Source organism: Vigna angularis, chromosome 8, assembly GCF_016808095.1.
Source record: "Vigna angularis cultivar LongXiaoDou No.4 chromosome 8, ASM1680809v1, whole genome shotgun sequence".
Lineage (NCBI taxonomy): Eukaryota > Viridiplantae > Streptophyta > Magnoliopsida > Fabales > Fabaceae > Vigna > Vigna angularis.
In genome coordinates this window covers 13,003,432-13,070,195 of record NC_068977.1, presented here as the reverse complement: position 1 = coordinate 13,070,195, position 66,764 = coordinate 13,003,432, and the positions used below count along the sequence as shown (strand labels likewise).

General features: G+C 38.3%; 2 protein-coding genes across 2 annotated transcripts; one reads left to right on the top strand and one right to left on the bottom strand.

The window, feature by feature from the left end:
- Window positions 1-33,249: 33,249 nt before the first annotated feature.
- On the bottom strand, window positions 33,250-46,986 carry LOC128193721 (uncharacterized). The gene is made up of 5 exons (XM_052867806.1): window positions 45,816-46,986; window positions 44,239-45,698; window positions 43,650-44,076; window positions 34,090-34,208; window positions 33,250-34,008 (listed from the first exon to the last, which is right to left on the bottom strand). The coding sequence occupies exons 1-5, from the start codon at window positions 46,984-46,986 to the stop codon at window positions 33,250-33,252; spliced, it is 3,936 nt and encodes a 1,311-aa protein (XP_052723766.1).
- An 8,620-nt stretch (window positions 46,987-55,606) lies between these two features.
- Window positions 55,607-63,103, top strand: LOC108345807 (probable protein S-acyltransferase 7). Its single transcript, XM_017584573.2, has 6 exons — window positions 55,607-56,062; window positions 57,102-57,284; window positions 60,297-60,593; window positions 61,485-61,718; window positions 61,808-61,936; window positions 62,434-63,103. Exons 1-6 carry the CDS (start codon window positions 55,976-55,978, stop codon window positions 62,818-62,820), a joined length of 1,317 nt encoding a protein of 438 aa, XP_017440062.1. The 5' UTR covers window positions 55,607-55,975; the 3' UTR covers window positions 62,821-63,103.
- Window positions 63,104-66,764: the final 3,661 nt, after the last annotated feature.

Here is a 66,764-nt window from a genome sequence, read left to right as displayed (position 1 = left end):
GGTGCTGGAATTCGAGAGTGAAGTGAGAGAATTTTGGAGATGAATGGTTTTCTTCCTCTGGTTGCTCTCCCCTGACGTCCAAAACAAGAGACCCTCTCCTTTGCTATGCTTCAGTAATAATGCACTCCAATAATTGCATTCTAATAGTCAAAGAGGTGGGTGACCACCATGTCCCTACCATGTCCCTACCATGTCCCCCACCATCCAAAAATACGGGTCTTACATTCTCCCCAACAACAAAAAATTTCATCCTCGAAAATTAAGCTTATCGGAACTAGTCGAGGTAAGTTTCTCTCATCTCATCCTCTAACCCCCAGGTGGGGTTGCCTGATATACCATTCCAGATGACCTTAATTCGTTTAGCAGTTCGTCCTCGATCCTTACTGGTTGCACTTCAAATGACAAATCCTTTCTGGCTTGCATACTCTCAACCTCAAACACTTACCTAAAATGATCTTCATGCTCTCGTGAAGGAGGAAACTAGAAACTTCTTCAGGAAAACATCTAAGAAGTCATTCAAAACCGCGAGGTTTACACTCCGATTCTCCTGTGCCGCAAAGTCTGAAACTTGAGTCGGTTCCATAGGTGATAACACTAAGAAGCAACTATCATCTTCCAGGAGGTCTTGCCTTAAGACACTGATCGACAGAGACATACCTTTGTCTTCATCATTAGAAACCTTTCATCTTAGCCTATGCTCAAACCTTTCTTCTACGCGAACTACTAACCTTGAAACATCCAACTAAACTTGACTCTGAATTATCCACTTGCTGATAAAACTTGATCATCTCCTTCAAATTTTTCACTTAAGATCCTAACAATACTTCATTCCTCTTCAAATACCTCATGTTCTGCCTTACCTAACTACCTCTCGAAATCTTCCCCTTCTACTTCCTTTCTTGATACTTATTTCCCCTAGTCTGCTATAGAATTTCCTATTCCTTTCTTAGCTTAAATTTTAGGTCATCCACCATTTTCTTATTCAGATTCCAACCATCACTAATACCTAGTTTCATGTTACCAAACTCTCACAGCGTCACCCCGTTTCTCGCCAACACTTCCTTTTCTTCTGACTGTTAACGTTACTGATATTCTAAACCCAACTTATTTCTCAAACCTTGTTACAACCATGCTTATCCAAAGCTTCTCTTAATCTAGCTTCTGAACTTCTTACGAACAGACAACATATGACCTTATGACTTGGTTTCTTGAAATTTTCATCACTCATAACATTACTCCTAAACTCCAATATCTTCACTCGCCCTCCGAAACTTAACTTTAAGTCTTCTAACTCCTATCTTCGAAGCAAGAACTTGTCTCAAAGGCTTAAACCAATTCTAATAAAGATATACAACTCAAGTTATCTTTGAATATGCATTCCTCTACTACTATCGAGCACATTACACTACCATAAAAGCAAGAACAAGACATGAATTACTACAGGAAACACCACTAAAACTCTAACTCTTTCTTAACTCTAACCTTCAGAATTAAGAAAGGAAAATCATCTATGGTAAAAGTCATGAGTGTGCACCCTCATTACTCTTATCAAGACGTTTTCTGTTCTCAAAACTTCTAGTTAGATACACACCTTTCTATGTAGACTCGGAGGAAATGGTAAATCTTACCATTTACACTAAATTCTTCACAGAGAAGACATGGCAACTCACAACACACAGGTCGTTCTATGGATGTTTTCCCTGAAGAAGTTCCTGGTTTACCTCCTCCGCGAGAAGTGGAGTTCTTTATTGATCTGGTCGCGGGAGCAGGACCAGTATCCATGGCTCCTTATCGGATGGCTCCAGCTGAGCTGGCTGAGTTGAAGAAGCAGATTGAAGAATTGTTAGAGAAACAGTTTATTCGGCCAAGTGCTTCGTGTAACATCCCAAAAAAATCACCCAAAATTAAAAAAAATTATTATCAAAACTTAAATGTTGTAATAATACATAACATCCCGAACATCAACTAAAATCTATACATCAGTTTTAAGCTCAGACGCAACTGCAAAGATAACATTGAATCCTTCTAATTCGATCTTCCATCTCTTCCTCCATTTGCACAGGATCACGTGACAATCCTTCAACTGCTCCCGTATAACATCACACATTATACGATCATCGCATTCACATGCACAAACAAGCAAAGTAAGGGTGAGCTAACCTGAAACACATCATTTATAAAACGTGCATAGTTATTTCAATACAAATATCATATAATAATTAAGTCAGACATCCTCATGCCAACGTACCACAATTCCTGTTGGACACTCATCCCATAGTACCCAATAATTAACCCAGTACACAATAAACTCTCATCCGGATGATACGTTGATGAGCAAATCAACGGAAGGTGCCCCACTTGTGATTTCATTCTTAGTCCCCTCAATATGACCACAATCAGCCCACAGATCAAGATATCCTACTACAGTACCCTCAACCTCAATATATACACAGATATCGTATCCTTATTGAATCAAACGATAGAACCACGAACTTATATTATATCGAATACCGTTTACACGAACGTTAAGATTGATCACTTAGGCTCGACACTAAACACCAAACGCTATTATACCGAATACCATTAGGTCGCATACCAAAAGATCAAACGCTAAGTAAGATTAAGTACTTAGACTTCACGTTAAGACAGTGTACTCTACTAGAACAATTACTATTATTTCAAACACTATTCGAACGATTGCTCAAAGATCAAATCTCGCGCCCCACAGATTAAGTACCATTCGGACGAACACTTAATTGATCACTTTACTGGATTTAACACTATCTGAGGGTAACCTCATCGAGGCCGGATGTTCCCTATGTACAACCACTAATTGTTAACAATCCTTATCTGAGACAAGCGTCATCCAAACCGAGCACTACCTATGAATGATCATTGTCTGAATCATGCATCATCACGACTAATCACTATTTATTAATCGATCGCTACCTCAACGAATATCAAGACCGGTCACTCCCTGTAAATGATTACAACCTCAGAGCAACATCACCAATAAAGATCATTCCCTAAGAACCATCGCTACGAGACAGAGCACTATAATAAAGAACGCTTGAGTCTGGGTTAAACGCCTAGAGTACTCTGCTGAACACCTCAGTACTGACCGAACGTAATCAAGCTAAACCTCAGGTTACCAAATTAAGATCGGACACTAGATAACTGAGAACAACTATCATCAAGATCAACAGTTACCTAATAACGCCTGCTACCTGAAAATAAATAATACCAAAACCGAACGTCACTAATAATAACGCACGCTACTACCTATAGACCCAACAAGTTTTACTTCCCATCTCCCTCGAAGAATTATTCCAAATCTAGATTTATCTGTACTACCATCTCTCCCGTACCAGTACGATTATCACGATTGGAAACCACAGCCACAACATTCAAGATGAAAAACCAGAAGTATCACCTCATAAACCCATTACACCTACTATAACAATTTCCACGATAAATCGACTCACATGACACTGCAGACTAGTCTTTCATAAACTGATGTCGTTTACTTGTAATTCGTCGTCATAACCTGCTCTCAATAACAGGCGACCCGAGTCGTCTTCCATCGCGACTTCAGACCTATCTCCCCGACTCCTCAAGGACTAACGAGTAAAAACATCGATACTACACGTAACGATGCACTATACTCAACACGAGCCGAAGTCATTGGGCGAGACATTCACCTCCTCGCGCAGAAGAAGGTGACACTCGAATCTCCGTCTCATGCGTGAGACTAGCAAAAATGCTAAAAAGACCGACGAAGTTACAAGTAAATAACATAGTGTATGTACCACCTCCAACAGAATAAACGTGCTCAATCACGAATTCATACATATTCTCAATAATATGTATAAATAAACCAATAGAATAAACGTGCTCAATCACGAATTCATACATATTCTCAATAATATGTATAAATACACCAATATTGGATCAAGGAAATAACCAACAATTCTCAATAATTGATTTAAAATACTCCCACGGATTCATGCATTATTGCGGAACGCTATTTCCAACTCTGATGCTGTCTGAACGAACGTTCTGGAATCAATCCTCATCAAAGGCCGAACGCTGCCGATGAACACCAAACCTTATTAACCGAGCTCCAAGGACGAACGCTCACAAAACCAAGGACGAACGCTCACAAAACCAAGGACGAACGCTCAAAAAACCACGAACGAACGCTCATAAAACCAAGGACGAACGCTCACAAAACCAAGGACGAACGCTCATAAAACCAAGGACGAACGCTCAAAAACCAAGGACGAACGTCCAAGATCCACACCGAACACTTAATACCGAACGCTCATTTCTGGCCAAAAACCGAACACTCATTATACCAAAATACTGAACGCTAAAACCGAACGTTATATCTAATTGACTATTGTTTGGACGAACGCTCAACGATTGAAACTTAAGAATACTAACTCAGCCGATCGCTCATAATTAAAACAACACCAAGGCCGAACGCTCAACTACTGAGCCGAACGCTAAGATCAATGACTTAGGCCGAACGCTAAACCATTGAACGCCAATACTGAATTCATCACTGTTTGGACGAGCGCTTAAAGATCAAACATCCTCGAAGAACGAACGCTCTTTATAACCTATGGACGTTCGTCTTGAGACCAAGGCCGAACGTTCAAGACTACTCCACGAAGTTACTAAGTTAAGGACGAACGCTCATTAATTCACTGTTTAAATACGATTTGGACGAGCGTCCCATATACTAAGACGAACGAACGCGGACGTTCGTTAAGAACGGAACGCTCAACAATTTGTGACGAACGTCCAGTTTCACCAGAATTGAACGAACGTTAGGCCGACCATTGGTCGAGCACTGTTGGGACGAACGTCCTTTGACTCACCAAAATTGGACGAACGTGCATTCTGCAGAAATTCTGCAGAATCGCACCAGAGTTCAGAAAACCCAGAAAAAAAACCCCATTGTTTCACCCCTCTTTCCCAGATTTACAACAGTATAATTCTACCATTACTCATACAGATTCATAGCTAAGAAGGATACTCTAAACATAACATTATTCATCAAATAATCATAATATGATATCAAACCTATTATTCCTACAATTTATATACACAGATCTAGCTTCCCCTTACCTGGTTTTTCTCCAAGAACAACCATCCTACAGTCAAGAACTCTGCCCCGATCGGAACGACGAAAACGTTCGGTTGCAGTGAAGCCCTCTACTCCGTGGAGGCCATGGTAGCATCAGAATAGAATTCCTATGGTTCAAGGTGTTGGAATTCTAGAGTGAAGTGAGAGAATTTTGGAGATGAATGGTTTTCTTCCTCTGGTTGCTCTCCCCTGACGTCCAAAACAAGAGACCCTCTCCTTTGCTATGCTTCAGTAATAATGCACTTCAATAATTGCATTCTAATAGTCAAAGAGGTGGGTGACCACCATGTCCCCCACCATCCAAAAATACGGGTCTTACACTTCGCCGTGGGGTGCGCCCGTGTTACTAGTAAAGAAAAATGATGGTAGCTCAAGGTTGTGCGTTGACTATCGACAGTTGAATAAGTTGATGATCAAGAACAAGTATCCATTGTCGAGGATCGATGATTTGATGGATCAATTACACGGAGCTACAGTATTTTCCAAGATTGATTTGAGGTCGGGTTACCATCAAATTTTAGTAAAGGCCGATGATGTGCAGAAGACGGCATTCAGGTCCAGATATGGCCACTATGAGTATGTCGTTATGCCTTTTGGTGTGACTAATGCTCCAGCTATATTCATGGACTATATGAATCGAATTTTCAGACCCTTCTTAGACAAGTTCGTGGTGGTTTTTATAGATGACATACTTGTCTATTCTAAAACTCGGGAAGAACATGAAGATCACCTTAGGGCAGTACTTGAAGTGCTGAGAGAAAGAAGATTGTATGCCAAGCTGTCCAAGTGTGAGTTTTGGATGAAAGAAGTTCCTTTTCTTGGACATGTGATTTCAGCTGGAGGAATTGCTGTTGATCCCACTAAGGTGCAAGCAGTACTTCAGTGGGAGAGACCTAAGACTGTTACAGAAGTCAGGAGCTTTGTGGGTCTAGCGGGCTACTATCGCCGTTTTATTGAAAGCTTTTCACGGATTGTGGCGCCGTTGACACAACTGACTAGGAAGGATCAACCTTTTGTTTGGACAGACCGTTGTGAGACTAGCTTCCAAGAGCTAAAGAAAAGACTGACTAGTGCACCAATTTTGGTTATCCCTGACACGGGTAAACCTTTTGAAGTTTTTTGTGATGCCTCTCATCAGGGATTAGGATGTGTACTGATGCAGGAGAAGAAGGTAGTGGCGTATGCATCAAGACAACTCAAAGTTCATGAGAAGAATTACCCCACTCATGACTTGGAGTTGGCAGCTGTGGTATTTGCTTTGAAGATTTGGAGACACTACCTGTATGGTGCGAAATTTCAAGTGTTCAGTGATCATAAGAGTCTGAAATACCTCTTTGATCAGAAGGAGCTTAATATGAGGCAAAGGCGATGGATGGAGTTTCTTAAAGATTATGACTTTGATCTCCTTTATCACCCTGGGAAGGCAAATGTGGTGACGGATGCTTTGAGCAGGAAGTCAGTGCATATTTCAGCCTTAATGGTCAGAGAGCTTGAGTTGGTAAAAAGCTTCAGAGATTTGAGGTTGCAGGTAGAATTTGAAGCCGATAGTATCAGATGCAGTAATTTGGTGGTGTCCAATGACTTATTGAAGCGTATTAAAGAAGAGCAGTCGAAGGATGTTGAGCTCCAAACATCATCCAGTTTGATTGGGACTGAACAAGGAAAAGATTTTGCATTGGGGGCTGATGGTATCTTAAGGTTCAAAGGCAGAGTATGTATCCCTAGCAATTCAGAAATGAAGAGGTTAATCCTTGAGGAGGGTCATAAAAGTCGTTTTAGCATGCATCCTGGCATGACTAAAATGTATCAAGACCTCAAGGAGTCTTTTTGGTGGTCCGGTATGAAGAGAGATGTAGCTCGGTTCGTCGCCTCTTGTTTAACGTGTCAGAAAGCTAAGATAGAGCATCAGAGACCGGGAGGTTTGTTGCAGCCATTGGAAATTCCAGAATGGAAATGGGATAGCATCGCTATGGACTTTGTTACCCATTTGCCACGCACTGTTCGAAGACATGATGCAATATGGGTAATAGTGGACCGATTGACCAAGAGTGCCCACTTCTTGGCAATCGATTTGAGAATGTCTATGGCGAAGTTGGCGCAACTGTATGTTAAGGAAATAGTGAGGTTACATGGGGTGCCTTCGAGTATTGTATCAGATAGAGACCCGAGGTTCACATCCAGGTTTTGGCAAACCCTTCAGAATGAGATGGGAAGCAGACTCCAGATGAGCTCAGCATATCATCCCCAAACGGATGGACAGTCTGAGCGGACGATCCAATCGCTTGAAGATTTGTTGAGGACTTGCATTTTGGATCACCTAGGGGTATGGGATGAGATATTGCCACTGGTTGAGTTCACTTACAACAACAGCTACCAGTCTAGTATCGACATGGCACCATTTGAAGCGTTATATGGGAGACGCTGCAGAACACCTCTTTGTTGGTTTCAGGATGGAGAAGCAATTTTGACAGGACCAGAAATAGTTCAGCAGACTACAGAGAAGGTGAAGCTTATACAAGAGAGGATGCGGGCATCACAGAATAGGCAGAAGTCCTATGCTGATCGGAGGCGCCGACCGTTAGAATTTGTAGTTGGGGATCATGTGTTCCTCCGAGTGACTCCTACTACCAGTGTAGGAAGAGCTATTCGTGCTAGGAAACTATCTCCTAGATATCTTGGTCCTTACCAGATCTTGCGATGTATAGGACCAGTAGCTTATGAGATAGCCATGCCACCTCAGTTAGCAAACTTGCATCCAGTGTTCCATGTATCTCAACTGAGAAAATACATGTCTGATCCTTCTCATGTGCTTGAAGTTGACGATGTGCAAGTCAGAGAAGATTTGTCAATTGAGGTGCAACCAATAAGGATTGAGGAGAGTCAAAACAAGCAACTTAAAGGAAGAACTGTCAGACTTGTCAAAGTTATCTGGAACAGTGGAATGGGCGACTCTACGTGGGAATTAGAGAACGAGATGAGAGAAATTTATCCCCACTTGTTTCGATAAACCAAATTTTCGAGGACGAAAATTTTTGTTGTTGGGGAGAATGTAAGGAACCGGCTGTGTTGGTAAAAAAAAAAAAAAAAAAAAAAAACAAACAAACAAACCAGGAAAGGCAGCAACGAGCGTTGGGGGAAAGCACCAGTTTTGTAGCATTTGGCCACTTGGGGACAGCAAACGTTGCTTTCATTTTCCCCATTAAAAAAAAAAAAAGGAGGCTTGTGGGAGATAAAAAGGGAGTATGGGTTATGCTTAGAGGAAAATCATTTTAGCAAATTTGTGAGAGAGGTGAAGTTGAAGCTGCAAGGAAGCTTTGGCTCTGCAAGTTGTGGGAAAGAAGAAGAGGAAAACTTTTGGAGTTGGAAGGAAATCAAACTCTCTGGAGGTGATTCAAGGAAGTCTTCAAGAGGTAAGGGGAGCTAGATATTTTCTATAGATTGTAGAAATAATTTATGTATTTGAGGTTTGTGTTATTAAGTGATTTGTTGAATGATTTGTGCGTAGAGTGATCTTGTTTAGTATGAATATGTATGAGTGGTGGTAGAATATTGTTGTTGAAGCAAATCTGGGAAGTAAGGGGAGTTAGATCCTTTTGTTTGATTGTTGAAATTTATTGTGTTTGATACAAATATGGGAAGAAGGGTGAAAGAATGGGGTTTTTGGGTTTTCTGCGATTCTGCAGATTTCTGCAGAACGCGCGTACGTCCAATTTTGGTGAGTCAAAATTGGACGTTCATTCAGCTTGCTGGTCGGCCCACATATACGAGCGTTCGGTTTTGTAACGATCGTTCGGTTTTGTAGCGAGCGTTAACGTTCGTCCTGCTCTAGTAATATTAGCGTTCGGTCTTGAGCATGTATAAGTGATAATAGCGTTCGGTGTTGGTGTAATAGTGCTTATAAGCGTTCGTCCACAATTGGTATTATTGGAAAGTAATCAGGAGCGTTCCGCCTTGATGTATTAGTCAGAATAAGCGTATTCTCGGGTAGCATTGTTGAGCGTTCGTACATCATTTGATAGTCTAAGATTGGATCTTAATATCTATAGTAATCAATAGCGTTCGAGCTGGATCGGGTGTTCTGAGGTTTAGTTGGTAAGCGTTCGATCTGAATGTATCAGTGTTAGTTAGCGTTCGATCTGGACTAGGTATTCTCAGGCTCCGATCGTAAGCGTTCGGTATTAATGATAGATAGCGTTCGGTTTTACTGATGTTAATTCCCAGTTAGTAATTGTCCATAATGAACGTTCGGTTTCGACGATATTTGGTAGTGTTCATTATAAATAGCAATCGGTCTTAAGTTGTATTATTAAGTGTGAATCTCGAGCGTTCGGTTTTGGTATAATAATGATTATAAGCGTTCGTTCTTAAGTTGGTATTCTTTGGTAGCAATCCAGAACGTTCGGTATTAAATTGATAGTCTTAAGTTTGAATCTTTAGCGTTCGGTATTACTATGTGATTTATAGCGTTCGATCTGGATTAGGTATTCTGAGGTTTAGATTGTAAGCGTTCGGTCTTGATGAGTTTTAATTTCTGAGCGCTCGTCCAATTAGTGATGAATCCAATGGTTTAGCGCTCGGCTCAGTAGTATTGAATCCAACGTGATATTCGTTCTGGAGCGTTCGGCCTTGGTATGATTATGATGTGAGCGTTCGGTCAAATAGTGTTCAATATGGTGCTCGGTTTGTAGCGTTCGGCCTAAGTACTCGATCTCAGCGTTCGGCCCAATAGTGATTAATTGAATATGGTGTTCAGAAAATATGTTCGGCAAGTAGCGTTCGTGCAAATAGCGCTCGGTTATAGTGCTCAGTAATAGCGTTCGGTTTGAGCGGGTTGAATCTCATTTCGTCCGTCCAATTAGCATAGTGGCGTTCGTCCAATTAGTATAGTGGCGTTCGTCCAATTAGTATAGTGGCGTTCGTCCAATTAACATAGTGACGTTCGTCCAGATAGGGTTCGGTGACTGGTGAATAGTGCTCGACCAATTGTGATGAGTTCTAAGTTCACTTTACTCTTGTTCTGGGTTGGATTGAATTATATGTACCAATGTTTGGAATATTGTCTAGGACGTGATTTATGTGAAAATGTGAATGTATGAGATATGTTGGATTTGTTGTGATAATATGGTGGTATCTGATTATTCATAATTGTGGTTAAGGTTCAAAGTAACAGTATGATTCATGTACGTAATTCCATGATCCTCAAGGAGAGGATACATGGTGGTGTTTTGGGGTTGTATAGAATGATTACATGGTAGCTCAGTTTTGGGGGTCATCCTGAAACTCCAATGGTCCTTCTTCTCATGTAGAGAGGATTGAACCATGTGGTGAGGAGTAGCAGGAGGTCCTAGTCTTGGGTGCTTCCATATGATCCAAGGTGAGTGATAACGGATTAACCTCGTGACTGTGGTCGGGCGGTAGTGCCCAAAGTTCCACCAGGCGGTAGTGCCAGGGCGGTAGTGCCAGGGCGGTAATGCCCAAGTTCCATAAAGCCACCACGAGTGCAAGACCCGCCATAGCTCGGTAATCATTCTAGTCCGGACGAGTCGGTCTATAAAGTAACAAGTTGGGTATAAAGAAACAAAGTCTTGTGATGTCAATTTACCATGTTTGAATGACCTTTGCATGTCATGTAAGATTGTATAACATGTTTTTATATCTAGCTCACCCTTGCGTGTTTGTATTGCCTGTGTATGTTTCTTTGGTGATGATCATCCACTTGGATGGGAGCAGATGGTGGAGAGGAAACTTTGGGAGCAGCTCTAGATGAAGACGGCAGTGCTGCAGCCTAAACTTACTAGTTTTTATTTCGTGAACTTGTTTTATTTTGGAAGGACATTTCGTGTATTTTAAGTTTTAAATTTTCTGTAATTTCCATGGGAAATTCCAATACTCTAGTTGTCAATTCCGCACTATTTATTAAGGATGACTGTAATCCTTAATTACTCTTGACTGCTTTTCTGTATTATGCATGATGACGTCTTTATTATATATGCATGATGTATATATTTGGGATGTCACAGGTGCTCTGAGTGTTATTTGAGAATTTGAGAAGTTTGAAAAATACAAATTTCTATACTTAGTCATTCTTAAAATAATTCACTTCCCTATTGTTATCTTATAAATTTCTATTTCTATTTATATTTCACATCAGCGATGGGTCTCGAACTGAAGCGTTCGTTATGAGTGGCGCTCGGTCTTATACCGAACGCTCATCCTTACACTTGATTACCAAACATGCGTAAATAGCGTTCGTCCAAATATGTAATAAATATCTATTACCGCGTTCGGTCATTGACTGGCGGTTAGTTTCTTTTATTAAATCGTACTCGATATCAGTATCTAAACGTCTTGCTGTGTAATTATCCATTTGGATTCGATCTATAGTTATTATACTTAAATCATTCTAAGTATCATTTGAATCGTTCTAGAATCAGTTCATTTAACTGATTCAAGTGGTCATAATGTCCGTCCTTGGAAAGACGTTCGTTTCCTTCCATTCAGAAACGAGAACTTCTCTGTATCATGTTAACGTTCGTCCTCATTATGAAGGGGGCTGAACGCTCGTCTTTTTATGAAACTAAAATGGAATATGAAAATGATGTTAAATTGGAAAGTTATTAAGAAGGTTTAATCCTTTTCGACATCCCTATTTATGTACGAATGTCTCAATTGGGTCCTCGTTTTCTAAAGTGTATCAAAATGGTGCCTAATTTTGAAAATTGATATCAATTGAGTCCTTTCCGTTAAGTTGGCTGGACGGCGTTAAAAAAATTGATGAGTGGATACTGAGATGACGAACGAACGCTCGTCCACCAGCGAACGAACGCTCGTCCACCAGCGAACGAACGCTCGTCCATCAGCGAACGAACGCTCGTCGACCACCGAACGAACGGTCGTCCAGTGTGGAACGAACGGTCGTTCAGCAGTAAGAGGTCGACGAGCGTTCGTTCTCTGGTGGACGAGCGTTCGTTCTCTGGTGGACGAGTGTTCGTTCTCTGGTGGACGAGTGTTCGTTCGCTGGTGGACGAGCGTTCGTTCGTCATCTCAGCATCCATTCATCAATTTTTTTAACGCCGTCCAGCCAACTTAACGGAAAGGACTCAATTGATATCAATTTTCAAAATTAGGGACCATTTTGATACACTTTAAAAAACGAGGACCCAATTGAGACATTCGTACATAAATAGGGATGTCGAAAAGGATTAAACCTATTAAGAATGAACAGTATATGAGGTGAAACTATGGTTGTGGAATTTGAACGAGCGTTCCGTGGAGGAACAACTCATGTATTTGAATATTGGAAATTGTATAGTATGACTATGGTAAAGCTACTGATGGCAGTTCATCCTGAGGTTTCGTGAGTGCTCGTCGTCACATAGAGGAGGGTAGGTCATGTGTGGGAACGGCAGGAGGTCCTAGTCCTTAGGAGTACTTTGGACTGATAGGGCTAACCTCGGGTGGCAGCTGTTGAATGTTTTCCAGTTACTACATCACCCGGGTGCAAGAACGCCTGTAGATACATAGATTCATACAGTCCGGACGGTCTGTCTTATGAGAGTTTTGAATAAATTGTATGTGTGGTGATATTCTTATGATTGTTGATATGATGATTTGTATGAATGACTTGTGAATTAAATTCAATAAGCTTACCCTGTGTTCTTTCCTTGTGTTGTCGATCGTACTTGTACGTCCGTCCTGTCTATGCAATGATCATCCGTGTGGATGTGAGCAGACGGAGAGGCGTTGCTTGAAGAAACGCTGGATGAAGAAAATTTGGAAGACGCCAATCTGGTTGAAGTAGAAGTTAAAGCCGAGCCCTAGAGCGCTCGTTAGGTTTTAGTCGTTAGTATTTTTGTTTAGCTTTTTGAACGTTCGGTTAATGTTTTGTAAAACCATTCGTCTCTGAACTTTTCAATACTACTGTGTTGTATTTAACTCTGTACTTAAGCCGTTCGGCTTTGGATGTTTAATATTAGTGTAAGACTGCATGGTTTAACTGTTAATTGTAATTAATTCTAAATTATAGTTATTACTGTATTTTGGGATGTTACATTAGTGGTATCAGAGCAGTTTTGTTCTTTTAAGGACACTGTAGGTTATGAGTGCACTGTGTTTTTGCTGTGTGCTTAATGTGTGTTTAATGAGTAATTTTGAAACTCTTTGAACATGACTAACACTCATTTTTCTCTGTTTCCAGAGAACAAATGGCTCCTAGACTTCCTCCTCCTCCGCAGCCTAGTGAGCCGGATGTGTCCAACAACACTAGGTTGTTGGAAACGGTAATAGAGAGGTTACAACAGCAGAACCACACGTTGATGGAGCAGAACGCCACTCTGATGCAGCAGAACGAGAATGCCCTGCAGAGTTTGGAGGCCTCTCGCGCCAACTCTGAGGCTACTCAGAGGCAGCTAATGGATATTCTTGCTGCTACCAGAGGCACGCCAGGAGCGTCCTCTTCCACCGCTACACCGCATGCTGAGTGGAGCTTGGAAAGCTTCCTCCAACATCACCCAGCCAAGTTCAGTGGGACGTGCCTTCCTGATGAGGCAGATCAATGGCTGCGTGATATGGATAGGATCTTTAATGCAAAGAGGTGCCCGGATGAAAATCGTTTGGCTTTCACGGAATATCTTCTGACTGGAGAAGCGAGCCACTGGTGGGTGAGCGTGAGGGCTATATTGACAGACACTCACAGTCCTATTACTTGGGAGGTATTTAGAAGAAAATTCTATGAAGAGTATTTTCCAGACAGTGTTCGTTTCGCCAAGGAGGTGGAGTTCCTACAGTTGGTACAAAGGGGGATGTCCGTTTCTGAGTATACGAACAAGTTCAAGCACTTGGTTCGTTTCAATACCATGGCAACCAGTGGGGAGTGGCAGTGTAGAAATTTCGAAAATGGGCCAAGGAGTGACTTGAAAGTATTAATATCCAGTCTGTGCATTAGATCGTTCCCTGCCATGGTCGAGAGGGCCAAAGTGTTAGAAAAGAACGTTGCTGAGGCAGAGCAACAGAAGAAACAACAGTTGAGTAGGGGGCCGGTTTTATCAAGAAATACTTCTAATGTGAGAAGACCCCCATACGTTCGTCCAACCCAATCCTCTGGTGGATCACAAGCATTGGTTACTGTCGGCCAATCTGGGCAGTAGAGGAATGTGACCTGTTTTCAGTGTGGAGGACCGCACTATCGGTGGGCTTGTCCTCAACTATCTGGGGAAAAATATTGCAACAGATGCAGAAGAAATGGACACTTAGAGCATGAGTGTAACATGGGAGGCCGTGCGGTAACAAGGTCGTCAAACGCTGGAAGAACACAGCAAGGGAGAGGTGGACGTGCGCAGGCAGTGGGGAGAGTGTATGCAATCACGGGTGCTGAAGCTGCTAGTTCAGGTACACTCATCATCAGTACTTGCCTACTGTTTGGAAAGCCTTGTTGTGTATTGTATGATTCGGGGACAACTCATTCCTTCATCTCGAAGGCGTGCGTTGAAAAATTGGGGCTAGTGGAGAGTGAATTACAGTTCGACTTGGTGGTGTCAACCCCAGCGGCTGGTGGGATTAGAACATCTATGGGTTGCATTAGATGTCCCATAGAAGTTGAGGGGCGTAGATTTAAAGTTAACCTCATCTTCTTACCTCTTCAAGGTTTAGAGGTAATTTTGGGGATGGATTGGTTGGCTACCAATTGCATTCTCATAGACTGTGGTAAGAAGGAGTTAGTCTTTCCTGATGAAGAAGAAGAGGAATTGTCAGTGACGCTCGGTCAGCTGAAGGAAGATATCGTGGAGGGCGCCTACTGTTTTCTGGTAATGACGCATTCAGATGAAGGATTTGAAGGAGTGAGCTGGGAACGATCGTCTCGTAATGAGTTGAGTGGAGGATGATCGGTAATTGAGGAATTCCCTGAAGTCTTTCCAGACGAAGTACCTGGACTACCTCCTATTCGTGAGGTTGAGTTTACGATCGACTTGGTGACGACAGCAGCGCCTATATCTGTTCAACCTTATCATATGTCGCCTGCGGAGTTGGTTGAGCTCAAGAAGCAGATTGAAGAATTGATGGACAAGCAGTTCATCAGGCCGAGCGTATCACCTTGGGGGGCGCCTGTGTTGTTAGTGAAGAAGAAAGATGGCAGCTCTCGGCTCTGCATTGATTACAGACAACTTAATAAGCTGACCATCAAGAACAAGTATCCACTGCCTCGGATTGACGACCTACTGGATCAGTTGCAGGGTGCGAGCGTATTTTCGAAGATTGACTTACGCTCGGGCTATCACCAAATCAGGGTAAAGGAAGGAGACATTCAGAAGACTGCCTTTAGGTCTCGTTATGGACATTATGAATATGTGGTGATGCCATTCGGGGTAACGAACGCTCCAGCAATCTTCATGGATTATATGAACCGAATCTTCAAACCGTATCTGGACAAGTTCGTAGTGGTCTTCATTGATGACATCCTTATTTACTCCAAGAGCCATGAAGAACATGAGGAACACTTGAGGATCGTACATGGCATCTTGAAGGAGAAGGAACTATACCCCAAGTTATCAAAGTGTGAATTTTGGATGAAGAGCGTGCAGTTCTTGGGGCACGTTGTGTCGGCTGAAGGAATCTCTGTAGACCCTGCAAAGGTACGAGCGGTTTTGGAGTGGGCGAGTCCGCGTTCGGTCACGGAAGTGCGGAGTTTCGTTGGTCTTGCAGGCTACTATAGGCGTTTTATCGAAGGTTTTTCTAAGATAGTAGCACCGCTGACGCAGCTTACACGCAAGGATCACCCGTTCGCTTGGACCGATCGATGTGAAGAGAGTTTTCAAGAACTTAAGTGGAGGTTGACGAGCGCTCCGGTTTTAGTGATTCCAAACACTGCCAAACCATTTGAAGTTTACTGTGATGCCTCTCATCAAGGTTTGGGCTGTGTACTGATGCAAGAGAGACGAGCAGTGGCGTACGCTTCTCGACAATTGAAGACTCACGAGAAGAACTATCCGACACACGACCTGGAATTGGCAGCGGTCGTCTTTGCTCTGAAGATTTGGAGGCATCATCTGTATGGATCCACCTTCCAGGTCTTCAGCGATCACAAGAGTCTCAAGTACCTCTTCGATCAAAAGGAGTTAAACATGAGGCAGAGGAGGTGGCTTGAGTTCTTAAAGGATTATGATTTTGAGTTACTCTACCATCCAGGGAAGGCTAATGTAGTGGCGGATGCCCTAAGCAGGAAATCAGTTCATGTCTCAGTTATGATGGTGAAAGAACTCAGTCTGGTGGAGAGCTTTAGAGACCTAAGGTTGCAGTTCGAATTGGAGCCGAGCAGTATCAAATGTTGTAACCTCAGAATAGCAAGTAACGTATTCGACCGGATCAGGATGAAGCAACGGGAGGACGAAGACCTGGTAAAGATTCTGAACGCGCTCGGTACAGATCAAGCCAAGGAGTTCAACGCTGGAACGGACGGCCTATTACGCTATATGGGTAGGACGTGCATTCCTAACGACGGCGAGCTGAAGAGAATTATTCTTGAGGAAGGCCATCACAGTCGTCTTAGCATGCACCCTGGCATGACTAAGATGTATCAAGACCTCAGGAAGATGTTTTGGTGGCCTGGAATGAAGAGTGATGTCGCTCGTTTCGTGGCATCATGTCTGACTTGTCAATGAGCAAAGGCTGAACATCAGAGACCGGGCGGTTTACTTCAGCAGTTGGAAATCCCGAAATGGAAGTGGGACAGCATCTCCATGGATTTCGTGACCCACCTACCACGTACGGTCAGAAACCATGACTCAATTTGGGTGATCGTGGATAGGCTAACGAAGAGCGCCCACTTCCTGGCAGTTAACTTGAAGATGTCAATGACCAATCTAGCAAAGCTTTACATCCGGGAGATCGTTCATCTACATGGAGTGCCTTCAAGCATAATTTCTGACCGAGACACGAGGTTCACGTCTCGGTTTTGGCAATCTCTGCAAGGTGAATTGGGGAGCAAGTTACAAATGAGTTCAGCGTATCATCCTCAGACGGATGGTCAATCTGAGAGGACCATCCAGACGCTCGAAGACTTACTGAGGACGTGCGTCCTAGATCACATGGGCGTTTGGGATGAAGTACTGCCGTTAGTAGAGTTCACCTACAACAACAGCTTCCAGTCCAGCATTGGAATGGCTCCTTTCGAAGCTCTTTACGGACGTAAATGCCGCACACCACTTTGCTGGTTTCAAGAAGGAGAAAACGTATTGACTAGACCTGAGCTCATTCAGCAAATGACTGAAAAGGTGAAATTAATCCAAGAGAGGTTGAAAACGTCAAGGAGCAGACAGAAGTCTTATGCTGACAAGAGAAGAAGGCCGTTAGAGTTCCAAGCTGGTGATCACGTATTCCTTAGACTGAATCCAACTACGGGAGTCGGTAGAGCTATGAGACCAAAGAAATTATCTCCGAAGTTCGTCGGACCCTATGAAATACTAAGGAAGATTGGCCCAGTAGCGTACGAGCTAGCCTTGCCTCCTCAATTGTCCAACCTTCATCCTGTCTTCCACGTTTCCCAACTCCGGAAATACATAGCAAATCCCTCGCACATATTGGAGCTCGAGGACGTTCGTCTTCGTCAAGACCGAACGTTCGAGATGAAGCCAGTTCGTGTTGAAGACGTCCGCACTAAGTATTTCAAGGGAAAAGTCGTTCGGTTAGTGAAGGTGGTGTGGGACGAGAAGACGGATGACTCTACGTGGGAAGTAGAGGACGCCATGAAGGATTTGTACCCTCACCTATTTCCTGGTAAGTTTGAATTTTCGAGGACGAAAATTTTTTTTAGTTAGGGAGAATGTAAGACCTCGAAAACTTAACCAGCCTCCACCTGTCAAATCACGTATTAATGCCCAAAAACCCTATTCAGATTTTTATTAAGAAACGCACCCAACCCCACACTCTGACCACCATTAAATGCACCCACGCCGCACGTTCAGTGCCATTAAAACGCACTCACACCCACTCTGCATGCAACTGCCAAGTGTCACTTTTGGAACATTCGAAATCGTTAGTGGAATACAAGTGGCAGCAGGAGAATGGACGCTCGTCCTACGTGGGAAGGGAAAATGATTTTCTGAAAAACTCTCTTCCCACTCTTCTGCATGCTTCGTCTTCTTCCCCAAAATTCTGATTTCCAATTCTCTACCTTCTCTCTAGAAACCTCCATCTTCTCTCTACCGTAACTCACTTTCTTCTTCTCCGATCCAATTTCAGAGACCGTAGAAGAGATCCAGACGTCCTAAGCTTTCCATTAAACCGAACAAGTTCGAGTTTTGAATCTGGTAAGTTTCTTCCATCAATCGTTCGTTCTTAGGTTTCATGCAAAACCAAACCTGGTTACCTGCATTCTCTTTGTCTGAATCAAATTTTGATTCTGTAAATGGTTTTAGTTCGCAAGAGTTGAGTGATCTGAGGATAGAAGTGGTAGTTGGGCAAATCCAGATTTGCACGTTAGGACGTTCGTTCACGAATCCAGGTAAGGGAAGCTTATTAAGTTTAATTCATATGTATGTGTTGTGCTGTATGACGTATGTGAGTTTACGAAGCATGAAATCTGTGTTATTTGATCTTTGGTATATGATTTAGATGATGAGATGATATATGGAATTTATGAAATGTGCTATGATATGGGTAGTTAAATGTATGAAAGTTTATAATGAAAAATGAGTTTACTGTAAGTGAAAATTTGAAGATGAAATTCTATGATAATGAACGTTCGTTATCGAACGGTCCTTGACCGTTCGGTATTTTCGTAATTCCCTTGAAAAACAGAATTCTTTCATTTGGAAAGAATACTTATTTAGGACGAACGCCCTCTTATATTTGTCTTACGTCTGAGCGTTCGGCCAAACGTAGGTGCTCTGAGTATTATGTGAGAATTTGAGAAGCTTGAAAAATACAAATTTCTATACTTAGTCATTCTTAAAATAATTCACTTCCCTATTGTTATCTTATAAATTTCTATTTCTATTTATATTTCACATCAGCGATGGGTCTCGAACCGAAGCGTTCGTTATGAGTGGCGCTCGGTCTTATACCGAATGCTCATCCTTACACTTGATTACCAAACATACGTAAATAGCGTTCATCCAAATATGTAATAAATATCTATTACCGCGTTCGGTCATTGACTGGCGGTTAGTTTCTTTTATTAAATCGTACTCGATATCAGTATCTAAACGTCTTGTTGTGTAATTATCCATTTGGATTCGATCTATAGTTATTATACTTAAATCATTCTAAGTATCATTTGAATCGTTCTAGAATCAGTTCATTTAACTGATTCAAGTGGTCATAATGTCCGTCCTTGGAAAGACGTTCGTTTCCTTCCATTCAGAAACGAGAACTTCTCTGTATCATGTTAACGTTCGTCCTCATTATGAAAGGGGCTGAACGCTCGTCTTTTTGTGAAACTAAAATGGAATATGAAAATGATGTTAAATTGGAAAGTTATTAAGAATGAACAGTATATGAGGTGAAACTATGGTTGTGGAATTTGAACGAGCGTTCCGTGGAGGAACGACTCATGTATTTGAATATTGGAAATTGTATAGTATGACTATGGTAAAGCTACTGATGGCAGTTCATCCTGAGGTTTCGTGAGTGCTCGTCCTCACATAGAGGAGGGTAGGTCATGTGTGGGAATGGCAGGAGGTCCTAGTCCTTAGGAGTACTTTGGACTGATAGGGCTAACCTCGGGTGGCAGCTGTTGAATGTTTTCCAGTTACTACATCACCCGGGTGCAAGAACGCCTGTAGATACATAGATTCATACAGTCCGGACGGTCTGTCTTATGAGAGTTTTGAATAAATTGTATGTGTGGTGATATTCTTATGATTGTTGATATGATGATTTGTATGAATGACTTGTGAATTAAATTCAATAAGCTTACCCTGTGTTCTTTCCTTGTGTTGTCGATCGTACTTGTACGTCCGTCCTGTCTATGCAATGATCATCCGTGTGGATGTGAGCAGACGGAGAGGCGTTGCTTGAAGAAACGTTGGATGAAGAAAATTTGGAAGACGCCAATCTGGTTGAAGTAGAAGTTAAAGCCGAGCCCTAGAGCGCTCGTTAGGTTTTAGTCGTTAGTATTTCTGTTTAGCTTTTTGAACGTTCGGTTAATGTTTTGTAAAACCGTTCATCTCTGAACTTTTTAATACTGTTGTGTTGTATTTAACTCTGTACTTAAGTCGTTCGGCTTTGAAAGTTTAATATTAGTGTAAGACTGCATGGTTTAACTGTTAATTATAATTAATTCTAAATTATAGTTATTACTGTATTTTGGGATGTTACAATTAACCTTTCTAATAAATTTTATTCAAGTGTTATATTTTATTTGATTTATTTAGTATTCAAAAATTTTATATATTTAAATTAAGTAACTTTTTTTGTTATCTGAGCATCATGATTATTATTTTATTTATGTCATCTTATTTACTTGGGAGAAGATAAGTTGTCTCAGTAATGTTATAGTACTTTTATCAGAACTTAGTTTTTTTTTTCAATTTGAATAAAATTCTCCTTCTTCCCTCACGGCCTCGAGGGAAGAAACCCTACTCTCTTTTCTCTTAAACCCTCTTTGCCTCGCCGGAAAAGCACATTTCTTGCCTTGCGAACCACTTCTTTGCCGTGTAATCGACACAAGCTTTATTCTAATTGAAATCATAATTCTGTCTTTAAATTTTCTATACAAATTCAATATTATAAGAATTTGGTGTTCTTGTTATGCTATAAGAATTTGGTGTTCTTGTTATGCTGTAAGAATTTGGTGTTCTGTCTCATTAACCTTTCATTCTTGTAATATTTTTATTCTTTTTGTCATTTTCAGATATGTTATGGTGTGTTATCTGAGTGGTTGAAGCGTTAAACATGGCACTTTGCCTCCCTCTTTCATTCAGCAATCCCAAACCAGTTGCTTCCCTGAGTTCCAGTTTCGTTCATGGCGGAACAAAACCTTCATCTTTTTTGATCAACGAGAAATTGAAAACGGGTAACCGTCTCCAAAATGTCTCTGTTCAATTTCTTGTTCCTCTATAAAACTTGTCCATGACCGTGCACTCGATAAAACTTGTCCATGAAGTATAGGGTTAGGTTTGTTCACAAGTTAAAAACTTTACTTCTCCCTAAATCGAAACATTATATTTCAGTTCATATTCTGTGTAAATGCCGTTCTTATCTTGGTCTTCCCAAGCCTCGTTCTATACTTTCTATGATTCATAGATATCCATCCATTTTTGAACTCTTCAATATGTCATGGCCTCCCAAACCACTCAATGCTATCAAGTTACATCCCAAACTCTGTGTTCGATTGACCCAGCTGCGGCTGCTGTAGCTGTTGAGGAACTGGCATTTCAATCTTCCATTTCCAACATGTTGGCTGCGAAACTGCAAAAGCTTCTTATGCTATCTTCTCGCCTCAAGTTACTTTTGTCCAAATTGGTTCACTTTACTCCACATCTTGGTCTCCCTCCTAATTTTAGGTCCAGGTTGTGCAATGATCATCCGGAGAAATTCAGGACTGTTGACACGTCCTATGGCCATGCACTTGAGCGTGTATCTTGGGATGTCAACTTGGCAAAGTGTTTGCCGCCTCGTGCTGAACGTGTCAACAGTCCTGAATTTTTCCGGATGATCATTGTACAACCTGGACCTAAAATTAGGAGGGAGACCAAGATGTGGAGCAAAGTGAACCAATTTGGACAGAAGTAACTTGCGGCCAGAAGATAGCATAAGAAGCTTTTGCAGTTTCGCAGCCAACATGTTGGAAATGGAAGATTGAAAAGCCAGTTCCTCAGCAGCAACAGCAGCCGCAGCTGGGGTCAATCGAACACACAGTTTGGGATGTAACTTGGTAGCATTGAGTTCGCAGCCAACATGTTGGAAATGGAAGATTGAAAAGCCAGTACCTCAGCAGCAACAGCTGCCGCAGCTGGGGTCAATCGAACTCACAGTTTGGGATGTAACTTGGTAGCATTGAGTGGTTTGGGAGACCATGACATATTGAAGAGTTCAAAAATGGATGGATATTTATGAATCATAGAAAGTATAGAACGAGGCTTGGGAAGACCAAGATAAGAACGGCATTTACACGAACTGGAATATAATGTTTCGATTTAGAGAGAAGTAAAGTTTTTAACTTTTGAACAAACCTAACCCTATATGACAACATGCTTATCGAGTGCACGGTCATGGACAAGTTTTATAGAGGAACAAGAAATTGAAACAGAGACATTTTGGAGACGGTTACCCGATTTCAATTTCTCGTTGATTGAAAAAGATGAAGGTTTTGTTCCGCCATGAACGAAACTGGAACTTAGGGAAGCAACTGGTTTGGGATTGCTGAATGAAAGAGGGAGGCAAAGTGCCATGTTTAACGCTTCAACCACTCAGATAACACACCATAACATATCTGAAAATGACAAAAAGAACAAAAATATTACAAGAAGGAAAGGTTATTGAGACAGAACACCAAATTCTTACAGCATAACAAGAACACCAAATTCTTATAGCATAACAAGAACACCAAATTCTTATAATATTGAATTTGTATAGAAAATTTAAAGACAGAATTATGATTTCAATTAGAATAAAGCTTGTGTCGATTACACGGCAAAGAAGTGGTTCGCAAGGCAAGAAATGTGCTTTTCCGGCGAGGCAGAGAGGGTTTAAGAGAAAAGAAAGAGTAGGGTTTCTTCCGTCGAGGCCGTGAGGGAAGAAGGAGAATTTTATTCAAATTGAAAAAAAAAACTAAGTTCTGATAAAAGTACTGTAACATTACTCAGACAGCTTATCTTCTCCCAAGTAAATAAGATGACATAAATAAAATAATAATCATGATGCTCAGATAACAAAAAAAGTTACTTAATTTAAATATATAAAATTTTTTAATACTAAATAAATCAAATAAAATATAACACTTGAATAAAATTTATTAGAAAGGTTAATGAAAGGTATAACATTAAAATTGATAAAAAACATAGAACTAAACTATTTAAATAAAAATATATATTAACTTTATTGTATAATGCGTAGAAGATTAAATAAAACTACACAAATTGAATTAAATTAAAATTAACTAGATAAGAATAGTTATCTTTTTATAAACTAATTTGAGGATTTGTTGAATTTAGAGACCAATTAATCCCTACTAGTTGAAGTAAATGGTTACTTTTAATTCCTAAAGATATACATTAATTTAATTTATAAGAGAATAATTTATTAAATTAGGCCTTAATATGTAATAAGATGTGGAAATTTGGTTAAGTTTCATCAAATCATCTTATAATTCATGTTTAAATATTATTGAATAAGTAGCATGTTAATGATTAATTATATTAAATACGTTATTGGTGTTTAGCAATTGCCTTTATTAAAAAGAAAATTATGAATTAATATTAATTAATTTTAACAAAGTATTAAAAAGTTTAATTTTTTAAGAAAAATATAAAAGGTGTAAGAACCTAGAAAATAGAGTATTAGAATAGATAGGTGTATTAAAATAATGAGACGAGCAAGTTACTTTAAAATAATCTTATGATATAAATATAACTTTCTAAAGTTCGGTTCATTATCTAAAACACTTCTATCTCTCTAGAACACTATTCACATAAAGTTATTTGCCTTCTCTCTAGATTTTCTCTCTACTGAGTTATCTGTTCGACGATCAGGAGGTGCCTAGGCGATCTTGTCGTTGAAGGCTTCAATCTTAACCGATTAATTTTTGGATTTGGTCAAGTAAGTGAAAAACCCTATTTCTTGGCCTTTAGGGTTCTTAACTTTTGTAGATGATTCTGCTCTTGCATGAACCAGGTGTTCATCTTCTTGAATTCCTAAATTTCTAGTGATTCTAAGGTTGGGTTCCAACTGTTAATCGGTGAATTGTAGGTTTTCTGAGAGTTCCTTGTACCGCAAGTAATCCGCGGAGCGTTTAGAGGGGGTGAGCTGTTGAGTCAAGGTAATGGAAGCTAGAATTTTGTTTTAATTAGTAGTATGACATGTGTGTATGATAAATTCTGTGTTATGGTGCTATTTGAGTTGAATCTTAGGTTTTTAGTAGATTAAATTATTTGTTCTTTGAATGCCAAATCATGAAAGTGTGAAATGATGATTGTGAACTGAGTTGGATGGTGCGCGTAGCTGTAATTCAACATATTAAATGTGAATAATATGTTATAGTAGTGATTAGATAGAAAGTGAAGTGAATTATGCTTGTTTAGAGTCATTTAGAGGAAGTAAGGTAGTGGAAATGAGAATTAGAGGTTAAGGGCTCAATTTGTTTGCTGGGACAGTTTAGGTAAGTCAGATGTGACTTGTTTGAGTCATCAAAATGGTCAAAAATATGTACAAAGTGGTAGAATGGAATTTGGGTCTTTAAGTTGAGAAATTTGATGTTCTAGAATAGGTTTTGGTTCATAATCTCTTTAGATTGGTGGTAGGAAGGTTTAGAATCACTTAGACAAGTCTAATTAGGTATATAACACAATCTAGGGGTGTTAGAAGTTGGGAAAAATAGTTAGAATTGGTGAGTGGTGTATGAGTTTCATTATTATGTAGAATTTCGTTCTGCAGATTATGCAGACTCGCTGTGCGGATGGTTTCGCACAGCGAGTCCTTACAGCGAGGTGCTCTCTGTTCAGTCATTTGCACAGCAAATTGGTGCGTTGTGCGAGTGATTGGAGAGGGTTGCTCTCTGTCTGATGATTCGCATAGCGAATGGGGTGCGCTGTGCGAAAGTGCTGAGTTTAGTTTACTATCTTTTTCTATCATCTTGTTTTGTACTATGTTGAGTGTTGTTTGGTTTATGAAGTATGTTTGAGAGTGTATTGTATTATATAATAGAAGATAACATGGATTTTAACTACACATAAAAGTATATGATTCAAAGTGAATGAAAGTATGTGGTTTTAAAGTATGGTTGCCTCAAGGCCCGGAACAGACTAACCTCGTGAGAGTGGTAGGGTGAAACCCATTGGCAATAGCTTTGCAAAGCAGTAGAGGCCACCCCGAGTGCATGACCCGTCATAGCTCGGCAATCATTCTAAGTCCGGACGGTCAAAGTCAGTGTAGTGTGTAACACCCCTTATAGAATATATTAATAATAATAATAAGGTTTAATCCTTTTCGACATCCCTATTTATGTACGAATGTCTCAATTGGGTCCTCGTTTTTTAAAGTGTATCAAAATAGTCCCTAATTTTGAAAATTGATATCAATTGAGTCCTTTCCGTTAAGTTGGCTGGACGACGTTAAAAAAATTGATGAGTAGATACTGAGATGACGAACGAACGCTCGTCCACCAGCGAACGAACGCTCGTCCATCAGCGAATGAACGCTCGTCCATCAGCAAACGAACGCTCGTCGACCACCGAACGAACGGTCGTCCAGTGTGGAACAAACGGTCGTCCAGCAGTAAGAGGTCGACGAGCGTTCGTTCTCTGGTGGACGAGCGTTCGTTCGCTGGTGGACGAGCGTTCGTTCGTCATCTCAGCATCCACTCATCAATTTTTTTAACGTCGTCCAGCCAACTTAACGGAAAGGACTCAATTGATATCAATTTTCAAAATTAGGGACCATTTTGATACACTTTAAAAAACGAGGACCCAATTAAGACATTCGTACATAAATAGGGATGTCGAAAAGGATTAAACCTAATAATAATAATCTTGAAGCATGAATCTTATGAAAGTGTTTTTTTTTTAAACAATACACCACATAAACAAACCATACACACATCATAAGTTCATACATTACAACAAACAAAATCTTAATTGTTTCCTTAAAATAACAAAACCAAACAAACATAAATAAGAAAACATTATAAAAATCCCAACAAGTTTTATTTCCTGTCTCTCTCGAAAAGCTATTCCAATCCAGCTTTATCTGCAATACCATCTACTCCCGTACAAGTACGATCATCGTAGGTGGAAACCACAACCACAACATGCAAGGGTGAGTAACCAGAAGTATCATATAAAAAAAACACATCATAAACCCATTACATATAAACTATAACAATTTCCATGACTTAATATAAATCGACACATATGACATTGCAGACTAGTCTTTCATAAACTAATGTTCTTTCCTTGTAATTCGTCGTCATAACCTGTTCTCAATAACAGGCGACTCGAGTCGTCTTCCATTGTGACTTCAGACCTATCTCCCCGACTCCTCAAGGAATAACGAGTAAAAACATCGATACTACGTGTAACGATGCACTATACTCAACACGAGCCGAAGTCATTAGGCGAGACATTCACCTCCTCGCGCAGAAGAAGGTGACACTCGAATCTCAATCTCATGCGAGACTCGCATTTATTATAATATTAAAATGCTCATAAGACAGACGAAGTTACAAGTAAATAACATAGTGTATGTACCAACATCAAACAAAAATAAATGTGCTCAATCACGGATTCGTACATATTCTCAATAACATGTATAAATAAACCAATATTAGATCAAGAAAATAACCAACAATTCACAATAATTGTTTTAAAATACTACCAAAGAAATTACGGATTCATACATATTCGCCGAACGCTATTTGGACGGACACTATTCACCAAACGCTATTTGGACGAACACTAAACCGAACACCTTACTGGATTCAACACTATCAGGCCGAACGTTAAAACCGAGCACTATTCGGACGAACGCTCAAAGATTAAGCCTAGTTCGAACACTACCTTTGACGAGTACCTCCTGAGGATTAACATCATCGAGAACGAACGCTCACAATCACAATTAAACCAAGGTCGAACGTTCAAGATCCAAACCTAAGAATACCAATTTAAAGCCGAACGCTCAAGATTGCTACCCAAGAATTCCAAGTTAAGAACGAACGCTTACACTCACTAATATCTATATACCGAACACTCAAAATCAAAAACTATTAATCCGGACACCTTTAGGACGAACGTTTTGATACTTGGTCGAACCCCTAAGTCACTTTGCCGAACACCTAAAATACTGGACGATCGTCTAGAATCCTGGCCGAATGATTATAACTTAATCGAACAGTATTAAATTCACACTTAACCGGACACTATCAATTCAGGTATCAACCGAACGGTATTAAAAAGAAGCCCTGACCGAACGACATAAATTAGCAGCTAACCGAACGGTGCTAAAATCAAAACTTAACCGATCAGCCGAAACTAACGACCGAACGCTCATTAATCACTAATACCCCAAAGCCGATCGTTCAAGATCCAAAACTTAAGAATAAGCAACTTAAAACCGAACGCTCACTTATACCCAAAAACCAAACGTTCAAGATTCAAACCTAAGAATATCAAATTTAGATCGAATGCTTAAATCACTAAAACATCAAAATCGAATGCTCAGGATTCAAGCCTCATAATACTAGATTCAACCGAACACTACAGTCACCCATACACGACGACCAATCGCCGAACGCTCACCAAAACAAGCCCAGCACGAACGCTAACGCTCGTTACTGGAGGATACAAGACCGAATGGTTATTTGGCCGACCACTATTGTCGAGCATTGTTGGGACGAACGTCTAATATGTTACTACTTTCACCCAAGGACGAACGCTAACGCTGGGTACATCAGAAAATAATATCGAACGCTCATAGTATTTTGGCCGACCACTAATTGGTCGAGCCATTTGGACGAACGCGCGTTCTGCAGAATTTTGCAGAATCGCACCAGATTTCCAGGAACCCCAATTTCATCCCCTTCTTCCCAGATTTGCATCAAATACAGATTATTTCAACAATCAAAGAAATAAATCTAGCTCCCCTTACCTTCTACCCATCATACCATATACATGCACCATCAAACATACATATATAGTCTAGTTTTTAACTACCCCAACATGCATACAGTTATATAAATCCTAGTTTCCCCCCCTTACCTCTAGTTCCAGTGAGTTTCCACAACCCCTTGAGGTTCAAAGCAAAGACCAAAGATGGCTTCCTTTCCTTGCGTAGCAACAGTGCTTCCCACAATTCAAAACTACACTCCCAACCTATGATTTAGCATAGTATCTGTATATTCCTCCACTCTCTCACAAAGACTAGAGTTTATATAAGAAAAATGGTAGGGTTCTCATTAAGTCCTCACTCATGTTTTATATGCACCATGCAACTTAACTATATGTTTCTTTACTTAACTCTATAATCTATCCAAAACCCTACTGTTATGTAGTAAGATATTTATTACATAAAATATCTTAGATATTATATTTATTACATAAAATATCTTAGATATTATATTTATTACATAAAATATCTTAAACGGTTAAGATATTTATAAGCCACTAACCACATTTTTAGGTAAGGTGGTTATTTTTATTTTGCTTATAAATACAATGACAGGGCAAAAGTTCAGGTACGTTCTCTTTATGTCTAGAGACCCTAAATAATATTTGAGAGCAATATCATAATCGCTCTCTTGAGAGCTGAGGCTCCATAACCCACATCTGACTTGAGCGTCGGAGTATCTTTGCAGGTACCTCCCCCTCCTTTGGCGAGTATGAACAACAACAATTGGAAAAGAGCAAGCGTCCCAGACAGCCAGGAGCAACAAAGACACACCGAACAATATCTACACCGAAACACCTACAAAACAAAAGAAGCCAAGCTATGGAAAATATTTCAACACCTACTGACGACATGGTCACCTTCAGAAACTCAAATCATGCAAAAAGAGGAAGGACAATTATAAAACTATATTTTCTCTCCTATCAAAAACATGAAAAGTCAAAATGCATAAAACTTTAGACAATTCCCTTCAAGCCTCTTACACATTCACGTGCTCCACCCAACAATGCCTTCTCACCATTATTTTATTTTTATCACTATAAGACCCATACTTCCCCACCAATGAAAATAAAACAACTAGGAAACATTACTTAACTATTCTTTCAAACAATTTTCAAAAATTAAGATAAAATTAGTTCTAATTAATTTATTTTATTCACTTTCTTAATATTTTCATTACACAAATACATATCATAATTAATTATTTAGTAACACAAAATATAGTAAAATAAAAACATATTTTTATTTTACACAGGTCTTATATAGTGTCTCGCATCAAGTATTTCATGTTAAAAATGACTATGTATAATTATATGAAATATAGTTGATAAATATAATCGTTTTCTTTTATTTAAACTAGCTTACCCTTACTTTTCTGTTGTCTTTTTTTTGTATGTTTTCATGCGATGATCACTTGATTGGTGTGAGCTTAGGGAAACATTTGTTTTAGTTACTTCAGCGGTAGGTGATCGGGGGGATTCAGTATAGAAGTCGAACGAATCTACAGGTGTAGATATTGTCTTTAGTAGGTTTGTTCCTTATATTAGTTAATTTATCCTATATGTAATATTCATTTTAGTAGTATTTTACTATTAAAAATGTGATGTTACAAAAGGCAAAACTTTAAAGATTAATTATATATTAAGATTAATTTTTTAAATAAAACCACATAATTATATATAATAACAAAAACATAAAACTAAATAATTAATTTCATATAATATATATATAATATCTATAATATTATAAATTAAATAATTAATTATCCATAATATCTAAAAATATATTATATTAATATTTAAGTTGAAAAATAAATATTGATAATTTTTAACTTTATATTTAAAATAAGGAAAATTTGAATATCTAAACATCACATAAAAATTTATTAAAAAAATAAAACACAACAAAAGAATATAAAACATGAAAAACCATGTTAAAACTATAATAAAATTTATATTTTGTGATACATAAATAAACCTCTATTTTTAGAGGAGCCAATGATCATACTTTCTATAGGGTTAAATATGTTTTTGATCCCTTAACTTTAAGTGAAAATTAGAATTAGTCCCTCTTCAAAACTTTTGACTAATTTAGTTTCAAAACTTTTGAAATGCATTAATTTAGTCCTTTTTACCAAATTTTGTTAACTTTATTTGATGTTTCAAACACATTTCTCAATTAATATTAAAGCAAAAATGTGTCAAAAGGTGTAAACAACTCAGATACTATCATAAAACGCACTTGAAACATCAAATAAACCTAACAAAATTTAGTTAAAACGACTAAATTCACATATTTCTAAAGTTTGGGAACTAAATTAGGCCAAAGTTTTGAAGAGGGACTAATTCCAATTTTAACTGAAAGTTAAGGGACCAAAAACATATTTAACTCATTTCTATATTTTATCATTATAGCTAATATAACTAAAATGAATATGTAATTTAATACACTTATAATTATAAAAGAAAATACATACATCTAACAGATGGTTCTTTATTATTTTAAATTATTGAACTATCAATAATTAAATCATATATAAAATTTTTAGTTTTTTTTTAATGTAAATTGTAACATCCAAAAGTAAACTATACAAGATTCAAGGGAAACATGACCGAACGACTTACAAAAGTTAAATTATTGATCGGTCAAATAACAAAAGGAAAAGGAAGTGACCGAACGGTCACTTCATGCTAAACTACTAACTACAAATGAACGTCCTACTGTTCGGCCTTTACTTCCACGTCTACGAGGTTCGCGTCTTCCAAAAATTCTTCTTCCAGCGCCTCTTCAAGTAGCGCGCTTCCATCTGCTCACATCCACACGGATGATCATTGCAAAACAAGACGGACGTACAACAAGACAACACAAGGAAAACGCAAGGTAAGCTTATGTAATTTAATTCAAGAAAATAACATACGTTTATCAATTCAAACACATCAAGTACAATTCAACATACTTATACAAACAAGGCCTATTACTAGACTGACCGTCCGAACTGTATGAATTCTGTGTAGCTACGACGTTCGTGCACCCGGGTGATGTAATAACTGGAATTCTCATTAGCTGCCACCCGAGGTTAGTCCGTTCCGTCCAAAGTACCCCTAAGGACTAGGACCTCCTGCCGTTCCCACACATGATCTACCCTCCTCTACGTGAGGACGAGTACTCACGGAACATCAGGATGAACCGCCAGCTAAGCATTACCACATTCATACTTTACCAAATTCCAATTTTCATCCAAGAGTCGTTCCTCCCCGGAACGCTCGTTCAAATCCAAAATCTTACATTCATATCATATACTCTTCATCCTTCATAACCTTTCACTTAGGTGTCATTTCCATCATCTTTTCTAAACATATAAAATAACGAACGTTCTGCCCTCTTCATAACGAGAACGAACGATAAAAACGAGACCGATAAAACCTCTCGTTCCAGAATGGAATAAGACCAAGAGAATTACTTTTAGGTTTTGAGAATAGCTCGAGTACAACAATATACCATAAATGATGAACGTTATTTACATAGTGAATCAGTTAAATGAACTGACTCCCGTGAATTCAAACCCATACTCAAACAATAACTTAAGTACAGGGGCTCAAGGCCGGATCCAATGAAGGTAGACACGTCAGATCGTTAAATGACCATTGTTAGAATCATTCCTATACAGAAACCGAATGCCAGTCAGTGACCGAGCATGGTACGAATATGTTACTTAAAATTTGGACGAACGCTATTTTATCAAGATTGATCATACAGGAAAGGGGTACGGGCGCTTGGTATAAGACTGAGCACTACTCCTTACGAACGCTAGGTGTGAGACCGAGCACTAATGAACTTATAATGAAAGGGTCGATAATTATATTAAGTTACTATTGAAGTGGTGTTTACGAACAACGGTAATATACAAGTATATATACATATATTAGGTGTATCACATTATAGTCAGGCCCCATTATGCTTGGACGAACGCTCAAGCATAGTATTACCACACGAAGGCGCTCGTCCTACAATAGGATTCTCTCCAAATGAAAGAATCCCGTTTCAACTAAGTTTACTAGGAAAACCGAACGGTCAATGACCATTCAGTGACGAACGTACTTTATTATAGTGATATCTCATATACAAAATCTTTTACATTCAAACTCATTTTTCTTAACTTATAACTTCATAACTTCAGAACTTTATAAAATTCCTATCATAATCAATTTTCATATCTCATACAACACATATCATATAAGTTTCATATATTTCATACATTATAACCTAATCCATTCATATTTCATTTCATCTCATCCAATAAACGAACGTTCATCCCATACAATCATTTCAACCATCATGCATCAAACTCATTCAATGAACTAAACGAACATTCAGACAGTTCAACAGCAACAAATCAAATTAAATTAAATAAGCTTCCCTTACCTCTTAAAGTGAACGAACGTACTAAGGTAAAATACTCTTCGTCTGACTGAGTTCCCTTCTACCCTTACGTTCCACTCCTCTTTAAACTAATTCAAACATCCAATAAACCAACAGAGACTCAGACAGGATAACAGCATGCAACCGAAGCTGGGTTTGCATGTATCAGAGAAACTAACGGCTAGGCATAAAGAAACTTACTAGTTTCAGAACTCAGATTTGTTCGGTTCAAAGTGAAGCTTGAGACGCCGGGAGTGCTCCTATGGTCTCTGAATGAGGATCGGAGAAGAGAAAGATGAGTTGCAGTAGAGAGAAGGGAGAGTTTACTAGAGAGAAGAAGGAGAAAATGAAAGATCAGATTTTTGGAAGAAGAAGGGTGCATGCAGAGAGAGTGCGAAGGAGGTTTCAAAAAAAATCATTATTTTCTTCCCACGTAAAACGAGCGTCCGCTCTTCTGCTGACACCTGCATCCCACTATCTGATTTCAGATCCTCTTTTCTTGACACCTGGCGTCTGTGTAGAGGGTTTTGGGTGCGTTTTAAATGAGCTGACAGGAGGGGTTTTGGGTGCATAATTACGAGGTCTGACATTCTCCCTAACTACAAAAGTTTTCGTCCTCGAAAATTTAAAACTTACCCGGAAATAAGTGAGGGTACAAGTCCCTCATGGCATCCTCCACTTCCCATGTAGAATCGCCCGTCTTTTCGTCCCACACCACCTTCACCAATCTGATCGCTTTCCTTTTGTAGTACTTGGTGCGGTTGTCCTCAACGCGAACCGGCTACATCTCCAGCGTTCGGTCTTGATGAAGACGAACGTCTTCCAACTCCAGTATACAAGTCCCTCATAGCATTCTCCACTTCCTAAGTAGCGTCGCCAGTCTTTTCGTTCCACACCATTTTTACTAACCGAACGTCCTTTCCCTTATAGTACTTGGTGCGGCTATCTTCCACACGGACTGGTTGAATTTCCAGCGTCCGGTCTTGACTAAGACGAATGTCTTCCAACTGCAATATGTGAGATGGGTCGGCTATGTACTTCCGGAGTTGGGAAACATGGAAGACTGGATGAAGGTTGGACAGTTGAGGAGGCAGTGATAGCGAGTACGCCACTGGTCCGATCTTCCTTAAAATTTGGTAAGGTCCGACGAACTTGGGGGATAGCTTCTTTGGACGAACGACTCTGCCTACACCAGTGGTCGGATTCAGCCTAAGGAAAACGTGATCTCCTGCAGCGAACTCCAACGGTCTTCTTCTCTTATCTGCGTAAGATTTCTGCCTGCTCCGAGACGTCTTCAACCTTTCTTGAATCAGCTTCACCTTCTCGGTCGTTTGTTGAATGAGCTCAGGTCCGGTTAACACTTTCTCTCCTTCTTGAAACCAACATAGTGGCGTTTGACACTTCCTTCCATAAAGAGCTTCAAAGGGAGCCATTCCGATGCTTGACTGAAAGCTGTTGTTGTAGGTGAACTCCACTAAGGGTAAAACTTCATTCCAGATGTCCATGTGATCTAGGACGCACGTCCCTAGTAAGTCTTCCAGCGTCTGGATGGTTCTCTCTGATTGACCGTCTGTCTGAGGGTGATAAGCCGAGCTCATTTGGACTTTACTGCCCAGTTCGTTCTACAAAGATTGCCAGAACCGGGAGGTAAATCTTGTGTCTCGGTCCGAAACGATGCTGGACGGTACTCCATGTAAATGAACGATCTCATTGATGTAGAGCTGAGTAAGCTTCGTCATTGACATCTTCAAGTTGACCGCTAGGAAGTGTGCGCTATTCGTTAACCGATCCACTATCACCCAAATGGAGTCGTGATTCTTGACTGTACGAGGCAAGTGGGTCACAAAGTTGATAACAGTTGAAAAACTGTTATTTTCATGCTTAAAATTGATACTAAAAGCAACCTTTAACACTTAGAAACTAGCTTGAAATCATACTTTTGTTCATATTTTCAGAAATAAGAGAGCTGGACAGGTTTATGCTTGATTTCAGTGTTTTTGTGCAGCTTTTAAGGTGAATTTGGTGAAAGAAGTGAAGAAGGAGAGAGATGGAATCAGAAAAGACATCAAAAAGTGCAAAAGGAGAAGCCGCAACTGCCGCTCAGCGGCAGTTTACCGTTGAGCGGGACTCAGGAGTTCACGTTGGCTCCGCTGAGGGGCAAAATGGCCGCTGAGGGGAAGAAACCAACTCACGCACTTACCGTTGAGCGGTAGTTTACCGCTGAGCGGCACTATTTTTGGGCTTGGGCCTAATTTTCTTTAATTTATGAATAGTATATAAGCTTTAGGGTTTCCTAGGGTTTGTATCTTTGGCAGAAACGAAGCAAACACTCTCTCTTCCACCCCTTTGAAGGAGGATCTTGGATGCTCAGGCTACCTCTTCACTTTTCTAGGGTTTTATCCTTCATTCTTTCATTATTGTTCATCTAGGTTCACCATGAATATGGTGACCTAAACCTTGTATGTTTGTTGGGGAATCAATGTAATCTTTTGAAGCTCTCATATATGGAATTTGTGTTTACATCTTAATCTAAGACCTATGCTTTCTTTCATCATTAGTTAGGGTTTTTCCTCTTTGCTCAATGCTTGCTTTGTTTAACTCATTCAATGCATGATTATTGATTTTGTCGATACGGGAACGTACGGGGAAGTCTAGATCCGGGGAATTTCTCCCAATAGTATATTGGTTGCCGTTAAGCACCTGTGCTAAAAGAACTAATTATTAGGAATGCTAGGAATTGTATGAACTCGTAATTAGGGATAGGCCTTCTTGACAAGGTAATTTAGAGAGTGGCATTAACAATGATGAATTGAACGTTGAATTCCTAAAATATATGAGAGTGGATAAGATGAAATTGATAAACCCCAACAACATACCCATCCATATATTCCATTGAAAGTGTTTGTATTTTGTTTTAGCCATTGATCAAAACTCATGCATACATGTTTATTTTCTGTTTTGAATATTAAACTCCACTTATTTCGTTCTTAAGTCTTAAATAATCAATGAATCACATAACTAAACTAGGTCGTGAGTCCTTTGGGAGAACGATACTTGGTCTTACCGAGTTTATTACTTGAAACGATTCGGTCATACTTGTCGATTGTTCAACAAGTTTGTGGCGCCGTATTTCGGTGTTCATAAATTTGCCATCAAGTTTTTGGCGCCGTTGCTGGAGACTCGTGGTTTAACTGGTTAATTTGTGTGATTATTGATTATCTTTGACTTTGATTTTTATTTTTCTGTTTTTATTTTTCTGTTTTTATTTTTCTGTTTTTATTTTATTTTATTATATTCTCTGAATCTTATATCTTCTCCTATATCTTTTTGTGCTAAGCAAATATTCTAGGGTTTTGTTCTTTTGTGTATGCAGGAGGCAATTCGAACAAGGAGCAAGATAACTGCAGAACCTCTTCTTGAAGGTTTAGACAAGAGTAGACGGAGGAGAAGAATCCGAACATCTAGAGAACTTTTCCCTCCTCCGGAAACTCTGTTGCAACCATCACCACAAGGTTCTGACCATAGCACAGAAAATATGGAGAACAATAATATCAGAAGAACTCTTGTTGATTACACCAATACAGCTGGACCTCAGCACTTTAACAGTATAGCTAGACCTAGAGTCAATGCAACTAACATGGAGGTCAAACTAGCATTGATTCAACTAGTGAAGAGCAATCAATTTAATGGGTTATCTCATGAAAGCCCATATGAGCACCTCACTACATTTAATGACATCTGCAACACAGTGAAAATCAATGGGGTGCCAAATGAAGCGATCAAACTTAGCTTGTTTCCTTTCTCATTAGGAGGCAATGCTAAGCTTTGGTTAAATTCTTTTCTTGAGGGAAGTTTCACAGAGTGGGAAGCAGTGGTAACCAAGTTTCTAAATAAATACTTCCCACAATCAAAGGTGAATAAAGGCAAGCAAGAGATTTCTTCATTCAGGCAGGGCATGGAAGAATCACTGGGTCATGCATGGGATAAATACAAAAGCTTGCTACGAAAAACACCCACGCATGGATTCGATGAAGTGGAAGTAGTCCTTACATTCCTTGGAGGTCTTAGTTCACAAACCAAGATGATGCTTGATGCCTCAGCAGGAGGAAACATTAAATGGAAAAATCCAGAGGAAGCAACAGAAATTATTGAAAATATGGCTACTAGTGATAATGAACTCAATAGTGAAAGAGGAGCTCCTATGCAGCAGAAAGGAGTCCTACAATTACAGACACATGATGCCTTGCTTGCACAAAATAGAATTATCTCTCAACAGTTGGAAGAAGTAATTATGAAGCTTTCCCAAATACCACAAGAAATACAATAGGTCTCAATGGTTCAAGGGCGACAGCAAAAATGGCAAATGCAATCTATTCCATCTGAGAAAACAACAAAACTTGACGAGACTTTCCAAAGATTCTTGAAGACGAATGCATCCTATTGTCAGAATGTGGATGCTGCATTTAAAAATATGGAGGTCTATGTTGAGCAAATAGTTGACAAGATGAAACATGATAATCTCAGAAAGGAGTGTAAAACTGTTGTGACCAGAACTGGTAAAGTGTTAGAGGAAAGAAAAAAAGAACGAGGGAGAAAGAAAATGAGAGTGAGAGTGAAAAAGAAACATGTGAGTGAAAAGAAAGAGTTGAGAGAGAGAGAAAGAAAAAAGAAGAAGATGAGAGGAGAGACAAAAAAGAGAGAGAAGAGAGAGAGGAGAGACAAAAAGAAAGAGAGGGTGAAAAGCCACTTCCTTATCCAAAGAATTATTCAAGGAAGGAGAAAGAAAAACAGTTGGAAAGATTCATGGAGTTGTTTAAGAAGCTGGAAATCACCATACCATTCTCTGAAGCATTGCAACAAATGCCAGCTTATGAAAAGTTTTTGAAGGAACTTCTTACAAAGAAAAATAAATACATTGAAAAGGAAACTATCAATGTACAGGGTAACTGCAGTGCAATCATACAGAAACTACCTCCTAAACTCAAAGATCCAGGAAGTTTCACTATTCCATGCACCATAGGAGATTTGAAAGTTGGAAGAGCGTTGATTGACTTAGGAGCTAGCATTAATTTAATGCCATTATCCATGTGCAGAACAATTCAGGGTTTGGAAATCAAACCAACCAGAATGACTCTTCAACTGGCGGACAGGTCTCTTAAATATCCATATGGAGTGGTTGAAGATGTCCTAGTGAAGGTTGATAAATTTGTATTCCCAATGGATTTTATTGTGATGGAGATGGAAGGAAATAGTGATGTTCCTCTTATTCTTGGGAGACCTTTTATGAAGACTGCTAGAGTTTTAATTGATGTAGAGAATGGTAAGCTTAAATTGAGAGTTGATGATGAAGAGGTCACTTTTGACGTGTCCAAGGCCATGACATATCCAAATGATGACAACGCATGTTTTCAATTTGATGAACTTGATGAAGTTTGTATGGTGCAAGAAAGGATGGTGCGAAATATTTCTCCATTAGAGAAAACTCTCATTGACGCTTGTGAAGATTTAGATGAAGAAAAGGAGAAATTAATTGATGAATGCCTGATGGACTTGGAAACATTGAAAGAGAGTCCAGTGAAAGATCCAATCTTTGAAATAATTGATAAGGAAGAAGAAGTCAAAGCGAAGATGCCATAATTAAAAAGATTGCCATCACATCTGAAATATGTTTTTCTAGAAGAAGATGGAACAAAACCAGTCATCATCAATAACTCTTTATCTCTACAAGAAGAAGAGCAGTTGATAGAAATTTTGAAAGTCAACAAAGAAGCCATTGGGTGGTCAATATCAGATCTTAAAGGTATTAGCCCAACTTATTGCATGCACAAGATTTTTATGGAAGAAGATTATAAACCAAGTGCTCAACCCCAAAGAAGGTTAAATCCTGTTATGAAGGAGGTGGTTAGAAAAGAAGTGTTGAAACTACTAGAAGCTGGTATCATCTATCCAATCTCTGATAGTGAATGGGTGAGTCCAGTACAGGTGGTTCCAAAGAAAGGTGGGATGACAGTGATTCATAATGATAAAAATGAACTTATTCCTACTCGTACAGTTACTGGTTGGCGTATGTGCATTGATTACAGGAAGCTGAATAAAGCTACTAGAAAGGATCATTTTCCTCTTCCCTTCATGGACCAGATGTTAGAAAGATTATCAGGTCAAGCTTTCTATTGTTTTCTAGATGGATATTCTGGATACAATCAAATTGTGGTAGATCCAAAAGATCAAGAGAAGACGGCTTTTACTTGTCCTTTTGGTATCTTTGCATATAGAAAGATGCCATTTGGATTATGTAATGCTCCAGCTATATTTCAAAGGTGCATGCAGACAATTTTTGTAGATCTCTTAGAAAATTGTATTGAAGCGTTCATGGATGATTTCTCAGTTTTTGGGAGTTCTTTCCAAAGATGCTTGGCTAATTTGAACACTGTTCTTGAAAGATGTGTTCAGACAAATCTTGTTCTTAATTGGGAGAAATGTCATTTCATGGTAACTGAAGGAATTGTGCTGGGGCATAAAATCTCTGCTAAAAGAATTGAGGTAGATAAAGCTAAAGTAGAGGTCATTGAGAAGCTGCCTCCACCCACAAATGTAAGGGGGATTAGGAGTTTTCTTGGTCATGCTGGGTTTTATAGAAGATTCATCAAAGATTTCTCAAAAATTGCTAAACCCTTGAGTAATATTTTGATGAAGGATGCTCCTTTTGTGATGAATGAAGAATGCTTAAAAGCTTTTGACACATTGAAGAATAAATTAGTGTTAGCTCCAGTAATTGTAACGCCAGATTGGAATCAAAATTTTGAATTAATGTATGATGCAAGTGATTATGCAATAGGAGTTGTTCTTGGCCAGCGAAAAGAACAAAAGTTTCATCCAATCTATTATGCTAGCAAAGTTCTGAATGATGCTCAACTGAATTATGCTACCACAGAAAAAGAATTCCTGGCTATTGTGTATGCTTTAGAGAAATTCCGACCTTATCTTATTGGGTCTAGGGTGACTGTCTATACAGATCATGCAGCTATCAAATATTTGTTGACAAAGCAAGATTCTAAGCCACGTCTGATTAGATGGGTACTACTGTTGCAAGAATTTGATATAGAAATCCGTGATAAGAAAGGAAGTGAGAACTTGATTGCTGATCATTTGTCACGGTTAGTCAACAATGAGGTCACTAGCAAGGAATTCGAAATCTAGGAGTCTTTTTCAGATGAAACACTAATGTATATCCAGCAGAGGCCCTGGTTTGCTGATATGGCTAATTTCAAAGCTGCAAGGGTCATGCCAGAAGACTTAACTTGGCAACAAAGAAAATTTTTTTTGCATGATGCTAAGCAGTTTGTTTGGGATGATCCTTATTTGTTCAAGATTGGAGCAGATAATCTTCTGAGGAGATGTGTGACAAATGAAGAAGCAGAAGGAATTCTCTGACATTGTCATGATTCACCTTATGGAGGACATTTTAATGGAGAAAGAACAGCAGCAAAAGTCCTTCAATCAGGATTTTATTGGCCAACTTTATTTAAAGATGCTCATAATCATGCCAGAAATTATGATAAATGTCAAAGAGCAGGGACGATCACTAAACGTCATGAGATGCCATTACAAGGCATTTTAGAGGTTGAGGTTTTTGATTGCTGGGGTATTGACTTTGTTGGACCCTTTCCTCCATCTTTCAACAATGAATATATTTTGGTAGCAGTGGATTATGTGAGTAAATGGGTGAAAGCATTAGCTTGTCCTAAAAATGATGCTAGCACGGTAATTAAATTCTTGAAGAGGCAGATATTCTCACGTTTTGGCACTCCAAGAGTGTCGATTAGTGATGGAGGATCTCATTTTTGCAATTATCAGCTAGAAAAAGTACTCAAACACTATGGAGTGAAACATAAGGTAGCTGCACCTTATCATCCACAAACCAATGGACAAGCTGAGGTATCTAACAAGGAAATAAAAAGGATCCTGGAAAAAATAGTGACTTCATCAAGAAAGGATTGGTCACTCAAATTGGATGATGCTCTTTGGGCTTACAAGACAGCAATGAAGACGTCTATGGGTTTATCACCATTTCAATTAGTCTATGGGAAAGCATGTCATTTTCCAATAGAATTGGAGCATAGAGCGTTATGGGCTTTGAAATTCTTGAATTTTGATCCTTATGAAACTCAATGCACACGCAGAAGGCAGATGTTGAAGCTTGAAGAAATGCGATTACATGCATATGATTCATCCAAGGCTTACAAAGACAAGATCAAATTTTATCATGACAGGAAGCTGGTAAATAGAGTCTTCAATCCAGGACAACAGGTATTATTGTTCAATTCAAGATTGAAGATATTTCCTGGGAAGCTGAAGTCAAAATGGTCAGGACCATTTGTGGTAAAAGAAGTGCATCCGCATGGAGCAATTGAAATATTTAATCTAGCTGCTGATGATCCACAGAAAAGTTGGGTGGTGAATGGTCAACGTCTCTAGCCCTATCTAGGGGGAGAAGTGCAACAATTGTCCTCAATGATGCTGTTGGTTGATCCTTGAGAGTTTGGGTCAGGCTCGTGACGTTAAACAAGCGCTTACTGGGAGGCAACCCAGTGTTCTGTACGTATTTTTGTTTTAGATTAGGGTTAATGTACTCTATTGGAAACCTGGTTTGTTATGATGGTTTGCTATTGACTGTGATTGTGTGATAAGTAATGCTTGATGATGATTATTGATTGATTGATGTTGAGATAGATGTGCACATAAAATGCTTATACAGGTAATTCACAAGCTTTGTGAACAAATGCAGGATATTATAATTGTGATTGTGAGATTAAGCAGGATGTGTATGTCAAATGTGAATGAGCTTATATGTGAGGTTTTGAGCTCCAGAGTTTTTTATTGATTGAATGCTATTGCTTTGAAAGCATGAATGATTTTGCCCAGGTTTTCTATGATTGAATCAATTGCTTGTTTTGCATCATATGATCAAGGCCATTTGTTGGAATCCTTTTTATTGGCCAAATTCATGAAGTTAGCCCACTAAAAGAGAACACTTTGTGTTCTATCCTTTGAACCCTTAGCCTTGAACATAAATTGAAAAACCTTGTTGAAAAGCTTTACCTTGAGTTAAGTAGAAAATCTTATGTGGTATTGATAAATGTTCAAGTTTGGGGTTGTTGAAAAAGAATGAAAAAGGAAAAGCATTGAGCTAAAAGCTAAGAAATAAGAATGTGAAAAGAAAAAGAGAAAGAAAAGAAAAGAAAGGCAAAGATCAATGCAAAGGCAAGTTGGGAAAAATAAGAATAATTGTGTTGTTATGATTCTCTTAACTCAAGGATTTTGTGATCCAGAAAAACCAAATTTCTTGTTAGCCCAGCCACGTTATAAGCCATTGAAAAGTCCTTGTGATGATGCATGCTTGTGAATGTTTTTGATTGTGGTTAAATGAAAGGCAAAGTTGATTTAGGTGACATTGTGATAGTGGAGTGAATGAGTGATTACCTCTTATACACTTGTGTTTGAGTGAAACACTTTACCTAGTGAGGAATTATTCCATGATCACATGAACATCCATGCTTAATTGATTGATCATTCATAAAAAAATTAGCATTTGTTGGATATTAAGTAACTTTGTGAATACCAAAGCATGTGCACATCTTGATTGAAATCTTGGTCATAAGTTTGATTGAAGCTTTTACTTATCTTGAAAAGAAGATTTTTGAATGAGTGAACCATTAAATGAATTGGTAGAAGATAGAGTTACATCTTGTTTGCTTGAGGACAAGCAAAGTTCTAAGTTTGGGGTTGTGATAACAGTTGAAAAACTGTTATTTTCATGCTTAAAATTGATACTAAAAGCAACCTTTAACACTTAGAAACTATTTTGAAATCATGCTTTTGTTCATATTTTCATAAATAAGAGAGCTGGACAGGTTTATGCTTGATTTCAGTGTTTTTGTGCAGGTTTTAAGGTGAATTTGGTGAAAGAAGTGAAGAAGGAGAGAGATGGAATAAGAAAAGACATCAAAAAGTGCAAAAGGAGAAGCCGCAACTGCCGCTCAGCGACAGTTTACCGCTGAGCGGCACTCAGGAGTTCACGTTGGCTTCGCTGAGGCGCAAAATGGCCGCTGAGGGAAAGAAACCAACTCACGCACTTACCGCTGAGCGGCACTATTTTTGGGCTTGGGCCTAATTTTCTGTAATTTACGAATAATATATAAGCTTTAGGGCTTCCTAGGGTTTGTATCTTTGGCAGAAACGAAGCAAACACTCTCTCTTCCACCCCCTTTGAAGGAGGATCTTGGATGCTCAGGCTACCTCTTCACCTTTCTAGGGTTTTATCCTTCATTCTTTCATTATTGTTCATCTAGGTTCACCATGAATATGGTGACCTAAACCTTGTATGTTTGTTGGGGAATCAATGTAATCTTTTGAAGCTCTCATATATGGAATTTGTGTTTACATCTTAATCTAAGACCTATGCTTTCTTTCATTATTAGTTAGGGTTTTTCCTCTTTGCTCAATGCTTGCTTTGTTTAACTCATTCAATGCATGATTATTGATTTTGTCGATACGGGAACGTACGGGGAAGTCTAGATCCGGGGAATTTCTCCCAATAGTATATTGGTTGCCGTTAAGCTCCTGTGCTAAAAGAACTAATTATTAGGAATGCTAGGAATTGTATGAACTCGTAATTAGGGATAGGCCTTCTTGACAAGGTAATTTAGAGAGTGGCATTAATAATGATGAATTGAATGTTGAATTCCTAAAATATATGAGAGTGCATAAGATGAAATTGATAAACCCCAACAACATACCCATCCATATATTCCATTGAAAGTGTTTGTATTTTGTTTTAGCCATTGATCAAAACTCATGCATACATGTTTATTTTCTGTTTTGCATATTAAACTCCACTTATTTCGTTCTTAAGTCTTAAATAATCAACGAATCACATAACTAAACTAGGCCGTGAGTCCTTTGGGAGAACGATACTTGGTCTTACCGAGTTTATTACTTGAAACGATTCGGTCATACTTGCCGATTGTTCAATAAGTTTGTGGCGCCGTATTTCGGTGTTCAAAAATTTGCCATCAAAAGTCCATTGAAATGTTGTCCCACTTCCATTCAGGAATCTCAAGCTGTTGCAGTAAACCGCCCGGCCTTTGGTGTTCAGCCTTCGCTCACTGACAAGTTAAGCATGATGCCACAAAACGAGCGACATCATTCTTCATTCCTGGCCACCAGAAGGACTTCCTGAGATCTTGATACATCTTAGTCATGCCAGGGTGCATGCTAAGACGACTTTGGTGCCCTTCCTCCAGGATAATCCTCTTCAGCTCTCCGTCATTTGGAATGCACGTCCTTCCCATATAGCGTAAGAAGCTGTCTGTTCCAGTGTTGAATTCTTTGGCCTGATCCGTTCCAAGCGCGTTCAAAATCTTCACCAGATCTTCATCCTCGAATTGCTTCTCCCTGATTCGGTCGAACACGTCGCTGGATATCCTAAGGTTACAGCATTTAATACTGTTCGGCTCTAAATCAAACTGTAACCTTAGGTCTCTAAAGCTCTCCACCAATTGAAGTTCTCTGACCATCATGGATGAGACGTGCACCACCTTTCTGCTCAAAGCATCCGCTACTACGTTCGCTTTCCCTGGATGGTAGAGTAACTCAAAATCGTAGTCCTTCAAGAACTCAAGCCACCTCCTCTGCCTCATATTCAACTCTTTATGATCAAAGAGGTACTTGAGACTCTTGTGATCACTAAAGACTTGGAAAGTTGATCCATACAAGTAGTGCCTCTAAATCTTTAGCGCGAAAATGACCGCTGCCAACTCCAGGTCGTGCGTTGGGTAATTCTTCTCATGTACCTTCAGCTGTCGAGAAGCGTACGCCACCACCCTATTCTCTTGCATAAGGATGCAGCCCAAACCTTGATGAGAAGCATCGCAGTAGACTTCGAACGGTTTGGCTGTGTCCGGAATGACCAAAACTGGAGCGCTCGTCAACTTTCGCTTCAGTTCTTGGAAACTCGCTTCACACCGATCGGTCCAAGCGAACGGGTGATCCTTTCGAGTTAGCTGCGTCAGCGGAGCTACTATCTTGGAAAATCCCTCAATGAAACGTCTATAATAGCCCGCCAACCCCACAAAGCTTCGGACTTCCGTGACAGAACGCGGATTTTCCCATTCCAGTACCGCTCGTACCTTGGCCGGATCCACTGATATGCCTTCAGCTGAAACTACATGCCCCAAGAACTGCACGCTCTTCATCCAAAATTCACACTTGGATAACTTGGCGTACAACTCCTTCTCTCTTAGAACGCCTAGTACCAACCTCAAGTGTTCTTCATGCTCTTCACAGTTCTTGGAGTATATGAGAATATCATAAATGAAGACGACCACAAACTTATCCAGGTACGGCCTGAAGATGCGATTCATGTAGTCCATGAAGATTGTCGGCGCGTTCGTTACACCGAACGGCATCACTACATATTCGTAGTGTCCATAGCGAGACCTGAAAGCAGTCTTCTGGATGTCTTCTTCCTTCACCTGAATTTGATGGTACCCCGAACGCAAATCAATCTTTGAAAATACGGTCGCACCATGCAGCTGATCCAGTAGGTCGTCAATCCGAGGCAACGGATACTTGTTCTTGATGGTCAGCTTGTTTAACTGCCGGTAGTCAATACAAAGCCGAGAGCTGTCATCTTTCTTCTTCACCAATAGCACAGGCGCTCCCCAAGGTGAGGCGCTCAGCCTGATAAACTTCTTATCCATCAGCTCTTCAATCTGCGTTTTGAGTTCAACCAACTCAGCTGGTGACATCCGATAAGGTGCCACCGAAATGGGTCCTGTCATCGTCACCAAGTCAATCGTAAACTCTACCTCGCGAGGGGGAGGTAGTCCCGGTACTTCATCTGGAAAGACGTCCGGGAATTCCTCTACGACCGATCGTTCTTCACTCCACTTACGACCGGACGATCGTTCATAACTTGAACCTTCAAACTCTTCATCCGAGTGTGTTATAATCAAAAAGCAACTGGCGCCCTCCATGAGATCTTCCTTTAGTTGACCGAGCGTCACAGATAACACTTCTTCTTCTTCATCAGGGAAGACTAACTTCTTCTCACCACAATCTATTAGAATGTGATTGGTGGCTAACCAATCCATTCCTAAAATAACTTCCAACTCTTTCAGAGGTAAACAAATTAAGTTGACCTTATATCTACGCCCCTCGACCTCTATAGGACATCTAATACATACGGTAGACGTCCTAACCTCACCAGCCACTGGGGTTGACACCACCAAATCGAACTGCATCTCACTCTCTGTCAATCCCAGTTTTTCAACGCACGCCTTCGAGATGAAGGAGTGGGTCGCCCCCGAATCATACAGTACACAGCAAGGCTTTCCAAACAATAAGCAAGTGTTGATGATGAGTGTACCTGAACTGGCTGCTTCAGCGCCCGTGATTGCGTACACTCGCCCGACCGCCTGCGCTCGTCCACCCCGACCTTGTTGCGCTCTTCCAGCATTTGGCGGCCTCATTACCGCTCGTCCACCCATATTACACTCGCTCTCCAAGTGCCCATTCCTTCTACAGCGAGTGCAGTACTTCCCTCCAACCAACTGAGGAAAGGATGACTTGAAATGGGGTCCTCCACATTGAAAACATCTGACTGCCCCATGATGTCCAGACTGTCCGGAAACAACCATAGCCTGAGACCCACTTGAATTTGATGGTTGTGCTGGACGAGCGTACGACGTCCTATTCCGATTCAGATTTGATCTAGACAAAACCGATCCCCTAGCCACCTGTTGTTGCTTCTTCTGTTGCTCCACTTCGGCCACGTTCTTCTCCAACACCTTGGCCCTCTCAACCATTGTAGGAAACGACCTAATGCATATGCTGGATATCAGAACCTTCAAATCACTCCTCAGCCCATTCTCAAACTTCCGACACTGCCATTCTTCACTGGCCGTCATGGTGTTAAATCTTACTAGATGCTTGAATTTGTTGGTGTATTCCGAGACAGACATCCCACCTTGTACCAATTGCAGAAACTCCACCTCCTTAGCGAAACGTACGCTATCTGGGAAGTACTCTTCATAAAATTTGCTCTTGAATACTTCCCACGAGATGGGACTTTGAGTGTCCGTTAATATCGCCTTCATGCTCGTCCACCAGTGACTGGCCTCTCCAGTTAGCAGATACTCAGTGAACGTCAATCTGTTGTCGTCCGGACACCTCTTAGCGTTGTAGATCCGCTCCATATCCCTCAGCCACTGGTCGACCTCTTCAGGAAGGCATTTCCCACTAAACTTTGCGGGGTGATGCTGAAGGAAATTCTCCAAGCTCCATTCAGTCTGTTGGGTAGTGTTGGAAGAGGACGCTCCCGGTGTGTTTCTGGTAGTTGCAATGATTTCCATCAATTGCCTCTGGGTAGCTTCAGAGTTTGCGCGAGCGGCTTCCAAACTCTGCAAAGCAATCGCGTTCTGCTGCATCAAGGTAGCGTTCTGCTGCTGTAGCCTTTCTATTACTGATTCCAACAACCTGGTGTTGTCGGACGCATCACGTTCGGTGGGTTGAGGTGGAGGATGAGGTCTAGGTGCCATTTGTTCTCTGGAAAACAGAGAAAAACGGTCGTTAGTTAAATTCAAAGAGTTTAAAATAACTCATTAAACGGACATTAAGTACACAGCAAAAACATAGTGCACTCATAACCTACAGTGTCCTCAAAAGAACAAAACTGCTCTGATACCACTAATGTAACATCCCAAAAATATAGTAAAAACCATATAATAGAATTAATTACATTTAATGATAAATCAATTCAATTTTATACTAAACAAGCAAACGATTTTGGCCGAATGGCCTTACATAGGGTTGCCAAAAGTAAACTGTACAAGATTCAAGGGAAACATGACCGAACGGCTTACAAAAGTCAAATTACCGATCGGTCAAATAACAAAAGGAAAAGGAAGTGACCGAACGGTCACTTCATGCTAAACTACTAAATACAAACGAACGTCCTACTGTTCGGCCTTTACTTCCACTACGAGGTTCGCATCTTCCAAAGCTTCTTCTTCCAGCGCCTCTTCAAGTAGCGTGCTTCCATCTGCTCACATCCACACGGATGATCATTGCAAAACAAGACGAACGTACAACAAGACAACACAAGGAAAACGCAGGGTAAGCTTATGTAATTTAATTCAAGAAAATAACATACGTTTATCAATTCAAACACATCAAGTACAATTCAACATACTTATACAAACAAGGCCTATTACTAGACTGACCGTCCGGACTGTATGAATTCTGTGTAGCTACGACGTTCGTGCACCCGGGTGATGTAATAACTGGAATTCTCATCAGCTGCCACCCGAGGTTAGTCCGTTCCGTCCAAAGTACCCCTAAGGACTAGGACCTCCTGCCGTTCCCACACATGATCTACCCTCCTCTACGTGAGGACGAGTACTCACGGAACATCAGGATGAACCGCCAGCTAAGCATTACCACATTCATACTTTACCAAATTCCAATTTTCATCCAAGAGTCGTTCCTCCCCGGAACGCTCGTTCAAATCCAAAATCTTACATTCATATCATATACTCTTCATCCTTCATAACCTTTCACTTAGGTGTCATTTCCATCATCTTTTCTAAACATATAAAATAACGAACGTTCTGCCCTCTTCATAACGAGAACGAACGATAAAAACGAGACCGATAAAACCTCTCGTTCCAGAATGGAATAAGACCAAGAGAATTACTTTTAGGTTTTGAGAATAGCTCGAGTACAACAATATACCATAAATGATGAACGTTATTTACATAGTGAATCAGTTAAATGAACTGACTCCCGTGAATTCAAACCCATACTCAAACAATAACTTAAGTACAGGGGCTCAAGGCCGGATCCAATGAAGGTAGACACGTCAGATCGTTAAATGACCATTGTTAGAATCATTCCTATACAGAAACCGAATGCCAGTCAGTGACCGAGCATGGTACGAATATGTTACTTAAAATTTGGACGAACGCTATTTTATCAAGATTGATCATACAGGAAAGGGGTACGGGCGCTTGGTATAAGACTGAGCACTACTCCTTACGAACGCTAGGTGTGAGACCGAGCACTAATGAACTTATAATGAAAGGGTCGATAATTATATTAAGTTACTATTGAAGTGGTGTTTACGAACAACGGTAATATACAAGTATATATACATATATTAGGTGTATCACATTATAGTCAGGCCCCATTATGCTTGGACGAACGCTCAAGCATAGTATTACCACACGAAGGCGCTCGTCCTACAATAGGATTCTCTCCAAATGAAAGAATCCCGTTTCAACTAAGTTTACTAGGAAAACCGAACGGTCAATGACCATTCAGTGACGAACGTACTTTATTATAGTGATATCTCATATACAAAATCTTTTACATTCAAACTCATTTTTCTTAACTTATAACTTCATAACTTCAGAACTTTATAAAATTCCTATCATAATCAATTTTCATATCTCATACAACACATATCATATAAGTTTCATATATTTCATACATTATAACCTAATCCATTCATATTTCATTTCATCTCATCCAATAAACGAACGTTCATCCCATACAATCATTTCAACCATCATGCATCAAACTCATTCAATGAACTAAACGAACATTCAGACAGTTCAACAGCAACAAATCAAATTAAATTAAATAAGCTTCCCTTACCTCTTAAAGTGAACGAACGTACTAAGGTAAAATACTCTTCGTCTGACTGAGTTCCCTTCTACCCTTACGTTCCACTCCTCTTTAAACTAATTCAAACATCCAATAAACCAACAGAGACTCAGACAGGATAACAGCATGCAACCGGAGCTGGGTTTGCATGTATCAGAAAAACTAACGGCTAGGCATAAAGAAACTTACCAGTTTCAGAACTCAGATTTGTTCGGCTCAAAGTGAAGCTTGAGACGCCGGGAGTGCTCCTATGGTCTCTGAATGAGGATCGGAGAAGAGAAAGATGAGTTGTAGTAGAGAGAAGGGAGAGTTTGCTAGAGAGAAGAAGGAGAAAATGAAAGATCATATTTTTGGAAGAAGAAGGGTGCATGCAGAGAGAGTGGGAAGGAGGTTTCAAAAAAAATCATTTTTTTTCTTCCCACGTAAAACGAGCGTCCGCTCTTCTGCTGACACCTGCATCCCACTATCTGATTTCAGATCCTCTTTTCTTGACACCTGGCGTTTGTGCAGAGGGTTTTGGGTGCGTTTTAAATGAGCTGACAGGAGGGGTTTTGGGTGCATAATTACGAGGTCTGACATTCCCCCTAACTACAAAAGTTTTCGTCCTCGAAAATTTAAAACTTACCCGGAAATAAGTGAGGGTACAAGTTCCTCATGGCATCCTCCACTTCCCATGTAGAATCGCCCGTCTTTTCGTCCCACACCACTTTCACCAATCTGATCGCTTTCCTTTTGTAATACTTGGTGCGGTTGTCTTCAACGCGAACCGGCTGCATCTCCAGCGTTCGGTCTTGATGAAGACGAACGTCTTCCAACTCCAGTATACAAGTCCTTCATAGCATTCTCCACTTCCCAAGTAGCGTCGCCAGTCTTTTCGTTCCACACCATTTTTACTAACCGAACGTCTTTTCCCTTATAGTACTTGGTGCGGCTATCTTCCACACGGACTGGTTGCATTTCCAGCGTCCGGTCTTGACTAAGACGAATGTCTTCCAACTCCAGTATGTGAGATGGGTCGGCTATGTACTTCCGGAGTTAGGAAACATGGAAGACTGGATGAAGGTTGGACAGTTGAGGAGGCAGTGATAGCGAGTACGCCACTGGTCCGATCTTCCTTAAAATTTGGTAAGGTCCGACGAACTTGGGGGATAGCTTCTTTGGACGAACGACTCTGCCTACACCAGTGGTCGGATTTAGCCTAAGGAAAACTTGATCTCCTGCAGCGAACTCCAACGGTCTTCTTCTCTTATCTGCGTAAGATTTCTGCCTGCTCCGAGACGTCTTCAACCTTTCTTGAATCAGCTTCACCTTCTCGGTCGTTTGTTGAATGAGCTCAGGTCCGGTTAACACTTTCTCTCCTTCTTGAAACCAACATAGTGGCGTTTGACACTTCCTTCCATAAAGAGCTTCAAAGGGAGCCATTTCGATGCTGGACTGAAAGCTGTTGTTGTAGGTGAACTCCACTAAGGGTAAAACTTCATCCCAGACGCCCATGTGATCTAGGACGCACGTCCCCAGTAAGTCTTCCAGTGTCTGGATGGTTCTCTCTGATTGACCGTCTGTCTGAGGGTGATAAGCCAAGCTCATTTGGAGTTTACTGCCTAGTTCGTTCTGCAAAGATTGCCAGAACCGGGAGGTATATCTTGTGTCTCGGTCCGAAACGATGCTGGACGGTACTCCATGTAAACGAACGATCTCGTTGATGTAGAGCTGAGCAAGCTTCGTCATTGACATCTTCAAGTTGACCGCTAGGAAGTGTGCGCTATTCGTTAACCGATCCACTATCACCCAAATGGAGTCGTGATTCTTGACTGTACGAGGCAAGTGGGTCACAAAGTTGATAACAGTTGAAAAACTGTTATTTTCATGCTTAAAATTTATACTAAAAGCAACCTTTAAAACTTAGAAACTAGCTTGAAATCATGCTTTTGTTCATATTTTCATAAATAAGAGAGCTGGATAGGTTTATGCTTGATTTCAGTGTTTTTGTGCAGGTTTTAAGGTGAATTTGGTGAAAGAAGTGAAGAAGGAGAGAGATGGAATTAGAAAAGACATCAAAAAGTGCAAAAGGAGAAGCCGCAACTGCCGCTCAGCGGCAGTTTACCGCTGAGCGGCACTCAGGAGTTCACGTTGGCTCCGCTGAGGGGCAAAATGGCCGCTGAAGGGAAGAAACCAACTCACGCACTTACCGTTGAGCGGTAGTTTACCGCTGAGCGGCACTATTTTTGGGCTTGGGCCTAATTTTCTGTAATTTACGAATAGTATATAAGCTTTAGGGCTTCCTAGGGTTTGTATCTTTGGCAGAAACGAAGCAAACACTCTTTCTTCCACCCCTTTGAAGGAGGATCTTGGATGCTCAGGCTACCTCTTCACCTTTCTAGGGTTTTATCCTTCATTATTTCATTATTGTTCATCTAGGTTCACCATGAATATGGTGAACTAAACCTTGTATGTTTGTTGGGGAATCAATGTAATCTTTTGAAGCTCTCATATATGGAATTTGTGTTTACATCTTAATCTAAGACCTATGCTTTCTTTCATCATTAGTTAGGATTTTTCCTCTTTGCTCAATGCTTGCTTTGTTTAACTCATTCAATGCATGATTATTGATTTTGTTGATACGGGAACGTACGGGGAAGTCTAGATCCGGGGAATATCTCCCAATAGTATATTGGTTGCCGTTAAGCTCCTGTGCTAAAAGAACTAATTATTAGGAATGCTAGGAATTGTATGAACTCGTAATTAGGGATAGGCCTTCTTGACAAGGTAATTTAGAGAGTGGCATTAACAATGATGAATTGAATGTTGAATTCCTAAAATATATGAGAGTGGATAAGATGAAATTGATAAACCCCAACAACATACCCATCCATATATTCCATTGAAAGTGTTTGTATTTTGTTTTAGCCATTGATCAAAACTCATGCATACATGTTTATTTTCTGTTTTGCATATTAAACTCCACTTATTTCGTTCTTATGTCTTAAATAATCAACGAATCACATAACTAAACTAGGCCGTGAGTCCTTTGGGAGAACGATACTTGGTCTTACCGAGTTTATTACTTGAAACGATTCGGTCATACTTGCCGATTGTTCAACAAGTTTGTGGCGCCGTATTTCGGTGTTCATAAATTTGCCATCAAGTTTTTGGCGCCGTTGCCGGGGACTCGTGGTTTAACTGGTTAATTTGTGTGATTATTGATTATCTTTGACTTTGATTTTTATTTTTCTGTTTTTATTTTATTTTATTTTATTCTCTGAATCTTATATCTTCTCCTATATCTTTTTGTGCTAAGCAAATATTCTAGGGTTTTGTTCTCTTGTGTATGCAGGAGGCAATTCGAACAAGGAGCAAGATAACTGCAGAACCTCTTCTTGAAGGTTTAGACGAGAGTAGACGGAGGAGAAGAATCCGAACATCTAGAGAACTTTTCCCTCCTCCGGAAACTCTGTTGCAACCATCACCACAAGGTTCTGACCATAGCATAGAAAATATGGAGAACAATAATATCAGAAGAACTCTTGCTGATTACACCAACACAACTGGACCTCAGCACTTTAACAATATAGCTAGACCTAGAGTCAATGCAGCTAACATGGAGGTCAAACCAGCATTGATTCAACTAGTGAAGAGCAATCAATTTAATGGGTTATCTCATGAAAGCCCATATGAGCACCTCACTACAGTATTTGAAATGGAATTCTTTCATTTGGGAAGAATTCTAGTTGAGGACGAACACCCTCTTGTATTAGTGCTACGTTTGAGCGTTCGGCCAAACGTAGATGCCCTGAGTGTTATGTGAGGAGTTGAGAAGCTTGTAAATATACATTCGAACACTTAGTCATTCTTAAAAACCTAACTTCGCCATCTCGTATTATATTAAATTCTATTTCTATTCTTTGTTCGAATCAGTGATGGGTCTCGACCCAAAGCGTTCGTTATGAGTGGCGCTCGGTCTTATACCGAACGCTCGTTCTCGTCTTTAATTATCAAACGGGTGGAAATAGCGTTCGTCCACATTTCAGTAATTCCATTTACCGAGTTTGGTCATTGACTGGCCGTCGGTTTCTATAATTGAATTATTCTAAGTATGGTTCTCTAATCGTCTTGAGGTGTTTATATCCATTTGATCCGGCCTAGAACCTCTGTACTTAAATTATTCTTTGAGTATTGATCTGAACTTACGAGAGTCAGTTCATTCAACTGATTCAAGTGGTAAATGACGTTCGTCATATATGGTGTGTTATGGTGGTCGGTTTTATTCTATTCTGGAACGGGAGATTTCTCGGACTCGTTCCTCACGTTCGTCCTCGTTATGAAGAGGGCTGAACGTTCAATATTTTATGTTCTGGGAACTGAAGATGAAAATGATAATACGGTGAAAGATTTTAAAGGATGAATAGTATATGAGATGATTAAACGGTTGTGGATTTTGAACGAGCGTTCCGGGGAGGAACGACTCATGTATTGAATATTGGAATTGGTTAAGTATGACTATGGGTATGCTAATGCTGGCAGTTCATCCTGATGTTCCGTGAGTACTCGTCCTCACGTAGAGGGGGTATGTCATGTGTGGGAACGACAGGAGGTCCTAGTCCTTAGGGGTACTTTGGATAAGGCTAACCTCGGGTGGCAGCTGTTGAGTGTATCCCAGTTACTACATCACCCGGGTGCAAGAACGCCTGTAGCTACACAGATTCATACAGTCCGAACGATCCGTCTAGAGATATTTTGTATGGTTATATATATGTTGAACTATAGTCTTGTGTTGTTTGGAATGTTACTTTAAATGTTGATGTATGAATTAAATTACGTAAGCTTACCCTGTGTTCTTTCCTTGTGTTGTCTCGTCCTTGTACGCCCGTCTTGTCAATTGCAATGATCATCCGTGTGGATGTGAGCAGAAGGAGACGCCTTGTTGGAAGAATTGATTGAAGAGGAGAACTTGGTGGACGTTGAAGTTAAGGCCGAGCCTTAGACCGGCCGGTTGATTATTGGATGTTAGTTATTTTGTTTAGATCGTTCGGTATTTGGTTTTGTAAACCGTTCGATCCTGACTTCCTTTCTTGTGCTGTTAAATTTGTAATCAAATCTGTACTTAACGCCGTTCGGCTTTTGGAACGTTAATATTAGTGTAAGACTGCACTGTTGGATTATGAAATGTAATTAATTCTATTATATGATGATTACTGTATTTTGGGATGTTACAATATCAAATTATACTATCCTTATCATAATGCACACTTAAATGAGGAACATAGTTTTGTATACCTAAAACTTTTTATTATTATTAAATATATGATTTCTAAGTACAATTTATCCAACAAAACAGTTTTTACCTAGAGTCAGAGTACAAACTTTTGGATATGAGACAAGATTTGAGTGATAATTTGTAAAATATTCTTCAAGACCTTTAAATTAATTATTTTTTAAAGATTTATAAATATAATAATAAGTATGTGAATCTGATTTTATTTTTTGAAAAAATATTATATGTATTTATAAGATTTTTAGATGTTATAAAATTTATTATAAAATAACATATAATAAAATTTTATTATTATATTAAATAAACATAATAATAACAATAATATATTATTTAATCAAATTAATTATTTATTCACCATATATTATATTAATATACGGTAACTGAACCATAAATACATTTGTTAATATTATTTATATAAAAATTAATAATAATTAATGTACTGAATTAGATATCTACACAATCCAATTTTATACTTATATATATGATTTAAAATTAATAATTTATACTTCTTTTATGAGTTAGTCACAATAAATTAATTGTACAAATATGCATACTCTCTTATTTATTTTTATCATACAACATTCAAATCATTTCTCATAATTTTCTTTCATTACATATTATTATATGTAAATAATTTTAAAATATAGAACATGTATCACTTCTAATAGCCAAAAAGGAAAATGCAGGTACTATATTTTAAAACTAATAATATACAATGAGATAAAGTTATGAAAATTAATTCAAATGTTGTGTAATAAAAAAAATAAAACTATTCATATTGTTAATTTTGTTTGTCCCAATATTATTAGCCATACCTATAATAATGTAATGAAACAATCAATTTGGTTTAATTACTTAAATTAATAGGAATATCCATTTTACTTAATGAAATAAGATATTGTTTAAAAAAAAATAATGAATGATAGGTCATCCATATTATCTTTAATCATTAGAAAATTAAAATATCTTAATGATATTACTTTATATGATCAAACTCAACAAAATTGAAAAAGAAAATAACAGGGGAAGACAAATACATGGTAGATTTGAAAATCTATGACCAAAAACATTTTCTTCAACGAAAAAGCCGAAGAAATGTTGTAAGAACCTTAACATGGGCACGTCACTGAAAAATATCTTAAAATCACACAAAACTTTGTCTAAGTTTATCTGAAGGATTAAGCATATACCCTGATAACAGTAAAGAACAAGGCCCGATTCATGCTAAAAAACGCACCGCTTTTCTCTTTCACACAAGCCACGTCAGGCTCTACACTCTGTAAAGCACAGACATTTATACTGTCACACCAATAGTCAAATGTAAAGGGAATCCCCTTCTTGCTTCCTCAACCCATCAAAACATCACAACACAAAAGAAATAGAAACCCTCACTTTTACTTTACTTCCCTTGCATTCATTGCATTCCACATTGCTCAGCTCGCTCCTGGTGGTTCTTCCCTTTTCTCCGCCATGTTTTCCATCTCCCATACTTAGATTCACTTCTACCTCTCTCACCGTTTTCTTCTTCTCTTCTTTAATAAAGTGTGTGATTTTTTTTCTTGCTTTGGTTTGTTTGTTGTGGGTAAGATATGTACGTGGTGCCTCCGCCCCAGCGTTCGGATCCGGGTGCGGGATCCGGAGATTTGCTGGTCTACCAAGCTTGGAAGGGGAGCAATGTGAGTCCTCTGTTAGGTGTTTTATTATTTATTTAAAGTTTATTGTTTTTGGAATTGCTATGAAGTTTGTCACTGCAGAGTTCTGTTGTGTTGCCTATTTTTTAGTGTTGGGTGTTTTATTTATTTATTTTTTTGCCTATTTTACTGTGATTGTTTAGTGTTTTCTTTTGGTGGAAATCGATTTTCTGTTGAGGGGGAAGTATTGGCTTGGAAGATGAATTTGAACCGTGGAGGGTGCTGAAAACCCTGTGCTTAGGTGCTTGAATCATAGACCTTGTTTGGATGAACTTTTTTATAGATGCGGTAAACTTTTTCACAAGTGAAAATAAACTTGTGAGCCTGTTTACATCAGTTTCTTCATAAAAGATGAAATAGATTTTGACTTAAGTTAATTTGTAGAAACTCGTTCATGTTGGATTCTCTAAAAGATGTTGTCTGACTTATGCATTTGATTATGAAGAAATTTATTTCATTTTTGTCTTTCATTGTCTTTTTCCATGAATTTTTGTGTGGATAAATTTGTCCAAATAGACCCTATATACCATAGCTTTCCTTTGGAGAAGTTTGTAAAGAGTTTTTATATGATTTATATGCACAAGTTGACTTAGCTTTCTAGAAAGCTCAATTCATTTTTTACCTTTTTACTTTCCTCTTATAAGTATTTATAAATAAATTTATCCAAACAGAACCTAAAATGTTTTGAGAAAGCATAATAAGCGAGGTTATGACAAGGATAAGTAGAAAGTAGTTGCTGGTTATTTTCTAAGATGATATATTGAACCTATGTTGAACCCTTGTCACCGAGTTTGACAGTACTTGCTGTCATACATTATTTGTATGACTAATTCTTTATTGTGATAGATGTGCTAGTAGTTTATATCTTGTATTTGCTTTTCGTAAATTGTCTTTTCCACAGAACCCAAAATGAATAGTACTATGTTAGTGGCCAATGCTGTAATTTTATTTTAAATGTGCTGTTGCTCTCTTTGTTTTGGTTCTGTGAAAATGCATATTCATCGTTTTCATCCATTTCCTGCAGAAATTTGTACTTCAGGGCAGGTTCATATTTGGACCAGATGCAAGATCGTTGGCCCTGACAATTTTTCTTATTGCTGCTCCTGTTGCAGTTTTCTGTGTCTATGTTGCCAGAAAACTAATAAATGATTTTTCTGATCACTTGGGGATGACCATAATGACCATTGCTATTATATTCACAATTTATGTGAGATTCTCTTTCTTTGCTTCTTATATGCATACAAACGTACACCAAGCATACAATTTTGTTCTTTGACCCTATATTGTTCAGCTGTATTGATTTGGCACTTTATTTATAATCTTGAGAAACATTTCTTTATGTTGCCACTCACACATGCTTGTTTGAAGTAAGCTATAAGTCGGGATTAGTTAATGATAGGTTCAGTATAGTTTACAATAGAAGGAAAAGACAAGGTAGTTAGTACAGTTGTAATTAAATAGGTGTAACAAACTATTATAAATAGTCTTATTAGTGAGGAGAGTGGACAGTTTTTTGGGTTTAGCGAGAAGGATTGTGGAGAGTGGGGTTTTCTCAAATAACCTCAGTTGATTGTTGTACAAAACTCATCTTGTTCCTTGTTTCTATTCCCTACTATGTTGGTACGGGATTAGAGTACATATAGCAATAAAAGAATATATTTCTGTTCTGTTCTAATATCAGTTCTATAACTTCTAATTTCTGAATGGAATACAACTTGGCTGATGTCCCTTTATTCATTTGTTTATTTGAATAATAAATAAAAGAAAACTAGCCAGGACCATAATGAATCTAATGATCAACTAGTACTACTAGCAGAATGTTTCTCCTGGCCAAGAAATGAAATCCATGACCAAGCCAAGTATTCTGCATTATGTCATTTTTTGTTTAAATTAGAGAAAATATTTTATTTGAAGGGGAAACAGATATGATGAAGAGAAGTTTGAGCAGATATTCTCCTCCTTTATCTGATAGCATAATGATGGCAAGCACATTACTGCATGTAAGAGAGCCTTTCTGAAAACTGGCCATGGTGAATACAATTGTTTCCATATCAATTGTGGTGATTTCCCATTAAGTATCCAAGTTTTGGTCTAAGTTCTAACTACAGATGCGAAATATCAGCATATATATAGGATTCTGCTATAGAATAGTATCGTCCTTGTTTTTGGGAAAACCTTTTAATCTAATTGAAGATAAATTGCTCTCAAGCTTGAGAGATCTCTGTAAGTAAGGTGTATGTAACAGCAAAGGAGATGGGAAGTACATTGTCATTACATTTGGTGTAGAGGGAAAGAATGGGAACAGGAGTTCCTATTGAATGTTGAGCTGGGACCGAATATTGGATATTCATCAGGTTCCATGACTCACCAAATACCATATAATTCTCCATATGCTCTTCTCTGCACTGTGAATAGGCTGTTGTTTCTGAATTAGAAGTTAGAACAACACAACACAGTTATTATGAGTTGTAAAAAACAACATCCATGCATGTACCACAAGCTATTAATCAAAATAGTTTATATTTGTAAACAAGAGTCGTCCAAGAAAGAGTCTAACTTCCGTTTTTTAATCCCTCATTCATTAGTTATCTTAGCAATGGAGCTTACGTAAGAGAAGAATTTAAGGATGACTAACAAACCAAATGTCGTCAGCACAAGGTTTCTTAGTTGTTATACTTTAGCTCTCCGAGACTGCATGGAGTTTAGCTTCATTACATTGAACCCAAGCAATGAGGAGCTTGGCTAGTGATATGCATATTTTAATAGGAAAAATATAGGCTTATGAACATGAATTAGAAAAGAGTTGAATTTCTTCCCATGGTGATCTCATGAAATGACTTCATGCTCATCTTAGAGTCAATGATTCCAATCACAAGTTTATATCAACATAATAACTTTATATGAACACAAGTATGAAATGGACGGATGAAGAAAGAATAAAAGATAAACTGTCAGAAGCCTTAGGAAGAAATAGAGAAAGGTGTGCCACTTGTTGAAGTAGAGATTACTCCATGCTTCTCTAAGAAAGCCTCCTAATGTTGAATCACTGACTCCTAAGAAATAAGATAAAACTCTATAATCTACTTCACACACACAAAGTTGTCAAAACTTGCTCTGAAATTTCAATATATCAAAAGTGATTTTACCAAGGATGAGGATGGCTATTTATAACCTGTGACATCCAAAATTCAAATATAAAATTCTGAGGAAATGTTTGCTACTCCTAGACATTGGAATTACCATTTTTTTAAGAAATGAAGAAATTTGAAGTGAAAGCCAACGACAGACTCTCTCAGCCACTATATCAGAATGTTCAAATCCTATCACTTGGGCCGTTATTCCTTTTTTCACATCCTCACTGCCAGATTAATTTCACCCAAGTGTGAGCATCCCTCGTGCTGAGTGTGGTAAGGTGTGAGAATCAGAGGTGATTCCGTGCTGAGTGAGGACATTATGACATATCATGGTAAGATGAGCCCTTTTGGTCCATCTTTGCGTGCTTCACAAAAGTTGACTTGTTCCTCCGACATTTTGTCTCAAATTTTAGAAAGTCTTCTTTACCTACGTACAAACATCTAATGAAATAAGATTACTAAGTCCTAAGATTAAGACCACTAAATCTAAATCAAGTTACTTTTGAGATTAGCATAAAAGTGGTCAAAACAAAGTCTAAGTTATTAAATGCAAGATAAATGCTAAGATATGCATGAAAATGTAAGCATACAAGAGACCTACCAAACACTCCAAATTTGAAGTTTTGTCTGCCCTCAAGCAAGCTAAAACTTAGCTAAACAGACAAGCTAAAGCAACCTATTTAGTACATCAACTTAAACCAATGCTAAGCATAGAAAACTGAACATGATTTGAAATCAAGCACCCATAGTTGCTTCCATTCATACCTCCAAAACTCAAGTCTTTGAAACACAATTCTGATAATATGAATCATACACTGTGGTACGTACATGCGATCACAGCCAAGATGCAATTGCAAGGATAACAAAAATGACAATGACAATTATTGGGAAACCAAAGAACACTTGTTTTCTCATAGATTTGGTGTATATTTCTAACACACAAGTGTATCCAGGTAAGTGTATCTCTCAATTCTTTATGCTGAAATCATGCAATTTATTGGGAGGGGGTCATTATGCATTTGCTTTATTATGAGTTCTGAAGTATATTCTTTTATACTGTATGCTTATGTTATAATCATTTTTAGGTGTTAGTTCTTCTCTTGTTAACATCTGGCCGAGACCCTGGCATAATTCCACGCAATGCACATCCTCCAGAGCCAGAAGGTTTTGAAGGTAGTCTAGATGTTGGTGCTGGTCAAACTCCTCAATTGCGGTTACCTCGCATTAAGGAGGTTCAGGTCAATGGAATGACTGTTAAGGTCAAGTACTGTGATACTTGCATGCTCTACAGACCTCCTCGATGTTCTCACTGCTCGATTTGTAATAACTGCGTGGAACGGTTTGATCACCATTGTCCATGGGTTGGGCAGTGCATTGGGCTTGTAAGTAGACCTTTTGTTTGACTAAATTGATCTTTTAATGTTTAATCTGGTCCGCAGAATTTTCTATGCCAGGCAGAAAGTGTGGCTTGGTATCTGAGATGAATAGAATCTAATAGTTGTGGATTTAAAGAGATGGATGATCTCTATTGTCAGATTGGAATTTGTTGAGATAGTTTGTATTTTGTACATGAGATGTGCTGGAAAATATAGCATGTTTTAGTAATTTATTGTCAGCAGTTTATATTTTCAAAATTTAGTTCAGTCCTTGTCTGTTAAAATTTGAACCTCACGGTTGGTTATATGGTTATACAAATATATGGTATCTTTGGCAATACATAATAATAATGTGAATTTGTAGAACAGTCAACAGTCCAGCTTTAATTGAGAACTAGTGGATGATATGTATTTATTGTCCATAAGGGGAATTGGCTTAAGGTTTGAGTGCTTTCGTATTTAATATGATCATTCTTTATAATTTACTTAGGAGCGTTTTCTGAATTTCATATAAGAAATCTAGGGTCAATTCTTGCTGGGTGGGTGTCATTTATTGATTATGATAAAGAGATATGCTATTCAATTATGCTTGGCTTCTAGTGAGCACACCCCTTCCCCAAAAAGTGCTATGTGCTACTGCTGGAACTCTTTTTACTTTCATGGAAAATACCGCAAATTTTAGGTTTCATTGAATTTAGAGTTAATATAAAAGATGTATCTTAATATTCTGTTGTACTCTATTTTCCTTTTCTTCATTTGAGGATTCTTTATTACCCTTTTCTTTATCTTCCTTTCAATTGTATATATAGTTCTGGTTCAGTGGCTTTTTCAGTTATCATTTGGCATGTTATTCTTGAATATTTTATGTATCTGAATGTTTGCACAATTGTTATGCAGCGTAATTATCGCTTCTTCTTCATGTTTGTCTTCTCAACTACACTACTTTGTATATATGTTTTCGCATTTTGTTGGGTCTATATTAGAAGAATTATGGAGTCAGAGGAGACAACAATTTGGAAGGCAATGATCAAAACTCCAGCCTCCATAGTGTTGATAATTTACACTTTCATATCAATGTGGTTTGTTGGTGGCCTGACTGCCTTTCATTTATATCTTATAAGTACAAATCAGGTAATCACTCCTTTTTAAAACCATTATATATACTTTAAAAATCTATCCTGATGAACTTACAACTTTATATGTGTCCATTCCTGTTACAGACCACATATGAGAACTTCAGATACCGATATGATCGACGGGCCAACCCTTATAACAGGGGAGTAATCAATAATTTCTTAGAGATATTTTTCACCAGCATTCCCCAATCAAAGAACAATTTCAGGGAAAAGGTACTGTTAATATATATGAAAATATCTTATAGAATATTATAGTATTGATTACTATATTTCCTTGTATCGATTTGTTGGCATTATGATTACTATGAATAAGAGTTTAGCATTTTTTAAGTTTTATAATACATCAATACATTGTAAGAGCACTGCAGTGATTCATTATTTATCTCTCTTCCTCACTATATATCTCAAACTATTTAATTTCAATGTTATCATAGTGATACCTGTTGAAAGTCCCACATCGACTAGAGATAAGACCAATTTATAATATATAACTGAGGTGCAAACCTCACCTTACAAGCCGGTGAAGGGGGTGTGTTGGAAGTTCCACATCGACTAAAGATAAGGCTAATTTATAATATATAAGTGAGGTGCAAACATAATTAGTTATGAATAATACTAGTGTTATAGGTTTTATGATAACATCGTTGCTATGTTCCATTGAGTTAATATTAATTCAGTGTTACATTCTGTTTCCCTTTTAACATCAACAGGTGCCACTGGAACCAGTATTACCTGTTCGATCAGTTGGTGGAGGGTTTATGAGCCCGAGTATGGGAAAAGCCGTGGATGACATAGAGATGGGAAGAAAAACTGTGTGGGCCGACATGGGTACTGCTCTGGATCCTTCTGAAGGTCAATTAAACGAGCGTTTGGCTATTAAGGATGGTGAATTCGGTGAATTGTCCCCAGAAATTAGAACCACAGTGGATGAAACGAGTGATCGTGGTGGAATACATCCCAGGAGATCAAGCTGGGGAAGAAAAAGTGGAAGCTGGGAAATGTCTCCAGAAGTTCTTGCATTGGCATCAAGGGTTGGGGAGTCAGATCGTATGGGTGGAGGTAGCAGCAGTTTGACCAGTGAAAACAGGCATACATAGCCACTGAAATTAATACTCTGGCAAAGGATTTTATTTGTTGTAATTAAATATATTACATTTCTGATGTGGTAAATCAACAGCAAAATTAATTGTATTTTGCAATGTGGTGTTGGTTGAAGGCTTTGGAGGGTGTTTGTTAATGTTGTTTTAGCCATTGTGGCTCTAGGAAGGAAGAACTGTTGTGTTGCAGTGAGTGAGCTTTTCCTTTGCCTTGTGTTGTATCATACTTACCAATTAACTTAGTAGCCTTTGTCTTACCATTTACCAATTAACTTCTTTCCAACTACAGTTCATACGTCTAGTCCAGATTTTTTTATTGGAATTTTTTACTGTTTTCTGCTGATCATTAGAAATACACGTTGGTATATTAATTTTTTATTGGAATTTGTATAATGTTTTTGAAAAACATTATACAAAAATGTAATAGTGAATTCAAATTCTAAAATGGCATCCTGGCCTTGTTGGTTTGCTTGTAGGATATTTCAATTCTAAGCATTAACTTCTTTACAAGAATTATTAATAAAATGTCATTATAGCCTATTTAACATCTATTTTGAAAGTAGATTCTTGTCAAGATTAGAAGTTTGTAACGTATTTTTACGTCATTAAAATGTTAGTAAAAACATTTTAGTATATTTAAATATGGTTAGTTTTGGTATCATTTATGAATTGTGAAGGGTTTTATCCTTGATCCTGGACTGTTTTTGTCACCAGAAACTATATTATTCATAATTCAATATAAGGATTAAAATTAATATTTTTAAATGCTGGGACAACGACCAACTTTTCATATGTTTTCTCTTTTACATTCGTCTATCACTTAAATGTTGGAACAAATATAAATTTTTTCTTTTATTAAAAAAACCTTGAATTACCTTTTAGCTTTATTAATATAACATTCAAAAATTATTTTAATACTATTATACTAATAAAAAATAGAGATTTTATTCAGAAAAAATAATTCATATATTAAAAGAAGGCTTCAGGAATACATTTATTATAAACTAATCGAGTCTGAGTTTAAAATAAGTGGACTAGTATTTTAATAAAACATAATTTGGAATCAAGTAATTTAAATAATTAAAATCTAATAAAAAATTTAGATTCATTTATTTAGCTTGACAAACCAGCTTGAAGTTCTAATTAACAAGCAGAGGCTTTATAATTTACTTTACTTGTTTACAGTTTTAATTTGTACCCTCCCTTCATTTCCATGTTAATGATTATAATGAGTAATTCGTTATTAACAAAGAAAGAGAAAATAACAAGTGACTATTTTAAAGAATTGAAAATAAAAAGACTATTATAAGAAAATGAAAATAAAAGGGGAAATAACTTAACTATTCATACAATAAAAGGTTCACACGAATCTATATGAAAAACTCAAAATTATATATGCGCCTTTAATAAAAAAAGTTTATCATTTACTATTAAATTAATCGCTACCGGTGAATTAAGAATCAAATGATTTAGTGATGGTCTGCCATTAAAATTATATTTTAATATATATATATATATATATATATATATATATATATATATATATATATATATATATATATATATATATATATATAAATAAAGATTTGAAAGATTTAAAACTAGCTAATATAAGTAAATGTAAGTACACGGAAAATATTTTGAATAAGAAATCAATAAACTATAAAGTTTTATATTAGTTCAGTCAATAGGTCCACTTTTTCTCTTAGAATTTTTAAAGAATTTTAGATCATAAATTTTGTTTCTTTAAGATCTCATTGAGTATTCTCACCACTTCTAGTTATAATTTGTATTAGTATCACTCCTAATTTTTTAGTCAACACGACTAGACTAAGTTTAACCTCTCCAAGATCTAACTCAAGACAACTATCTAGATATTCAACTAAACCTGAGTTGAACAACCAAGTATTTGAGTTCTCTTCACAACTTATAACAAATTCATAAATTGATTTTCTACAAGGTACAAATATTTAATTCTGAATCAGAGGATATTTGTTCAAATACAATACAGTACGTAACACTTGAAAGTGTTTCTCTCTTTACAAAGATTTTTCTGTCAAAATATATTTAGCATCAGAAGATATAAGAATACTTTAAGTTTTTCTCTCTTACTATTCTTCTTATGTTATCTTTCTTGCACTTTTTCATCAATAACATCTTCTCTTCAAGCTTTCTTCTATATATATATATATATATATATATATATATATATATATATATATATATATATATATATATATATATATATATATATATATATATATATATATATATAGCATCTATTGAAAGATGACGGTTAGACTAAGAAGTTGATTTCTAAAGAGTTGGTAGCCTTTGGATGTGAAGTCTGACTTTAGTCTACTTTGTAGGGTCTAAAGCTTTTTCTCATAGCCTTAAGCAAAACTTGAGCTTGTACGATGTGACAAGGCAGATGGCTTCAAGGAAGCATTTCCAGAATGTTCTTTTCTCACAACGTCTTTTTCTTGGGTGTTGCGATTCTGATTGTATCTTTCTACTTTATTGATCTGCATGAACATCAAGAAACAAAGTATTTCAAGCATTGAAGTACCTTTTTGTACATACATTAAATGTTTTGAACGTTGATAGGCGTTAAGCAGAGTAGCATGTTCAAGGCATTTCATCATTTTTTATTTCATTAATAAATACATCATTTGGTAAGACAAATCACATGTATATTCATTAGATGATTTTATCATGAGATGCTTTCTCAAGGTTGAAGATTTTAGCAATCACTTATCAGACGATGTTTTCTTTAGAAAGCTTTGCTTGATATAACACTGTATTGAATGAAAAATCTCTTTTATCCTTAATGATATATAAGAGATAGACTTATGTTTTCATAAGAAGTTGACTTATTTTTCTCATATAGTCTATTGGTAGACTTCAATGAGAGACACTTTCTTTTAGACATTATTTATGATTTTCTAATTCATTTAAATAGTTTGGTCTAGAAAGGCATTACTTCAACTCTTGGCTTCAAACGTTAGAAAACTCTTCTTGACTACATGCCACTATTTTTAGAAACTTTTCCTACACAACAATATTTTGTTTAATGCTTTTTGTTAAACTTCAAAATTTGGATTCCTTAGACAGTCTCTTCTCTAGAGGATTTTGTCTTAATATATATATATATATATATATATATATATATATATATATATATATATATATATATACATATATATATATATATATATATATATTGTACTATATGAAATATACCAATCGGAGTTAATGGTCATTTATGGGCAGTTAGTAGGTATATTAGCAGGTATTCATGGGTCAGATTGCCTTACGCTTTACAAATATACGGTATTAATAATTGATTATTAGGTTTGATTGCCTAAAAATATACTGCACTAATGGCTAATCAATGGGCTTGGCTGCCACAAACCCTATAAATATACGATTGATGTCCAAGTAAAGACAACCTTGATTTATCCTAATAAAATAAAGACCTCTTTGAAAACGATATTTGACTTGAGCGTCAGAGTATCTTCTGCAGGTCAATAGCCCATCGGAGTGGATTGCGTTCTCGGAGAGGATTGGACAATCGAAAGATAGCAGAGCAAGGAAGGATGTCCAACCCTCAGACCAATTCAACCGAAACATTTGGCGCCCACTGTGGGGTCGAGCAACATCCCCATGAAACCAAGAGGAGCCAAATGCGCGCTCAGTCTCGACATCGTTACTCTGTATCAATACCAGGTTTTGCAACACGAGCAAAAAATTGCATAATTATTTCTAAAGGCATATCTTTTGTTTTAAGAACTTTTACTTAAACATTAGAGATTTACGAGGCAAAAAATTAAATGCCACCATATACAAATAAATTATAAAATATTGCAGCGTTTACTTTATTTTGTTTAACGCATATTTTTGTGAGTAAAAATATCCTGCACAGGAAGGTTCAGTCCCTTCCT

What these genes read in the sequence shown, in the direction of transcription:
- LOC128193721 (XM_052867806.1), bottom strand. Translation starts at nt 46,986, where the DNA reads ATGGCACCTAGACCTCATCCTCCACCTCAACCCACCGAACGTGATGCG. An exon ending in CGCTGAAGCAGCCAGTTCAG is followed by an intron (nt 45,699 to 45,815) that starts GTACACTCATCA and finishes TGGGATTGACAG; the next exon opens with AGAGTGAGATGCAGTTCGAT. An exon ending in ACGCTTCTCGACAGCTGAAG is followed by an intron (nt 44,077 to 44,238) that starts GTACATGAGAAG and finishes AATATGAGGCAG; the next exon opens with AGGAGGTGGCTTGAGTTCTT.
- LOC108345807 (XM_017584573.2), top strand. Translation starts at nt 55,976, where the DNA reads ATGTACGTGGTGCCTCCGCCCCAGCGTTCGGATCCGGGTGCGGGATCC. An exon ending in AAGCTTGGAAGGGGAGCAAT is followed by an intron (nt 56,063 to 57,101) that starts GTGAGTCCTCTG and finishes CATTTCCTGCAG; the next exon opens with AAATTTGTACTTCAGGGCAG. An exon ending in CTATTATATTCACAATTTAT is followed by an intron (nt 57,285 to 60,296) that starts GTGAGATTCTCT and finishes AATCATTTTTAG; the next exon opens with GTGTTAGTTCTTCTCTTGTT.